General features: G+C 46.5%; 2 protein-coding genes across 3 annotated transcripts; one reads left to right on the top strand and one right to left on the bottom strand.

Moving 5' to 3' along the window:
- Positions 1-28,110: 28,110 nt before the first annotated feature.
- On the top strand, positions 28,111-47,294 carry OXTR (oxytocin receptor). Of its 2 annotated transcripts, XM_055382816.2 has the most exons (4): positions 28,111-28,521; positions 29,161-29,256; positions 29,423-30,486; positions 44,460-47,294. In XM_055382816.2, exons 3-4 carry the CDS (start codon positions 29,565-29,567, stop codon positions 44,705-44,707), a joined length of 1,170 nt encoding a protein of 389 aa, XP_055238791.1. In that variant the 5' UTR covers positions 28,111-28,521; positions 29,161-29,256; positions 29,423-29,564; the 3' UTR covers positions 44,708-47,294. The 2 variants fall into 2 exon arrangements, with proteins under 2 accessions (XP_055238791.1, XP_063559638.1); XM_063703568.1 differs by lacking the exon at positions 29,161-29,256.
- A 3,620-nt stretch (positions 47,295-50,914) lies between these two features.
- CAV3 (caveolin 3) lies at positions 50,915-63,873 on the bottom strand. Its single transcript, XM_055382815.2, has 2 exons — positions 63,685-63,873; positions 50,915-52,147 (listed from the first exon to the last, which is right to left on the bottom strand). Exons 1-2 carry the CDS (start codon positions 63,796-63,798, stop codon positions 51,806-51,808), a joined length of 456 nt encoding a protein of 151 aa, XP_055238790.1. The 5' UTR covers positions 63,799-63,873; the 3' UTR covers positions 50,915-51,805.
- Between the last annotated feature and the right edge of the window lie 7,408 nt (positions 63,874-71,281).

Raw genomic sequence — 71,281 nt, 5'->3', positions numbered from 1 at the left:
ACTACCGCTACACACACACACACACACACACACACACACACACACACACACAGCAGCCAGGGCAGAAATTGCTAATCCATCTGTAAGCATTCTTCTTGTTGAGACTGGATGAGTCCTCCCTATCCTCAACACAATGTACCAGGCAATAAATTTGATTTGGTCCATAGGAGTAAATGTATTTGTCACCCTGGTTTCAACTCAAAGATGGTTTTCCCTCAAGTTGAGTACTTGGGTCTGCTCCAAGAAAAGGTTTGTAATGTGGGGCATCCATAGGTTGTAGGTTACTTTCACAACTAGACATTTCAAAGAGGATCAGTGGATATGGAGTTCAAAACAAAATGAAAATGAATTTGTAGACACTAGGGTGAGATGATCTGAGAGGAGTTTGTGCTAGAATCATGAAATGCACGTTGAGAGCTGGAGAATATGAGCCTAATCTTGGCCTTTCAGGTTGTAGTATTCTCATCTGCACAGTTAGTGGGTGGGAATGGGAGCAGCAAGACCCCCTATGCTACATATCTCTAGGTCCTTCCTGGCACTTGCATCAAATAATGGAGAACACTGTAATAAGATGACATTGCTAAGCTTCATTTTATTCCACTCTGTTAACCCCTATTCTCCCCATCACCATTCAAGCAGCAGCAAAGGTTTTGCATATATACTTCTCTATGAGACAAAGAAAATAGAGTCAAATTCTTGTAAATCTTCACTTATTAGCTGGAATGCTTCTGTAAAGAGAAACTTTCTCTCACCTGCTATCTGGTTAGAGCTAGAGCTGTTACGGAAAAGACAGGATAAAAATGCTGAATTCTTTCCTTCTATTTAAAATGCTTGATTCTTTCTATTTGCCAGTTTTCAAAGTAACAAGTTGATTGCATCTCTAGCATCCTCCTGCAGTTGTTACTTTTTTTTAAAGCTTCATTGTGAACTTCTGGATTTTAACGCATTCAATTTTTATATGTGGATATAAAAATATGGATGTAGCCGGGTGCAGTGGCTTGTAGCCGGGTGCAGTGGCTCAGACCTGTAATCCCAGCACTTTGGGAGGCTGAGGTGGGCGGATTGCAAGGTCAGCAGTTCTAGACCAGCCTGGCCAATATGGTGAAACCCATCTCCAGTAGAAATACAAAAATTAGCCAGGCATGGTGGCGGGCGCCTGTAGTCCCAGCTACTCAGGAGGCTGAGACAGGAGAATTGCTTGAACCCGGGAGGCAGAAGTTGTAGTGAGCCAAGATCATGCCACCGCACTCCAGCCTGGGTGACAGAGCGAGACTCAGTCTCAAAAAAAAAAAAAAAAAAAAGGATGTACTTGATATTTCTATGGGTTCTTAGATCTCAAATACTAAGTGTCAAGTAAAAACTCTCAATGCAAATTGATTTTTCTCTACTATCTAACACTAATAATAGCTACTGTTTACTGAATATTTTCTGTGGGTCAAGACCTGTATGAAGATCTTTTTATGCATCATGTTATTTCATCTTTCTAAAAATCCTATGAGCTACAAATATTACTACTATTACTACAACTTGTTTTAAAGAGGAAGAAATGAAGGTTGAAGAGGATAAATCACCTGCCCAAGATCACAAGCAAATTGAAGTTGAACTGGAATTTTTAACTCTAAAACCAGATGTCTTAATCACGATTTAAGTTTCCAAGTCACTTGGTTGATGGCGAATTAGGGAATGATGGAGTTTCGATGAGAAATTTACCAATTGCCATATTAAGCTGACCATGGTGAGAAGGATACCTGGGAGCCAAGATGGAAAGGGGTGGGGGCTCAGCAGGGTTAGGCAGAAATGAGGATGAGGAGGACAGGCCTGGTGCCAGTTCCAGGAGGTGAAGAAGGCTTGAGGCTGGGAGTGAGCTCATGGCTCTGAGAAGAGAGCTCAATGGGGCTGTTCCAGTGAGACCTGGCAGTCCCGGCTCCAGTCCTCTCTGTCTGTCGTGTACCTGCTGCATGGACCCTGGCAAATCTCCTGCATCTTTGAGCTTGTATCTTAAAAAAATTTTTTTTTATTTCCGTAGGGTTTTGGGGAAGAGGTGGTATTTATTTACATGAATAAGTTCTTTAGCGGTGATTTGTGAGATTTTGGTGCACCCAGCCCTCAAGCAGTACACACTGAACCCAATTTGTAGTCTTTTATCCCTCATCCCTTTCCCACCCTTTCCCCCCAAGTCTCAGAGGAATTGTATCTTTCTTATGCCTTTACATCCTCATAGCTTAGCTTCCACTTATGAGTGAGAACTACGATGTTTGATTTTCCATTCCTGAGTCACTTCACTTAGAATAATGTCTCTGATCTCATCTGGATTGCTGCAAATGCCATTAATTCATTCCTTTTTATGGCTGAGTAGTATTCCTTTGTGTGTGTGTGTGTGTGTGTGTGTGTGTGTGTGTGTGTGTGTGTGTATATATATCACAGTTTCTTTATCCACTCATTGATTGATGGGCATTTGGGCTGGTTCCACATTTTTGCAGTTGTGAATTGTGCTGCTATAAATGTGTGTGAAAGTACCTTTTTCATATGCCTTGTTTTCCTCAGGTAGATACCCAGTGGTGGCATTGCTGGATCAATTGGTAGTTCTACTTTTTGTTCTTTAAGGAATCTCCACACCGAGCTTGTATCTTTATCCCTGCTTTACCTTCCCTGAAGTTGTTATGAGGGACAAATGAGGAATTGATGTGGCCAGGACCCACGACTCAATCATTTTACTTGTTGGAAATTATTACATGAAGATAAGAGAAGGGGAGAAGCTATGTGCTGATCAATTTGGTTTCTCACCCACAGAGAGCTTTTTCATATCACTTTATGTCTCCTACTCTCACCTCAAGCCTCCCTAACACATCCCCCTCCACACTGGCTACTGGCCAGCAGATGACCTCACCTTGTTCTTCACTGAGAAAATAGAGCTGATCCAGACAGAAACTGTCCCCTCCCTTATCCAATCCACCTGCATCTGTGTCTGTGCTCTGTGCCTGCCCGCCTGGTCTTGCTCCTATCAGAGGCCACCCCTCACCTGAGTTCTGGGTCCTGTTCCCTTCCTCCTCAAGGCCTTCTCTCCTGCAGTCACCCCACTCTGCTGGAGCATCCTAAGAATATTCAAACATGCTCTAGAACCTTCCATCTTGAGAAAGAGCCACAAAGCAGACTAAACTGACCACTCTCTCTGTCCCCATGGAAAGCATTCCCCTCCTATGCTCTCACACTATCTCATTCTGCTGGTTTTCTTCCCACCTGGCTGCGTGCGTCTATGCACTCTCCTCAGCTCCCTCTCTGCTACCTGCCCCCTAAATGATGAGGTGCCAGGGCCCTGGCCTGAACCTCCCTCTCTACCAACCTTCTCTTCATGGATGTAAGTGTTTTCTTTCTGCTCATAACATCTTGAGTCCACACCTTCCCTGGAGTTTCAGACCATTCACCTGGTGAACTCTATGAAATCTCCGCTCAGATGTTTAATAGGCCTCGAAAATACACATGTCAAAAATATGACCCTCTGTTTTTCTGCCTTCCTGCCGCCAGTCAAACCTGTGCTTCCTCATCTCAGTGAGTGGCATTGGGCAATCACTATCCATAGGGTTGCTCAGGCCAGAGCCTTGGAAATAATCTCTGATTCCTCCCATGTGTTCCTCCACCACATCCCATCGATTGGCAAGTTGTATTGGTTCAACTTCAAAGACATCTGCAGTCAGTCCATTCCTGCCATGCCCCCTCCACCCATCACCATCCAAGTCACCACCATCTCTCGCCGGCGTCCTGCTCCCAGCCTTGCCCTTTTTACCATCGTTTTCCCACCCAGCAGCCAGAGACATCTGTTAAAAATATAAGCCGGCTCCTGGAAGCTGGCTGCTGTGGAAGGCAGCTTGGGTGAGAGCACTGAATGATGAGAGGCCACAAGCAGGGGCACCGAAGTGCATTCCCCCAATGAAAAGCTGACACTGACACCCCAGACCTGTGAGTGAGTCCACTGTGGATCCTGCACTCCTGTCGACCCTCCCCAGCTGACAACTGGTGGAGCTGAGATGAACCGTTCCCTGAGATGACCCAGGGAGTCATGAACAACCAAATGGCTGCTGCTTCAGGCCACAGAGAAAAGTGTACAATAGATCCTGACCCTTTGCTAGTTATCCCTCCTGAGTGACTTCCTGATGCACTTGTGTTAAAATCCTAATTCCTTGCCATGCCTTGTAGGCCTTTGATAGTTCCTGCCTGCTGCTTTCCTCTTGTGCTCCATGCTGTGGTCATACAGCTGCTTTCTGTTCCTCGGTCTTGCCGCCTGCGTGCCTGTCTCAGGGCCTTTGAACCTCCCCTTCTCTCAGCCTTTCTTGCAGCTCTTGGCATGTCTGGATTCTTTTTATTTTTCAAGACCCCACTCAGAGGCCATTTCTTCAGAGAGGCTTTCTCTGATCACCCTAAACACTCAGAAACATCCCCCTGTCTATTTTCTTCATAACACTTCCTACAGTCTGGAGCAATCTTACTTGTAGAATGCATGTGTTATCTGTCTCTCCCCTGCTCTCTTTGAGAGCAGGATTTGGTCTGTCTTGCACCTGCATCTTTGGGGGTCAACAGCTTGACATAATATGGACCTCTAACAAACTGCAATCAACGTGTTATTGGGAAACAACTTAATAGGCAAATGATTATGTGTATTAGGGCAGCGCTTAAACTTCAGTAAGAATGTAGATTACCTGACAACCTCATTAAAATACAGATTCTGATTCTGTAATTCTGGGAGCTCTAGGGTGGGCCTGAGACTCTGCATTGCTCACAAGCACCCAAGTGATGCCAGTGCAGCTGGCTCATGGAGTACACTTTGAGCAAGCAAGGCAAGGCTGTTCGACCTTTGTATACCCACGGTGCTATTTAACAGTTGCACAAACGTATTTGTTTCAGCAGGAAGGGAAAATAACAACAGAATCTTTATCCTCTGTTCAAGTATCATTTCCAGGTATTTGCAATTGGTACCTTTATGACATCCAGGGATGTCTTTGGGGGCCACCTGTTTTTTTTATTTTTTATTTTTTATTTTTATTTATTTATTTGAGATGGAGTCTCGCTCTGTCGCCCAGGCTGGAGTGCAGTGGCGTGATCTCGGCTCACTGCAAGCTCCACCTCCCAGGTTCACGCCATTCTCCTGCCTCAGCCTCCGGAGTAGTTGGGACTACGGGCGTCTGCCACCACGCCCGGCTAATTTTTTTGTAGTAGAGACGGGATTTCACCCTGTTAGCCAGGATGGTCTTGATCTCCTGACTTCATTATTTGCCCGCCTCAGTCTCCCAAAGTGCTGGGATTACAGGCGTCAGCCACCGCGCCCGGCCGGGGCCACCTGTTTTTTAAGTGTGTTGCATCTGTCTTTAAAAGCTAAGGCTGCTTATCCGAATTCAATCTCTGACTGCTTTCCGTGCCTTCAGGGACGGCTGCAGCTGCCCACTGAGTGGCCTGGAGCTTGCCGTGACACAGGGAAGGGACCGTGCCTGCCTGAGGATCTGACTGATGTCCAGGATTGATGTTAGCCTGGTGTGGGGGATCCCAGTCACTGATGGCCTGTAGTCACGTTCGCGATTAGCTAATGTCTGTAAGACTTTGAGTCACCACTCACGGTGATTCAGAGTCCATTGTGTCCATTGGGTTTCCTCAAGCAGCGTTGCCATCTGGCCTCTGTCTGGGGATAATTTCTCTGTCCCTTGGTGCCAGAATTAGCCTGTCTCTTTCCTATAGGCAAGCAGAGTGATGCCCAGTGCATCCCAGGCATCGTGCCTTCCTTCGCCTCCTGGATTGGACACCGTGACTTCGGCCGTCTCTCTGCCTCTAGCCTTAGTGTTCATGCATGCTCACTAGAACTGGAGGGGATGGCTGGCTCCCCATATGAGGCCTCAGAAACAGGAGCTCAGGGTCATAGAGACACTGAGAAGGCTGTCTTTGCTAGGGGCATGTTCTAGGGCTTGTTATCCCCAAATGCAACTCTGACACTCCCTCAACCAGCTCAGGTCTTGAGCTGGAAAATTTCTCATCAGTTGTCTCCCCACATCCTTCCAACAGTGATGGCAAGATGGCCTTCCTGACACAGGAAGATGTAGCCAAGAGAGGTGGGTGGCTTGCTGAGGGCCCTGCAGCTGCTGAGTGGCTGAGCCAAGACTGCAGGGCATTGTCTGACCCACACTGCAGTCCAAAGCTGCCGTGGCTGCTTTATGGCAGATATCATCACAGAGGGTCCCTTAGGGAAGAAGGAACTGAGGCTCTTCTGCCGATCCTGGGCTTACTCAGGGGTTGGGGGAGATGGAGAGAGAAAGGCCAGCAGGATCAGGGAGGAGGCTTCTTTCTGGGGGAAGCACAGGACGCATTCTGTTGTGGGAGTTGAGTTGCTCCTGCCCAGGTCAGCATTTTTCTTGGAGTGCTCTGTGGCCAGCCTCCCTAGACATTCTCCCATGGCATGGCCTTATACAGAGGTTCTGATTCCCACACTAGGAAATCTCACCTTTTCCCCAGTCTCTCTCCAAATTTACCTCAATGCTCCTTTCTGTTGGGTAAGCAGTTTCTGCATCTGTAGGTCTTGCTCACTTGAAATTATATGTAGATGTTAAATTTATAGCATCTCTACACGAATGCCTTGATCAGACCATTTCTGAGAGAGGCTGCCTTGGTCACTGTGGAAGGTGGAAGGTGAAGAAGGAGGGATGTTGTTCCTGAGTTGTCATTCCCCTAAGGGCAAGGCTGATGAAGGCAGAAGAAAAGGGGCAATGTTCAGAGAAAATCAGGAAGTTGGCAGCTGGGCAAGGGCCCAACCCGTGCCTCAAACAGAATGAGGAGCAAAGTAAAGTGAACATTTATAGAGTTCTTACCACTTGCCCGGCACCATGCTGAGCACCTAGAATTTATTATTTCATCAATTTCTCAAAATGATACAGTGCAGAGGCTCAGAGAAGCTGGGAGACTTGGTCTCACAGCCAGTAAGTCTCAGAGCTGTGGTTCCATCTACTCAAAGCCTCACTGCCTCCATGGGAAGGAAGCCAAGGGGCAGAGTGAGGGAGGCCCAGTGATGAGAATAGGGCCTGAGGAGCCAGTTCTGGAGCTTTGGGTATAGATCTCAACCTTTGTTAGTGCCTGGCCCTCATGCTTTGCTGAATGGAAGACAGACTCTTTCTTTCTTCCTTCCTTCCTCCCTTCCATTCCTTCATTCATTCAACTAACATATTGCCTACATGTTTACCAGTCCAGACAGTGCTGAAATGTATAAAGCAAAATGCTGTAGTTCCCTCACCTAACACCAGTCTAGCTGTTGGAGGTAACTCACCACTGTTAACAATGTGATATCTTCTCTATGATCATATAAGTAAATACCATTCAAAAACATTTTTTGTTTTTTTTTAAATTAAATTAAATTTAATTTTTTAGAGATGGAGTCTTGCTCTGTCGCCCAGGCTGGAGTGCAATGGCACAATCTCGGCTCACTGCAACCTCTGCCTCCCAGGTTCAAGCGATTCTCCTGCCTCAGCCTCCCGAGAAGCCAGGACTAGAGGCGCACGCCACCACGCCTGGCTAACTTTTGTGTTTTTAGTAGAGATGGAGTTTCACCATGTTGGCCAGGCTGGTCTCGAACTCCTGACTCAGGTGATCCACCTGCTTTGGCCTTCCATAGTGTTGAGATTACCGGTGTGAGCCACCATGCCCAGCCCATTTTTTGTTTTTGAGAAAAAAAAAAAAAAAGCCATACCATACTCTCTATGCCATTTTTCAATGTGCTTTTCCCCATCACTATGGAGCATTTCCCATTCAGCCATAAGAATCCCTAAGGGGTAAACTCCTAAGGGGCAAGGCACAGCTGGATTGTCTGAGAGTCCTGGGAAAATGTGGAGAAAATATCAAGGAAGCAAGGTTGAGGGGCACCAGGACTAGTTTCTATCCACCCAGGAGGGTGCCAGGACATCCTTGCATTTGGCAGTATCCCTGCCAGGCAAGTGCTGGTGGAGAGTCACCCTGTGGTCTCACCTTGGGGTTCTTCTTCCCCAGTTGTCACACCCAATTCCCTTCCTCTTCACCATTAGTCCAAAGCGTCATTCTCTCTCTAGCTGTGGTAGCTCTTAGCTGGTTACTCTGCTTACACTCTTGACCTGTGTGTAGATTGCAAATAATCCTAATTTTTTTTTTCACTATTGCCTGTCTTCTCATCCTTTGCAAGCATTTTTCAGCTCTCACGAAAAGGATGGAATGTATATCCCTACCCCTCAATTTTGTGTTTGATCATGTGACTTGTGCAAGAATTTGTGGCTCACTTCGACCAATGTAACAAGGCATATCCTTAAAATATTTGTTTTTCCTTAACCTCTGAAGCTTCTGCTGTCACCAGAAGAAGGACATGTCTACATACTAGCCTGCTGGTCCAAGGAAAAGGATCCAGCCAGGCTCAGCTTAGAGCAGTCCACCCTCAGCTAATTCACACATGCATAAACTAAATAAATGCTTATTATTGCAGTGGTTCTCCAAGAATGGACTACAGACACCTTTCAAGGGGTCTGTGAGGTCAAAATTATTTTTAAACAATATAAATACATATAGGTCTTTTTCATAATGTTGACAAATACACTGATATTTAAAAAGCAATTGTGAACTGGATAAAAAAGATCCAACTACATGTTGTTTTCAAGAGACACACTTTAGATTCAAAGATAAAAGGTTGAAGGGAAAATGATGTAAAAAATATATCATGCAAATAGCAACCATGAGAAAGCCAGAGTGGCTATATTAATATCAGACAAATATATATTTTTTTCAGAGATAAGGTTTACCTCTGTCATCCAGGCTGGAGTACAGTGGCATGATCATAGCTTACTGCAGCCTCTAACTCCTGGGCTCAAGCATTCCTCCACTTCAGTCTCCCGTAGCTGGGACTATAGATATGTGACACCATGCCTGGTTAATTTTTTCATTTTTAAAGAAATGGGGCCTTGCTGTGTTGCCCTGGATGGTCTTGAATGCCTGGCCTCAAGAGATCTTTTTGCCTCAGCCTCCTGAGTTGCTAGGATTATAAGTATAAGCCACTGCTCCTGGCTCACACAAATAGATTTTAAAACAAAAAATTATTAGAGATAGTGAGAGACATTTATAATGATGAAAGCGTAAATTCATCAGGAAAATATAACGATTATAAACATATATGCATCTAATAACAAAGCCCCAAAATAAATGAAACAAATTGAAGAGACAAATAGACAATTCAACAATTATAGTTGATGACTTTAATATCCTAGTTTGAACAACTAGGCAGAAGATCAATAAAGAGACAGAAGACTTGAACAACATTATAAACAAACTAGACCTAATAGGTATCTATAGAACACTCTACCCACCAGCAGAAGAATACACATTCTTCTCAAATGCACATGGAGCATTCTCCAAGATAGATCGTATGTTAGGTCATAAAACAAGTCTCAATAACTTTAAAAGGATGGAAATGACACAAAGTGTGTTCTGTGGACATAAGAGAGTAAAATTAGAAATCAATAGAGAAGAACATTTGGAAAATTCACAAATATGTGGAAACTTAAGAATATACTCCTAAATAGCCAATGGACCAAATAAAGAAATCCTAAAGATGAATCAAAAATACTTTGAAATGAACGAAAATGAAGACAAAAACATATCATAATTTATGGGATGCAGACAAAGCAGTACTTAGAGGAAAATTTATAGTTGTAAATATGTATATTATAAAGAAAGACCTCAAATCAATAACATGTCCGTCCACCTTAAGATACTAGAAAAAGAAGAGTAAACTAAAACCAAGCAAGCTAAATAAAGGAAATAATAAAGATTAGAGTAGAAATTTATAAAATAGGGAATAAAATTCATAGAGAAAAATAAACAGAACCAAAAGTTAGGTTACTTGAAAAGATCAACAAAATTGACAAAACTTTAATTCGATTGACCAAGTTGATAAGAAAGAGAAGTCTCAAATTATTAAAATCAGGAATAAAAGACTTCACAGACCTACTGACAGAAATTAAAAGGATCATAAGGGAATATGATGAACAGCCGTATGACAATTAAGTTCAAAAAGTTAGATGAAATGAAATAATTTCTAGAAGGACAAAAACTACCAAAACTGACTTAGAAGAAATAGAACATCTGAATAGACCTATAACAAATAAAGATATTAAATTAGTAAAAAAAATTATAGTCAAAACTATTCACAAGGAGCTCAGACCCAGAAGGCTTAACTGGTGAACTGTACCAAACATTTAAAGAATAATTAATATTGATTCTCCACAAACTTTTCCAAAAATAGAAGAGGAAAGAATACTTCCCAACAAATTCTATGAGGCCAACATCACTCTGATACTCAAACCAGACAAAGGTATCTTATGAGAAGAAAATTACAGACCAATACCTCTCATAGGCAAAAATTCCTCCAGAAAATACTAACAAACTGAGTGCACAAACATATAAAAAGCATTACATACCATGTTAAGTGGGATTTATTCCAGGAATGCAAGGTTTGTTTAACATCAGAAAATTAAACATTATAACATACCAACCCTATCAAGACATTTGACAAATTCAAAATCCTTTTATGATAAATATTCAACAAACTAGGAATATAGGGAACTTTCTTAATCTGATTAAGGGCATCTATAAAACACACACACACACACACACACACACACACACACACACCACACAAGCCACAGCTAACCTCATATTAATGGTGAATGATTGAATGCTTTCTTTCCTAAGATTGGGAACAAGATAAGGATATCTGCTCTCGCCACTTATATTCAATATTGTACTGGAAATTCTAGTCAGGGCAATTAGGCAGTAAAAAAAATAAAGGGCATAAGACTGGAAAAAAAATAAAACTATCTCTATTTGAATGTGACATTATCTTGATATAGAAAATCCTAAGAAATTTACTAAAAATCTATTAGAACAAAAAAGTTAGTCAAGGTTACAGAATATAAGATCAATACATTAAATCAATTATATTTCTATATGTTTGCAATGAATAATCAGAAAATAAAAATAAGAAAACAATTCCTTTTCCATTAGCATCAAAAGAATGAAATACATAGGATTAATTTTTCCAAAAGAAGTGAAAAACTTGTATTCTGAAACATGTATAACACTGTTGAAATAAACTGAAGACCTAAATAATGAAAATACATCCATTTCGATAGATCAGAAGACTAACTATTGCTACGATGGGAATACTTCCCAAATTGATCTACACATTTAATGCAATCTCTATCAAAATTCCAGCTGGCTTATTTTTCTGAAATTGACAAGCTGATTCTAAACTTCACATAAAAATGTAAAGCACCCAGGATAGCCAAAACAGTCTTAAACAAAGTTGGAGGGCTCACACTTTCCAACTTCAAAACTAACTACAAAGCTACAGTAATCAAGACAATGTGATACTGGCATAAGAACAGACACATAGATCAATGAAGTAGAATTGAGAGCCCAGAAATAAACCATCATAATTATGGTCAGTTGATTTTCTGCAAGGGTTTCAAGACCATTCAATGGAAAAAGAAGAATCTTTTCAACAAATGATGCTGGGAAAACTGGATATCCACATGCCAAAGAATGAATTTAAATCCCTACCTCATACCATATACAAAAAATTAACTGAAAATGCACCAAAAATCTAACTGTAAAAACAAAAACTATAAAACTCTTAAAAGAAATATGGTCATAAATCCTTGTTACTTTGGATCTGGCAATAGTTTTTTAGGTATGACACCAAAGGCACAAGCAACCAAAGGAAAAATAAATAAATTGAACTTTATTAAAATTAAAAACTTTTGTGCTTTAAAGAATACCATCAATAAAGTGAAAGATAACCCACAAAATGGAAGAAAATATTAACAAGTCATATATCTGAAAGGGGCTTGTATTCAGAATATATAAAGAACTTTTACAATCCAATAATAAAAAGACAGACAACCCAATTAAAAAATGGGCAAAGGATGAATAGACATTTATTCAGAGAAGATATACAAATGGCCAATAAACACATAAAAGATGCTCAACATCATGAGCCATCAGGAAAATAAAAATCAAAACCACAATGAGGTATCACTTCACATCCACTAAGATGGCTATAATCAAAAAAGACAAGCGTCCACAAGGAGGTCGAGAAACTGAAACCCTTATACACTGTTAGGAGAAATGTAAAATGGTGCAGCCACTTTGCCAGTTCCTCAAAAGGTAAGACATAGAATTATCATATGACCCAATAGTACCGTTCTTAGGTATACACTCAATAAAAATAAAAGTATATGTCCATCTACATAATGCATAAAATATATGTCCATATACATATTTTATGAAAGCTTGTTCATGAATGTTCATAGTAGCAGTATTCATTATAACCAAAAAGTGGAAATAGCCCAAATATCCACCAATTGATGAATGGATAAATAAAATATTATATATCCATGCAGTTGGATAGTGTTTGGCAATAAAAAGAAATGGAATCCTGACACATGGTACAACATGGATGAACTTTGAAAGCCTTATGCTTATGAAAAAGGCAGACACAAAAGGCCACATATTGTCTGATCCCATTTCTATGAAATGCCCAGAATAGGCAAATCCATAAGAGACAGAAAGTAGATTAGTAGTTGCCTAGAGCTGAGAGGTTTGGAGAGAAATGGGGAGTGGTTGCTAATGGATATGAGGTTTCACCGTGAAGTGATAAAAATGTTCTAAAGTTGATCAACACAATGTTGATTGTGTTGATGGTTAGTGTATTAGTTTCACACATGTGATGGCTTGAAATAACATAAATTTATTGTCTTATAGTTCTGAAATTGGAAATGGGTCTCACTGGGCTAAAATCAAGGTTTTGACAGAACTGCTTCCTTTTAGAGGCTCTGGGGGAAAATTTGTTTCCTTTCAGCTTCTAGGACTGTGCATTTCTTGCCTTGTGACTTGGCTTCCTCCATCTTCAAAGCCTGCAGTGTAGTACCTTCAGATCTCTCTGACTCTGACACTGACTCCACTCCCACCCCACTTTCAATTATAAGGATCCTTGTGATTACATGGGTCCCACCCATATAATCCAGGAAAATCTCTACCTGAGGTCAGGAGTTCGAGATCAGCCTGGCCAACATGGTGAAACCGCATCTCTACCAAAAAAAAAATACAAAAAATTAGCCACCACGCCTGGCTAATTTTTTGTATTTTTTTTTTTTTAGTAGAGATGGGGTTTCACCTTGTTGGCCAGGCTGATCTCGAACTCCTGACCTCAGGTAATCCACCCACCTCAGCCTCCCAAAGTGCTGGGATTATAGGTGTAAGTCACCATGCCCAGCTGACTCTGGTATTTTCTAGCTGTGTAAACTGAAACAAATTATTTAACTTTCCCCAGCCTCTGACTTCTTATCTATAGAATGAGAATAATAATAAAATTTATTTCCCAGAATTTAACTGAGATAGTTCGTGCAAAGGTCTCTGCACACAGTGAGCACTCAGTAATAATTGCCATGCTGCTACTGTTGGTAATTATTCCCTGAGTCTCAGTTTCCTTTCCTCAAGAATGGGGATAATGATTCCTGCCTATGGACTTCATGGGGTTGTTTTTGAAGCTCTAACAAGCTAATAGACTGGAATGTGCTCTGAGGAGGAACAACAGCAGGACAAATGCAGGAGGTTGTTATGATTTGGCCTTCTTTTTAAAGGATGTTTGGCTTCCTGCAGACTCTGAATTATGCAGGCTCAGAGGAGCTTGGCACTGACTCTCAGTTCCCTGCTGCCTGGGGCCTCATTTGGATGTTAGTGGTGTCCATCCCTTCTCTAGACACACTGGGCAGCTGTTTGTGGGGACTACACAATGCCCAGCTGCCTTTAGGCCAGAGAGGCCCCTGGCACTGCAAACCCAGCCTGAGAGGGCAAGTCAAAGGTAAGGCTGGACAGGAAGGTCAGCAGCAGTCTTTGTGCTGCTTTCTGTCCCTGTGGGAGCCCTGGCAGGGAGAGGCTGTGCTGCTTCTGTTTCAGTTGGTCAGGCCACTTAATCGTCTTTTAATTGAGTCTGAACTTGCTTTTCAGGAGCAAGGGCAATGTCTGTGGCAGCTCTGTGCATATGGGCAAGGTGGGTGTCTACCCGCTTCTCTTGATGCTAACAGTTAGTTAATTTAGATTAAAATCAAGATTCAGGATAAACCTAATTTAGGCTAAAATTAGTTCATTTATGTTAAGCATTCTCCCCGAAAGGCAATCTGGCATAGAAGAATGTCCTGGGTTTGGAACTAGCTGCACCTGGTTTTGAACCACCCCCTCTCCCACCTGCCTGGCCTAGGAATATTTTGCAGCCCAAGGTAGTCCCAGAGGTCCCTCTATCATTTCCCTCAGGAAAGAGAAATGCATTAAATCTTTAATAAGACAGTAGAAATAAATTAAGAATTTCTTTCCAGAATCCCAGATTCCAGGACAAGGGATGGGAAGAGAGAAGGGCTCCCTTGATTTCCCCCATCACATACTTCCCAGTGTCCCTTCAAAAACATCTCATAGGCATTTACTGAACATCTCTCTAGTGCGAAGTGCTTTTTATACACAATCTCAGTTAATCTTCACAACATCTGTTCAAGGAACATAGTCTCATCATCTTGTTGCAGTTGATGGGATGGTTGGACATGTTGTCAGTCCTCGGATTTTTGAGTACGTGGCAGGCATTGGTTCATTAGCGAACTCATTCACCATATGAATGGTGCACACACAATGTGCTCACCGTGGAGAATATGGTGAATACAATTAGACACAGCTTCCGCCCTTGGTGGCAGGCATTAATCAAAACTCCACACAAACATATGTAAAATCACACATTTGGAAGGTGCTAAGGAGAGGTCTATAGTATTACAAGAGACCCTGAAGGAGCTTGGAGGTAGATTTGCTGGGATATGAGATATGATCAAGCCGTAACTTGCCCACGGTTGTGTGGGCAGTGGCTGAAGCTTGGAGAACTTGAAGTGTGGTGTAAATAAAGGTGACCTGATCATCTGGGACTGGCCCATGGACCATGTTAAAGCATTTGACCTTTACCCCTGGGGCAGGGAGAGGACATTAAACTACTTCCAACAGAAGGTGATGTTATCACATGTGCCATTTTCAAAGGTAACTGGCTGCTGTGTGGAGAGAAGGAGGGAGGAGACCAGAAGGGTTGCAGCTGTCCAGGGAGTGTATGTGGGTGGCAGCTTAGACTGCAGCAGTGACATGGAGATGGAGGGAGCAGATGACTTCAAGCAACATCTAGGATGTGAAATGGATAGTTCTTGAGGTGGGATAGATGGTGAGAAGAAAGCTCCTGGCCAGGCTGGCTTCATGTAACCTGTGCATAGCATGGAGGCCACACTCAGAGGTCCCATGCTTGGTTTAATGCTCTTCTTCCCCTCTAGCTTTATTGAGATAAAATTTATAATTTATTGAGATATAATTGACAAAAAATTGTATATATTTAAGTTGTACAATGTGATGATTTGATGTGCATATATAATGAAATGATTGTCACAATCAAGTTAATAACAAATCAATGACCTCACAGTTAACATTTTTTTGCATGTGGTAAGAATACTTAAGATCTATTCGTAGCAAATATCAAGTATGCAATACAGTATTATTAACTATAGTCACTATGCTCTACATTAGATCTCCAGAACTCATTTGTCTTACAACTGAAAATGTACACTTTGACCAACCTCTCTCTATTGTCTCCCACTCTCACTCCCATGCCCTGGTAATCACCATTCTACTGTCTGCTTCTATGAGTTTGCCTTTCTTCAATTTCACATATAAGAGAGTTCATACAGTATTTCTCTCTCTGTGCCTGGCTTATTTCACTTAGCATAATGTCTCCAGGTTCATCCATATTGTTGCAGGTGGCAGGATTTCCTTATTTTTTTATGGCTGAATAATATTTATTGTATATATACACACCACATTTTCTTTATCCATTTACCCATTGATGGACACTTAGGTTGCTTCCATATCTTGGTTATTGCAAATAATATAGTAATAAACATGGGAGTGCAGATACCAAGATGCTGATTACTCAAGATTGTTTTGGCCATTTGGAGTCTTTTCTGACCCCATATGAATTTCAGAATTGTTTTTTCTGTTTCTGTTAAAATGCCTTTAGAATTTTGATAAGGATTGCTTTAAATCTGTAGATCACTTTAGGTAATAAAGGCATTTTAACAATATTAATTCAGATCTTTAATCTCCTTGGTTAAATTTATTCCTAAGTATTTTATTATTTTCAATGCTATTGTAAATGTTATTGTTTTCTTAATTTCTTTTTCTGATGGCTTGTTTTTAGTATATAGAAATGCAACTGATTTTTTGTGTGTTGATTTTGTATCTGGCAACTTGACTGAATTCATTTATTAGTTCTAAAGGTTTTTTTTGGTGGTGCATTTGGGGTTTTCTATATGTAAGATCATGTCATATATAAAGAGATGATTTCACCCCTTCCTTTCTTACTTGGATGCCTTTTATTATTTTGTCTTGCCTAATTGCTCCGGCAAGATCTTTTTTCTTCATGTAGGCATATATATATATACAAACAAACTATATATATATTATTATATATGTGTCTGTGTATTTATATATATACACACAAAGTATATATATCATTATATATGTATATCTCATTATATATGTGTAAGTATATATGTATACAAACTATATATGTATATCTCATTATGTATAAGTACATATGTATACAAACTATATGTATATATAGTTTGCTTGTTTTTTGCTATTAACTTCCCTCTGAGAGCTGCTTTTCTTGCACTTCATAAGTTTTGGTATATTGTGTTTCTATGTTCATTTGTTCATTTGTCTCAAGATTTTTAAATATCTTTTTTGATTTATTATTTGACTCATCAGTTGTTTAGAAGTATGGTATTGGTTTCAATATATTTGCAAATTTTCCAATTTTTCTCCTGTTATCGATTTCTAGTTTTGTAGCTTTATGGTCATAAAAGATACTTGATATAATTTCAACCTTCTTAAATTTGTTAAGACTTGTTTTGTGGACTAGTACATGGAGAATGTTTTTTTGTGTGCTTGAGAAAAATGTGTATTCTGCTGCTGTTGGATGGAATGCTCTGATGGTCCCAATATGTCTATTAGGTCCGTTTGATCTATAGTTTTATTCAACTATGCTATTTCCTTATTAATTGTCTGTCTACGTGATATATCCATAAATAAAACCGGGATATTGAAGTTGTCTCCTATTATTATATTGCTATTTTTCCCTTCACAGTTCTGTTAATATTTTCTCTATATATTTAGGTGCTCCAAGATTGAGTGCATATATATTTACAATTGCTATATTCTCTTGATGAACTGATCCCTTTGTAATTATATAGTTACTTTCCTTGTCTCTTGTAACTACATGACTGTTTTTGGTGAGATACAAGACATCTGACCCTCTCCTTCTGGAAGCTGCATTGTGTTTCCACTGGCCCTGCAGTTTGCAGAAGTTTCTGTTCTCATTTCTAGGCTATTTGCTCAGTACTTTCTGTCTTGCTTAGGACCAACACCCTTGGCTCCTAATCTGGAACATTGGGTAATACTGCTGGGGTGTGATGGATGTGTGGGCTTAGGGGCACATGGGGAAAACTCTCACTACCATGGATTTCTAGTGCTTTTGTCATTGGCACCCTGGTTCACTCAAACTGGGGTGGCTATGAGTGGACCTCAAGCTTTTTTGATTGGGGTATAGAGAACAGACTCCAGCTTGGTCTACTGGGCCTGGTCATTTGATTCTAACCTATGGCCCCTGTACTCTTAGGCATTCTTATAGGCAGCTACATAATAGCTAGTATTTGTATAGGTACCCACTATGTGCAAGGCATCATGCATTGAATCAACTTGAACAACCGAGTGACATGGTATAATCATGTATTTTCCAAAATGGCACAACAATACTTTTGGTCTCAGATGCCTCCAATATCTTGCTTTTTTTTTCTCCAAGGGGCAGGGTCTATTTCTCCTCTTCCTGAAAACTGGTGGGTCTTTGTAACTGCTTTATTGAATAGAATATGGCAGACGTAATGCAATATGACTTCTGAGGTTGTTACAAAAGGTGATATGGCTTTTTCTTGCCTCTTTCTTTCTCCCCATTTCTGTTTCTCTCCGTGTCTCCCTGTCTCTTTCTCTGTCTTGGACTCCATCTCTTTCTCTCTCTCTCTCAATGCTTGCTTTTGAAAACCAGCCACTGTTTCCTGAGGGAGCCTAGGAACCCATGCATAGGCATCTGACCCACAGCCCCAGCTAAGCTTCCAGTGACAGCCAGAATTGGCAGCTGACCCATTGCCCCAGCTAAGTTCCCAGTGACAGCCAGAGTTGACTGTGATCTATATGGGATATCAGGCCTCACAATCTATAAGATGATTCGAGCCCTTGCCTTTCCATTGTTCCAGCTAATGTCTACTGGAGCACAGATGAGCTGTCCCTGCCAAGCCCTGCCCCAACTCACAGTTTCATGAGCAAAATAAGTTTGAAAACACTACACTTTAGGGCAACTTGCTATGTAGCCACAGTAACTGAAAACATGGGTATTACACAAATGGGAAACTCATTCCCATTTGTGAGTCAGGTTAATTGAGGCACAGTGAGATTGGCGCTGTCACTCAAGATAATACTGTTAGTATGTGGTGGCATCCAGATTTAAATCCAAGTCTGCATGACTGCCCCATACAACGTTGATTCCAGGGCCTGTACATTTACCTGTGGTGAGCCTGCATGAGTCAATGCATCAACTCCTCCTCTGCTATCCTTGAACTTTAAGGGGTTCCACAAGGTAGGAATAAGGATTCCCTAAGAAAAGCCAAGGCTTCAGGAATCAACCACTTCGAAGGAAGCAGAGAGAATGTCCACTCTCTAGCACCCTATTCCAGAGTTCCAGAAAGCATGGTTCTCAGAAAAAAAGCAACAGGCTAGGAGGAAAGGCTAGGAGGGAGTCAGAGATCTGGCTGATCCCAGTTAGCCATGCAATCTTAGCAAATCTTGAGCCTCAGTTTCTCCATCTGTAAAGTGGACAAGGTATGAAATTTGATAGTTAGGGGGACAAGCTGGGGTGGGGATATCATTCCTAGTAGGGGGAATGGGCTGAGTGTGGGTGTGGAGATGGTGTGCACAGGAGTGTTGGGGTACCTGCTTGGGGAGCCAAGCCTGGTACAGGAAGATCAGCGTGGGTGGAAAGGAGGCAGATAGGGTGGGCCAGGGCCACAGAAGCAGCTGTGCAGTGGAATTGAGAAGAGTCTGCTAAGGACTGGGAGTACAGGTTTGTGCTGTGTTAGAGAGGCAGCTCAGTCACTGGGAGCTGAGTCAGCACCCTGAGGCTGCATTCATCTCAGAATCATCAAGTGTGAGATGAATCTTATGTCCGTGTTCCTCGTGGTCCTAGTGTTTTAGCATGCTAGGGTCCCTGTCCTTCAGGTAGGGTGGCAAGGTGTGCCTCGATCCCTTGGGAATCCTGGGCCAGCTCTTGGATGTCATGCACACAGGGAAGGTCTCCTCCACTTGTGACCATCCCAAGCACACCAGCTCTGGAGCCCTTGGCTGTTCTGACCTTCTTTGGTGCATCTTTCCTGCAAGGAAATGTTGCTGGAGCTGGGCACCTTTAAGAAACTTTATGAAATGTCACAAACACCTTAAATGTGGAGAGAAAGTGCTGTGTACGAGGCAACCACAGGAAGAGCTGGGCATATGAAAGCAACAGTTCTCTTGGTGGCCTTCGGACGTGGCTGCTCTGCTCACACCAGGACCCCAAAGAGCTGGTCCATCCTTCACGGGTGGGAAGCCTCCTCCTGGCTGGCTGTACATCTCGATTATCAAAGCTGTTATTTGTAAACACTCCAGCCAGCTGGTTGAAAACTCTGACAACACTTGAAGGGAATGCTCCCACTTCCCCAGCACCCTGGAGTGGCGTTGGGAGGCACATGCTCCACAGCTAAGAAAGAGCAAGAGGTGGAGGCTGGAGATACCCAGGCTGGTCTGTGGAGGCTTTCTGGAAACATAATCCTACTGTCTAGAGATAATTGCTGTTAATTTGTTTGTAACATCCTTTTGAGACCATTCTCTGTGGGTGGATTTAAAAATGGCATCATTCTATATACCCTGTTCTGTAGCTGCTTCCTCCTTCTCTCTCTCTCTCTCTCACACACACAGACACACATACTTTCCTAGGTCAATTAGCAAAGATCCACCCTCTCATTTTTAATCTCTACCCAGTTTTTCGCGGGATGCACATAATAAACACTCCTGTTCTGCTTGTTCTACAATGTTTAACAGCCATCTGTATACATACCTCTTTGCATTTTTGCCCAATCATTTCCTCAAGTTACATCATTAGAAGGGTTAATTACTGTGTCAAAAGGCATGCACATTTTAAAGGCATTTTATATATATTGTTAAATTTCTTCCTTTGAAGGAGGCTACTCCAAAATGCATTCTTACCAGAAGTGTTTGAGAGCTCCAGATTCCTCCAGGGTATTCTCTTTTTCCATTTTCTCCAGTCTGTTAGGTGAAAAATGACATTTCAGTTGTTTAAAACTCACTCTTGGCAGAGTGCTTCTGCCTTTCCTGTACAGTGCATACTCATTCTTTCTCCTTGTATTTATTGAGTACCTACGACGTGCTGTACTGTGGTCAGCACTGGGGATGCTTCATCAGATGGTCCTTTCTGCTCTTATTGCTTTGCAGTGTGTGTTTTGCCTTCCAGACTTAGAGCATTATAGAAAGTTAGAGCTGTAAATGATCTTAGAGATTGTCTAATAACCTCATTTTAAGGAGGGGAAACTGAGGCCCAGGGAGATGTGGGGATTTGCCCATGGTCACACAGGGCAGCACATTCATGGTGGAATTCTAACTCTGAAGGCAGGGATTTAGGGCTTTCTACTTGTTTTGATTTTCTCCCCCAGCATGGGAGCACTTGTTGGTCAAATTCAACTCTGAGCTAATAGCACAGCCTCCCTGTGCTACAATTCAGGGGACATTCCAATGGGCACAGAGTAGGTGCTTTAGAACTTATTTATTGAAAGAATGTTGGTGCATAACAGAACAGAAGAAATGGTACATTCTGTTAAATTGTGCTGAATATTCCAGGAAGAAAGGCAGGCTTCTGTGGGGTGCCCTTCTGGGAAGAAATGCCTTTTTTTTTTTTAAATGAAAAAGAAAAATGAGTGGGCTTTTGGAATTGGTGGAGGAGGAGAGATGGGCTGCCTAAGGCTTGAGACAATGTGTTTGGAGCCGTCAGGTCACTGGAATTTCCCTTAGGTGCCTTTCTCCTACCAGAGATGGCCTGATAGAAACGGGGCAGGAGCTAATGGGAGAAGAGAGCTTTGTTTTCTCTGAGCGTTCCTATCTGAACCTAGCCTGAACTCTTGAGTAATTCCCAGGGACTGTCTCATGCCATTGTTATTGTCTCTGCTCAGCTAGCTCCCTCTTTCCTTCTACTTCATCAAAAAGTCTTTCTAGCTTGTCTCTCGAGAACATTTTCAATGCTGCCCCGGCCTTTTATGACGCAGGAGGTAGCTGAGTCAATGGAAAGACCAGAGTTTGGTTCTGGCTTCACTTCTGATCACAGTGGGACCTTGGGCAAACCTCCTGTCCATCCTATTCACACTTGTGACCCTCTCCCCGGGTGCCCACAACAGCCTTTTTTTTTTTTTTTTGAGATGGGATCTTGCTCTGTTGCCCAGGCTGGAAGGCAGTGGCACAGTCTCGCCTCACTGCAACCTCCACCTATTGGGTTGGAGAGATTCTCCTGCCTCACCCTCCCAAGTAGCTGGGACTACAGGTACGCACCACCACGCCCAGCTAAGTTTTGTATTTTTAGTAGAGATGGGGTTTCACCATGTTGGCCAGGATGGTCTCGATCTCCTGACCTTGTGATCCACCCACCTCAGCCTCCCAAAGTGCTGGGATTACAGGCATGAGCCACCATGCTGGCCCAACAGCCTTTTAATCCATCTCTTTGCAACTGCTTGCCTCCCTCCAATCTGTGCCCCTGCTAGTGCGAATGCATTATCACTCCTTCACGTAAAACCCCTCATGCCTCCCAGCCCTCTTAGAAGAGAGAGCAAAGTCCCTTACACTTCCACCAGATCTGTGTGGCCTGTCCCTGCTCCTCTTGTGCTTTGCTCCAGCCACGCTGACCTCCTTTACCAGCTGTGTGGCCTTGGGCAAATGCCTTCCCCTCTCTGAATCTCAGTTTCCTCATCTGTAAAACAGGCATTGTAATAATCCCAATCATTCTGTTTGTTATGAAGCTAACAACCACTTTTAAATGACTCTCAACTCTTTCAGGCTCTACTTCTCCAAAAGACATTACATATTCCAAGGATCCTGCGTCTCAACAAACCCTTTCTTCTGCAAAAGAACAGCCTGCTTTTATTCCAAGCTCTGAGATTCCTTATAGGAAGCTGTTTCTCTCCAGTTATGCCATGTTATGCCTTAACCTGGGCCAACAGTGTCTACACACGGAGAATGCAATGGTTGAGGCCAATTCATTAACAGGGATTGTTTTGCCACATCCTTTGTTAATTGACAACATGTCTGTGGAATTAGAAGCCTCGTGTTTATCTCTGTCATCACTTTCTCTCGGGGAGAATGGCACACAGGGATCAACAACATCCTTTCTCACAAAGAGCCCTCCTTCAACTTGATTTTCATAAAAATACTATTCTAGGAAGCAGGGGTCTGACTCTGGTGACTCATTTGCTAAGGGCTGTTCTTGGGTAATCCATCAGCCATTTTCTCAACACATTTTCATTTATAGGCATGCATGATAGGAAAATGATGGGCAAATATAGAAAGGACTGTGATATATGGGACTAATTCTAGGCACTTAGAACTGGGTTGGGAAGACTGAGCACATTCATACTGTAAATATAGTTTTTGGTCATGCTAGAGACGTTCAGAAAATAATGACTTCTCAGTGGGCCAAGGTGGTCAGGAAAGGCCTCCCTGAAAGGTAAAGAGTCAGTATCCCCATCTCACCAGTTAGGGTTCAAAGGAGTTACTTTCCTTGCCTGGCACAGTGACATTCCCCCCACCTGCCAAGATGCAGTTTGTCTGATTAAATTGAAAATATTATGAACTCCATCCAGAAAGACTAATAAGATGGAGGTTGATTGGATCAGACACTATTTTCATGGAGTGGTCCTGGGGTCAGGATTGTCAGCATGGGAATAAAGATTTGATTGTATAGTTCTCTGCTGTTTGTGAAGCACTCTTCATGTGCATTAAGTTTGGTTTATACACACAGCCTCATGTGATCAGCACCTGGGGAAACTGAGTCTCAGAGAAGTTCGGTACCTTAGCCACGCTGACAAAACGTGGTAAAATCCAGATGCTAGCAAGCACTTACTGCTGCAGATTCAGAGCTCTCTCCAATAGGAAAACACATTTTTCTCTCTTTCTCTACCCTGCATGGAACACAGGAATGAAAACAAAGGCTGGGAAGTCCAAAATCACACAGGCTAGAAGGAATCCGTGCAAGTTCTACCTATAAGCAGTGGCCTCCTGACACAGCATCCTGGCACGGCCTCAGGAACTTCCCAGGTCAGCCCATGTGCCCTGATGTTCCTGCATCTGCACAGAGCTATAAATGTAAGAAGATCAAGTATGCCAGCAGCAGGCTGATTGCTACAATGTGTTCTCAGCCTTTGTGCCTGAGAGCATGTCACTGACCCCCCTTCTGGAGCTAGGAGCCCAAGCAGAGGCTGAGAAGTTATTTGGGGGCAGGCTGGGGAGGGGGGTGATGTTAGGGAGGGAGTAGGTTGGATGTGTTTATAGCTCATTTCCACTCTGACAATAGAGCAAAGGCCACTTGCGCTTGGATCCATGTTGAAATAAATGTGCCAGGGCTGGAAAATTCCCAAGATGCTAAAACTCAGACCCAGTTCCCAGAGGTAGAAGTGGGTACAGGACAGGTCATTCTCTGGGCAGGATACCTTCCCCAGAGGGCCTGGTTCTGCCCATGGAGATCTTTATTTCTTCCCTCCTTTCCCCCTTCCTTTTATCCTTCTGTATTTAACAAATACCTGAAAGTTGCCTATTCTATAGTGACCTAGGCCTTTCGAAGTACAGGTATGGACAATATTGGCCCCACCTTTAAGATGCTTGGATACAAGAAAAAAACAACCCCATTAAAAAGTGGGCAAAGGACGTGAACAGACACTTCTCAAAAGAAGACATTTATGTGGCCAACAAACATATGAAAGAAAGGTCAACATCACTGATCATTAGAGAAATGCAAATAAAAACCACAATAAGATACCATCTCATGCCAGTCAGAATGGTGATTATTAAGAAGTCAAGAAACAACTGATGCTGTAAAGGATCTGGAGAAATAGGAATGTTTTTACACTATTGGTGGTAATGCAAATTAGTTCAACCATTGTGGAAGATGGAGTGGCAATTCCTCAAAGACCTAGAACCAGAAAGACCATTTTACCCAGCAATCTCATTACTGGGTATATACCCAAAGGAATATAAATCATTCTATTGTAAAGATACCTGCACATGTATGTTCACTGCAGCACTATTCACTATAGCAAAGACATGAAATCAACCCAAATGCCCATCAATGATAGACTGGATAAAGAAAAAAATGTGACATATATATATATATATATGCGCACCATGGAATACTATGCAGCCATAAAAGGAACAAGATCATGTCCTTTGCAGGATGGATGGAGCTGGAAGCCATTATCCTCAGCAAACTAACACAGGAACAGAAAACCAAACACCACATGTTCTGACTTATAAGTGGGAGCTGAATGATGAGAACACAGACACAGGGAGGGGAACAACACACTCTGGGGCCTGTCACGGGGGCGGAGGGAGGGAGAGCATCAGGAAAAATAGCTAATGTGTGCTAAGCTTAATACCTAGGTGATGGGTTGATAGGTGCAGCAAACCACCATGGCACACATTTACCTGGGTAACAAACCTGCATACAGTGCACATGAACTCCAGAACTTAAAATAAAAGAAAAAAAAAGACGGCCGGATACTCAGACAGATGAGGACATTTGTGAATCAGGGATTGCTGAATCTCTGTCTGTGATGGTTCATTTTATGTGTCAGCTTGGCTGGGCCATGGTGCCCAGATATTTGGTCAAATATTATTCTGGATGTTTCTGTGAGGGTATTTTTGGATGAGATTAACATCTGGAATAAAGTAGATCACCCACCATAAAGTTGGTGGGCTTATCCAATCAGTTGAAGGTCTATATGGAACAAAGGACTGACCTCCCTGAGCAAGAAGGAATTCCGCAGCAGAGGACCTTTGGACTTGACCTGCAAAATCAGCTCCTCCCTGGGTCTCCAGCCTGTCAGCTCACTCTGAAGATTTTGGACTTGCCAGCCTCCATAACACATGAACCAATTCCTTAAATGAATCTCTTTCTCTACATATATACATCCCAATGGTTCTGTTTCTTTGGAAGACCGTAAGACACCCTGTAATGTCACATCTCTTGTCCATGCCTACAGCATCTCTTGCCTGGATCTCCAAGGCCGTCATAATGCCAGTATCTCCTTTCCCATCTTCCCTGTGGCTACCAGCATTCTCTCACCAAGCACAGATTTGAGTACATTGTTTTGCTTGCAGTCCTTCCAGGCACCCCACCTTCCCCACCAATGCCTTCTAACCTCAGTCATCTTTACACTAGCACCTTCATGATTTTTGTTATATCAGACTTTCTCTTTGCTGACGTCAAAAGTAAAGAAGCAGAACTGAGAACTGAATTTCCTCCCCGTTATTCAGTATCACTCAATATTAAATTCACATTTAACACTATCAGAAAGTATTCCATCCCACATTTTGGGGAATGTTGGGTTACAGAATAAAACCCATTCTCCTTTACATGGCCTTGAAGTTCCTTTAGCATCAATAAGTACAGTTATCTCTTGGTATCCATGGGGGATTGGTTCTGGGAGCCTTCAAGATACACAAATCCCTGATATAAAATGAAGCAGTATTTGCATATAACACGTGCATATCCTCTCACATACTTTAAGTCATCTCAAGATTACTTGTAACACCTAATGCAATGTCACTCATCACTGCACTTGTGTGCTTTCAGTGTTGTAGGTGGCACATGGCAAATTCAATTTTTGCGTTTTGGAACTTTGAGGATGTTTTTTCCTGAATATTTTCAATCCACGATTGTTTGAATTCACTGAACTCACAGATACAGGGATATAGAGGGCCAACTGTATATATTAAGTGCTGGCAATGTGCTAGGCACCAAGCAATTCATCTTTAGTCCTTCCTCCAAAACGCCAAAGTGATTCCCCTGCACCACTCTCTGAGAAGTATGCCTTTTTTCTTTGCTTCCTGGAGAACTCATTCTGGAGCTCTGAAATCCAGCTACCTCTTTGTAAAACGATCTCCCAAGTATTACCTCAGCCCCCAGCAGTCCTCACTTCTGTAACATCATTTATTGTTGTCACACTGCAAATATTAGGTTGATGCAAAAGTAATTGCAGTTTTTGCCATTATTTTTAATAGCAAAAACCACAATTACTTTTGCACCAACCTAATATGTGTTTTTCTCCCTGGCCGAAGCTCAAAGGTGAAGGAGCATGTCTTATTCATTGTTAGGAGTTTTCAAGGGGACATCTCTATTTCCTGCCTGGTTTCTGCACACAATGAGAAATAAAACAAAAGACAGGAAATGGGGATCACACTATTACTTTTGTTGTTGTTGTTTAGATTAAGACTAAATTAGAGAATTTACCTTTTGCATGAGACTAAATAGCCCTGTTAGGTGAATCCAGAATTAGGCTGTCTCAGGGCTATGCGAGGACCACACAGGTAGGCAGGCTTCCCTACAAAGGGTAGAAGAGTCTGTCCTTGGTGAAGTGGCTCAGTAAACTTGCTCCCTAGAAAGCAGCTGTCTTCCAGGAGAAAGAAGGGCAGGCTTGGTTCTACAGGCCAGTTTTCCTTCTCACATTTACCAGTCAGGGGCTCATAGGGAAAAATCTGCCTTCATCCAGCCGTGGAGTGAGGCAGGGGTGTTTTACCTGCTAGGATTGAACTCTTAGATTGCACAGATTATACAATTTCAGAAAACCAGAGGGACAGGACCTCAGACATTAGCTATCTTGACCAGTGCTCTCATTTTACATATGAGGAGACTGAGTCCCAAAGAGAAGGGGCTTGCCAAGGTCACTTCATTCTCACCTGAGTCGTCTGTAACTTTAATCTGTAATTTTCGAGGCCGACAGGTACTATTGACTAATATTGATTAATGCTGCCTGCCACCCCTTGGCAATGCTGTCAAGATTCCCAGCCCCATTCTGGAATGATTACTCAGCTAGAACCCTGGGATCCAGGTGCTGTAAGGTTGGCCCCTGGGATATCTCGGCATAGGGCTGTAATTGTGGATTAAGGAAACCCAGTCCTTGGCTAACTCAATTCTCTCCACATAATAAAAAGACGGAGAAGTGAAATGTCAGGAGGAAATACACATTTAATGCATTTTAAAGAGCCCTGTTTATTTTTGAATCCTGGCCTTTTTTTCTGCCTTAATTCTTGGCCACTGTAAATTACTTCAAAAAATGATTTTAGAATAGAGAAGGGGCAGGGAGGCTGAGAAGCTGTCTTTAACATTTTATCTTCCTTTGGCATCATTTAGAATTTTAATTCCGAAGCGCGACAAGGAGGCAGAAACCGCTCTTGGGCGCAGACAAGCAGAATCACTTTAAATGAAGGCAGAGTGTTGTGCTTCAGAATCTCCTCTAAAACTACCGAAAAAATAAAGCCTCTCCCAGCACTGCTTAGAATAGAGGCCATTTCTAATTCATAACGGGAATAGGAACAAAAGTATTCCAAAGCAAAGACTTATTTGAGTTCACTGCTAAAGCCATTACATCAAGCTGGAGGTGTGGGGGGAGAGAAAAGCCTGAAAATTAACATCATTTTTGGGAAATAATCAGTTTAAATGCTTTTGTAACTTCATCACTATCTACCCGGGGGAAAACATTATTATTCAAGCCTCCTATGTGTCTCAGAGTCAAGAGCTTCTAAACCAAGAAAGGAAGAAACGGGCGGGTTATTTACGAGTTCCCTCCCTCTCGCAGTTTTAAACCACTGCAAAATAAACCCATTTGATAAGGCTCTGGGACCAACGCTGGGCGAACCAGCTCCGCTCCGGAGGGGTCTGCGCGGCTGGCCTCGCCCGCCCCCTAGCGGACCCGTGCGATAGTGCAGCCTCAGCCCCAGCGCACAGCGCCGCATCCAGACGCTGTCCGCGCGCGCAGCCTGGGAGGCGCTCCTCGCTCGCCTCCTGTACCCATCCAGCGACCAGCCAGGCTGCGGCGAGGGGATTCCAACCGAGGCTCCAGTGAGAGACCTTAGCTTAGCATCACATTAGGTGCAGCCGGCAGGCCATCCCAACTCGGGCCGGGAGCGCACGCGTCACTGGGGCCGTCAGTCGCCGTGCAACTTCCCCGGGGGGAGTCAACTTTAGGTTCACCTGCGGACTCGGTGCAGGTAGCTGGGTGCTAAGCAGGGGTGGACGGGATGGCTAGGGCCGGTGGAGCCATCGGGACCCGAGTGGAGGTGGTGGGGTGCCTCGCACTCCTTTTTCCTGGAGGAGCGCGGGGTGTTCCGAGAGATTGTAAAGTGACTTCTCGGGATTGAGACTCAGAGTCCTTGATTATCTGGGTCCAAAGCGCAAGTCAGGGGTTCCAGAACTTTCGCGGCTGCCGGGCCGGGGAGGAGCCCCGCGGGAGGTGTCTATGCCAGGGTCTGGGAACAGCGCTTGGGCAACTTGGGCTTTGAGGCAGGGGTTCCTCCAGGAGGGACTGCAGAACCGGGTTTCCACCGAAGCAGGTGCTGTGGAAGTTCAGGGAGTGACGGCCGACCGTCTTAGAAAAGGGGGTTAGACGGGGAAGGACCAGAGCTGGGGTTTCCCAGGCAAGTGGCTATTTGGGGATTTCCGGAGGAAGTACTTGAATTAATGTTTACTAGGAGAGGGGCTGGTTTGGGGGTCCCGCGGGAGGTGGATATGCTGAGGGTCGGAGCGTGGGGCGAGTAGGTAGTTTGGAGATTCCCTCGGGGAGGTCATTTGGTTTTAGATTCCCACTCCCGGAGGAACGTTGCTGATTTTGACCCTCCCTTCTCCCCCAGTGGAAGCCGCTGAACATCCCAAGGAACTGGCACGCTGGGGGCTCTGGGCTTGTGGCTGGTAGAGGATTCCCGCTCATTTGCAGTGGCTCAGAGGAGGTACCTCCAACGGGGATTTCTGGGGTGGCGGCTGAGCAACCCGAGGCCGGCGGTTGTGCCTCGTTGTTTCAGATGACTTGGGTTCCTGGGAGTGGGACAAGCACGCCCTACCCGCGTCGGAAGAGAAACGCGGCGGTCTCCTCACGGCCCTCCCGGTTTGTTTCAGGGTGGACTCAGCAGATCCGTCCGTGGAGTCTCCAGGAGTGGAGCCCCAGGCGCCCCTACACCCTCCGACACGCCGGATCCGGCCCAGCCGCGCCAAGCCGTAAAGGGCTCGAAGGCCGGGGCGCACCGCTGCCGCCAGGGTCATGGAGGGTGCGCTCGCAGCCAACTGGAGCGCCGAGGCAGTCAACGCCAGCGCCGCGCCGCCGGGGGCCGAGGGCAACCGCACCGCCGGACCCCCGCGGCGCAACGAGGCCCTGGCGCGCGTGGAGGTGGCGGTGCTGTGTCTCATCCTGTTCCTGGCGCTGAGCGGGAATGCGTGTGTGCTGCTGGCGCTGCGCACCACACGCCAGAAGCACTCGCGCCTCTTCTTCTTCATGAAGCACCTAAGCATCGCCGACCTGGTGGTGGCAGTGTTCCAGGTGCTGCCGCAGTTGCTGTGGGACATCACCTTCCGCTTCTACGGGCCCGACCTGCTGTGCCGCCTGGTCAAGTACTTGCAGGTGGTGGGCATGTTCGCCTCCACCTACCTGCTGCTGCTCATGTCCCTGGACCGCTGCCTGGCGATCTGCCAGCCGCTGCGCTCGCTGCGCCGCCGCACCGACCGCCTGGCAGTGCTCGCCACGTGGCTCGGCTGCCTGGTGGCCAGCGCGCCGCAGGTGCACATCTTCTCTCTGCGCGAGGTAGCTGACGGCGTCTTCGACTGCTGGGCCGTCTTCATCCAGCCCTGGGGACCCAAGGCCTACATCACGTGGATCACGCTAGCTGTCTACATCGTGCCGGTCATCGTGCTCGCTGCCTGCTACGGCCTTATCAGCTTCAAGATCTGGCAGAACTTGAGGCTCAAGACCGCTGCAGCGGCGGCGGCCGAGGCGCCAGAGGGCGCGGCGGCTGGCGATGGGGGGCGCGTGGCCCTGGCGCGTGTCAGCAGCGTCAAGCTCATCTCTAAGGCCAAGATCCGCACGGTCAAGATGACTTTCATCATCGTGCTGGCCTTCATCGTGTGCTGGACGCCTTTCTTCTTCGTGCAGATGTGGAGCGTCTGGGATGCCAACGCGCCCAAGGAAGGTAGCCAGGGCTGGGAGACCCAGGAGGAGGGAGCCTGGTGGCTGGGGGAGGCCCTTATCTTGCTGCCTCAGAATGTCCAGGGGTCTGTGGACTTCCTGGGGGATAAGCGGGTTTGAAATCCCACAGAGTCACTGCTCTATCATCCCTTGACCAAGTGACTTAGGGCAATTAACCTCCCTAAGCCTCCACTTTCTCTTCTGTAAGGTGGCAATAAGGATAAAAGTACCAACCGTCACCAGGCATAGGGAAATGCCACGAGAAAATGCAGTTAAAGTCCTTAGCACAGTCCTTGGGCTGCATCTGGGCTGTATGGTTTACTGTGGTGGTGGAAACAGGTTCAAGGGACTCCATCTGCTTTCCCACGTGGTTAGGAGGAGGTGGTGGAGGTAAGTTTGGAACCCCTGGCCAAGCTCAAGCTCCTTCAACTTTAAGTTCACATTAAGATGAACTTCCACTTTAAGTTCAAGAAATCCAGCTGAAGCCAAGAAGTCTGGTTTGGACAAGGACAGCCTTGCAGGGGTGGACGATTTGTCCAACCAAGCACCTAGTAGTTGAAGGGGGTGTTGGGGGGCAGAGGAGTCCAAGGGAGAGGTGAAGACAAATCCCTGAGCTCCTCATCGAGTGGAGGTGATGAGTCTCCATGCAGAGAGGTGAGTACTGCAAGGAGCGGTGGGCAGGCTTAGGGAGGACAGCGCCCAGGACTGAGACTTCACTTCCACTTGGAGGAAAGAGAAGAAAGCCTTGAGGGGGACATTCAAGTTTGAGGGGGAGGCTGAGTGATTTCTGTAGGCGGGGAATGTGCCTTCCAGGTTGGAGGACTGCTGAGGACAAGGCTGAGGGTGGGGCAATTGTCCATTCTTGGCCTATGCCAGAAAGCTAAGAGGAGGGCATAGAAGAGGGCGACCTGGGGAGGAAGCTTGGAGGAACAGAGGCACCCTAGGGCTCTGGGGTTTGTGGCTGGTGCTGGGTGGCTGTCCCCAAGGCACAGAGCACCAGGCAGCTTCCTGTCACTCCCTGCCCCCCAACCCCTTTCCAGTAGCTCATTTGGAAAGACCAGGAGGGGGTGATTGCTGGTGGTGAATGATTTATAAGTTTTTGTTTGAAGGCAATCCCATAACGCTTGCTGGATGCTGGGGACTTCAAATGTTTGTAAAGAAAGACCAAAGGATTTGCTTTCACCCTTTCTGCACTCCAGACACTGCAAATGTCCCATTTCTGTGTGCAGTTACTACTGCTCCCAATAGTCTCAAATACATGCATCCTGGGAAGCTGAAGTCTCAGTGCCAGCTGCTTTCATTCAGTTTGGTAACTTTGCTTTGGTCCTTTCTGAAAATCACAGACTCCAGGCTTTATGGAACCCTCCCAGTTAGCTCAGTGTTTGCTTTCGTGGCCAAGACACTGGTTATTCAATATTTACTGAACACCTGTGGCCCCTGGTAACAACTTACAGAGAGGGTTCTAGGGCCCAGAGAGGGGAAGGCACTTGCACCAGGTCACACAGCAAGTCAGAGGCAGAGCTGACATTCCCTGTGCCAGGGTTCGTATGAAGGACACATGATGAGGGAGTGGGGTTGGGAAAAAGCCAGCAGTGGAAGTCTCTAAGTAAGGCCTTAGGCCTCACCTGTTTCCTGGGCAGATCTGAAGAAACCAGATCCAGGTCTTGAGGAGCTCGAACACCAACTATCAAGAAAGTGAAACCAGCACCCTTTGGAGTAGATACTGGAGAGATGTGGGGTCTAGTCCTCCTCCAGCCCTTACTAGCTTTGGGATGTTAGATGAGAGATCTCTTTATTCCCCTTGAGCCTTAGAGTCTTGCTTTTAGAATGAGGACATTTCAGCATTCAGTTAATTCATTCAACAGACATTCCACTCCTCTCTCCTTGGGGTCCCCTCGCCTCTCCCATTCATGTCTTGAGTCTCTGGTGATTTTTCTCCTTCCCTTTCCTCCCAGCTCCCTCCTCTGTGGCTTCCTGCTTTTCAGCCCCGACACTTGCACTCCTCTTCTCACTGTGTGTCCTCCCTAAAGAAGGAGAGTGTGTGGTCAACACGTCACACGTACCGTGAAGCGAAGTTTAGATCTTTTCTACACTTTAAAAGCACGTCAACAATTGATTTCTTTGTCTTAGAAGCAAAAGAGAGAGAAAAAAACAGACACACACAGATCCTGGCCAGAGTGGAGGTCATAGGCCTCTTGAGTGTTTGTGGTCCTCTGAGGGTTTTCCTGGGGACCAGACCTTCAGTAGAGACGGGCTCCTGCTGAAGCCCAAGGGGCAGGGAAAGAAGAGGACTTTAAGAGTTTCAGGTCCTACTTCCCTTTGCTTCTTTAGGAATTCACAGGGAAGGGTGGGTGTTGCATGAAAAACCCAGGGCTTCTCTTGGTCCTCCTCAGCATTCTGTCTCAGGTGCTGAGAAGAATCCAAACACAGACCGGCAGGGATTCATGATGCTGCTGCAGCCGGGACCTCCCCGCTGCCCCAAGCACACAGCCAGGAGCAGGAGCCCAGTCCAGATGTGAGCACCTCATCAAACACAGAGGTGATGACGTGGACTCTGGCCACCACCAGCCTGGCCACATCATGCCCAGGCCTCGGGGATGCAGGGATCAGAGTGGCTGCGAGCTCAGTTAGAACACACCAGCCGTGTGTCCACTTGGCCTTAATTTGGATGATTGCAGCCGGCAGGTGGACATGGTGTCTGCATCACTTTGGAGATACCTCTCAATCCAGAGGCCACCAGCAAGTGTTAAGGAAGGAATAAAAGAGAACCACACTCAAGCTACTCAAGAGGTTATTATTGGAAAAGTGGAATTAATGCACAGCCCCACTTTCCTCTCCAAGAGGACAGAATTTAGATGCGGAAATATCTAGACCAGGGCCCCTTACTCCACTCATCACCTGAGGAGCCAGTACTGAAGCCTGTGGCTAACAGTGTGATGCCATCCAGGGATGCTTGCAGGTGGAGCAGGCTCACAGGGAGGCAGGAGAGGTGGGGCACCCGTGGGTATGTTCCTGCTTTATCATGAAAACCCCAGGGAGGTACGGAAGCTTAGCCAATGGCCACCCATCAAGGCTGCCAGAGTGGGTGGAATGTCACGCTTCTGGTGGCTGCAGATGTGGTGGCCCAGGGACCCGAAGTCCCTCTCTGCTTCAGCATTTGCTCTCTCTTTTCCATCTCTCCCTTGAGCAACTTCATTCCCTCATATGCCTTCACAAATACCAAGGGCTGCCTTTATGGGTTTAAAGCTCACCTTGTTCCAAAAGTAATGTGCAGTGGTGGACAAAAATTTAGGTACCTTAACAAGATAAAATAGATATAAGGAAACTGGGATAAAGCAGGCAGTAGGGAGAAGAAAAGGAAAATAAAACTATTACAATAATAGTAATAATACTATTAATAATAATAGTCTCTCTGTGTATAGACAAGCTCTACACGTGGTTACTTGTTATAAGAACCAAAGAGGAAATCTTTGAGTTTAAATATTTCCATGATTCAGAAGAAAGAGCCAATGGGAGCATCTGGGTAATTTAATGAGATCCATTCTTCAAAGCAGCCGGATGCTGTCGGGTGCTGACTTGGTGAGGCTGGTGAGACTGGATGCCCCATGCAGGGTTTGACAAGCCCTTTATATATCTTTCAGAATTAAATTCCAAAGCCAAAGATTTGGCACCAGCCTTTTCCCTTGAACCCAGTGGCATTTTCTATGCTGATTGCAGGGGCTCTGACCCTGGGGCAGTTCTGAGGGAGGAGATGAGGATAAGGAGGGAGTTTGGTAGAGTGGGGCTGTTTGCATTTCTAGGGTTGGTTGATGTTGGTTGGGTGCGGTGGACAGGATTTGGGGTCTCTGTCTCTAGTCTTCTCCTTCCAGCATCTCCCTGGTAAAACGCCCAGTCCAGTGTCCTTAAGCCAGTTGTTTTACCTGCTCTGATCCTCCGCCTCCTCCTCCATGTAATAAGGATAGCACAGCTCACTGCCTGGGGTTGTTGTGAGGATTAAATGGTGTGACCTATGGCCCCTTCCTGATGGACAAGATGGGGATTCTTGTCTTGAGCCTGGGTGGAGGGAATGGGAGTGGACAGCAGGTGGTGTGTCCAGGGAGGCTGGGAGGTGGGAGAGAAGCTTGTTAAGGCTGGAGAGGTGGACTGTGAGCCCTATCACAGCAGGGACGCTGCTTGTCCTGTTCCCTACTTGTTAAGCCCAAGTCCGATGTGTGGGCTGTTTTGTGGCACAACTCCAGGGGATGCCTTTTACTCCAGGGGATGCCTGGCACAAGGCTGCACAGTCATTGATAGCTCAACCAGTGCTTGCCAAATACGTGGAAAATGGGAGCAGAGAGGTGAGTGAGACGGGGCAGGGATGCGCATGAAGAGCTGGACTCAGGAGGAATAGGGACTTTCTAAGTAGCTCTCCAAAACAGAACTGGCAACCTGGAAAAGAAAGGAGCGCCCCATCACTGGGGCAACCAAACATCTGTCAGGAGCGTTGGACTGGGAGGAAGGCTGACAGGCACAGGAGGCCTGGTTTGAACTATTTCCCCATCTGTAGAATGAGCTTCCCAGCCCCTCCCTGTTTCTGTGGGACTGAGGACCCTCGGGCATGTCCCGTACACATTTCCTTTCCATGAATGCTGTGCCCGAGGTGTGGGGGGCCAGGCCCTTTGGAGGGGCTTGTTCTTGAGATGACCCAGTGATGTGGAGAGCATCGTGGGCTGGCAGGAGAAGCTTGGACAGGATGTTCACTCTGGGCCGTGAAGAGTGCACAAGCTCGGCCCTTCTGGGTACAAATCACAATTAGATGGACAGTTAACTTCAGACTCTTATATGATTAAGTAATTGTGTGTTCTTTTATGTTCTTAGCTAATGTTAATGTTTTCCCTTAGGATTTCTGCCCTGCGGTGATTTCACTTCTTTTCCCCTCAAAGGTTTGATAAATAACAGCTAAAAAGACAAAAATCCAAAATCAAAAAACTCAAAGAAAAGCTAACCCCAAACCAGCCTCTTGGGTGAGGCCCTGCTACATCATTTTTCCATTTGATGGCTGTCTGTGTGGGTTTCGGGAGGGGTGAGGAGGGGAGGAGGGGTTGTGGAGGGCCTTGGATCAGGAGGAGATTAGCAGGTGCCCTGGCTGCATCACACTGTCTGTGGAGGCTGGATCAGGTCTGTGGCCCGGGGCTGGCGTGTCTGGGTGTGACCTGAGGCACTGGCCCACCTGCTGACCTTACCACCTTGCCCTGGCAACTTTTGGAAGCAAAGGCAACCCCACAGGGCTCCCTCCCAGGGGCTGAAGCCAGACCCTGTACACCTGACCCCACCTGCCAGAGCCCCCAGCCCCAGGAGACAGTACTGGGAAGTAGCCAGTCTCCTTCTGGGACCTGGTCTTGTTGCCATCTGTGTCATTTGGGGCAATGTCTCTTGATGGCCTCTGGACCTCTGCCATTCCCATCTGAGCAATGGGGACAACAGCTCATAATGGAACTTGACACCCTCTCTGGGCCTCAGCTTTGGTGAAGGGAGGAGTGGGATCAGTTGGTAACAGCAGCCACCACTGGCTGAGTGCCCACTGTGAGCAAGGCCTGTGCCCAGGCCATTTCTGCTCCTCACCCTAATGCAGCAAGGAAGGGGCCCATCATGGCTTTTCTACAGATGAAGAAACTGAGGCTTAGAGAGGTGTGACCTGCCCACGATCACTGCTGAGTAAGTGATGGAGCTGGGATTGGAACCTAGCCATCTTACACTAGAGACTGACACACTGCATGACTGCCCCAACCCCTGCCGCCCCAGGCCAGCAGTTTTCCCGATGATCTACACCTTTGGCTTGGGGATCTCCTGGGCGCTTGTTAGATCGCTGGACCTGCCTCAGATCCATGGAAGCTGAGCCCTCCCCCACTATCTGGCCCCAAGGTCCTGACATCTTGGGCTCTTCCTGCAACACCTACACACACACACCTAGGTACACATCTGCTGATGGCACTGCCCTCCCAGCCCTCTGGGTTCAGTGCCATGCCCCTGTCATCCTCCCTGTGTCCACCAGTTCTGTAATCTCAGCTGCACCACATGCCTCAGGTTGGCACTTTGTTTCTCTTTCCATTTTCACCTTCTTGGTTTGCAGCACGATTTTTTCAACTTTGGCACTATTGACATTTTAGGCTGAATAGTCTTTGGCGTGTGTGTATGTGTGTCAGGGAGGAGTCGTTCTGTGCATGGTAGGATATTTAGCAGCATTCCCATCCTCTACGTGCTACGTGCCATTAGCAACCTCCCTGCCAACTGTGGCCACCAAAACTGTCTCCAGACATTGCCAAAAGTTCACTAAGGGGCAAAGTCATCCCTGGTTAAGAACTGCTGGCTTAGACCCCTTGTTCTGCTTTTTAAACTAATACCTGGCAGTGAGTACTCTCTTGTTGCCCTGGTATCTGGCCAGCCTGCCTTGTGTACCCCCAGCCAGGCCTGATGATTTGCCGCTTTCCACAAGTTCCTGTGGCCTTGCTGTCTTTGCACCTTTGCTAATACTGTTCCTGCCATGGGAACACCCACCCCAGTTTCTTCCACGGATTCCCATCCTTTGAAGCCCGAGTCCATTGTGTGGGCTGCTGTGTGGCACAACTCCAGGGGATGCCTTTTACCTCATGGTCTACGAACAGGGCGTTCCTAGGAGCTTTGCAGTGCACAGCCTGAACAGCTGAACATGGCAGCCTCATCCAGTGCCCCTTTCAGGAAACCATCCCTGTTTTCCCAGTTTGTGGGGCTTCTTCCTCTGAATGCTAAGTCATTCACTCCAAAAAACAGTTACTGATGCCTCTGCAGGCTCCTGTCCACACAATCTCTGCTTTCATCTGTCAACCCCCAAGTGAAGAGAGTTGGCAAGGGGCCCTCCCAAGCCCTCGCCCTCCTGCGGCCAGCTGCTGACATGCATAAATGTGGGACAGTGTGGTCAAGGTTGATCACAGAGTTCTGGGTACACCCACAGACCTCTGGGAGGGACACCCACAGTTTCTGCTGGGTTAGTGTCAGATGGAGCGGCAGTGCTGACTTCGGGTGTGGGGCTGAGCCTGCCCACAACTCAGGTTTCTGGGGTTCAGAATCTCAGGTTTCTGAAGTTCAGAATAGGACTTAGGTTGTATAGAGGGTGGAATATCCTGCTGGTGCAAGTCAGCATAGCTGATGGAGGGGGAGTCATTTTGGGTACAGGCCTAGCATTTTAGCAAAGGGGCTGCAGGTTCAGTTGGCGCATGGTGGCAAGTCCAAGGATGCTGGGAACAAGAGTATTGAAAGAGAAACAATTGTCTCACCTGGAGGAGGCGGGAGACCAGTTGGAAGGTTCTAGCTCTGGTTTAGAGGTACCCTAGGCTGGGTCTTGTCTAAGGTATGGGTGGGAGAGAGGTGTAACCAGGTGGTGTCCAGTGTCCCAGCCCCAAAGCCCAAATCCTTACTCCTGATTCCTGCACTGAGGGGCAGCCTCTGCCAGTATCTCCTTTTGTGCTCAGCCAGGAGCTAAGGCTTCCTGCTCTTTAGTCAGATGCTTTGAGACTGTGGGCTTCTGCCCTCCCGGCCCATATCTCCCACCCCAACAGCACTCTTGCACATTCTGTTTCTCTCCCTTTCTCTCCACCTGACCATATCTGAGGGTGAACTTAATTTTCCCAGAGGGAATTGCATTTGAGTCCAGTCACCTTACTGGGAGGCCATATCCTGTGGTTGAGCAGGGAAATTATTTGTAGCCCTTCCAACATACTGACAGTGGTGGCTGATTTATCAGGACCTCTTGCCTGCTAATTTCATGCTTCAGTTCAATTCAGCTCCTTATTGAACTCTTCCTATTTTCCAGTAGCTGTTAGCAGCCTAAGGACGGAGCCACCAATAAGACACAGTCCCCAGCCAAAGAGTATCAAAAAATAATGACAATATGATGGGGTGATGCTGTTATAGAGCTATTTATTTACCAAGTACTGCAAATACCCTGAGAAGGCATTAGTTGATCTGTCTCCCTGGGAAGAAATCAGGAGGGTTTCAGAGGGGAAGTGTCATTTGAAAAGGTTTTTGAGGGGTGAGTAGGAGCTTACTATGCAAAGAAGCAGATGCACATTCCACATTGAGATCAAGAATGGTGGACAGTTACTTTATTCATTTCTTCTTTCCTATCTATACGATTTGAGCTAGTTGGAAGGAAGCTGCTTAAACTTTAATGTGTATTTTGTTAAAATGCAGATTCTGATTCAGTAGGTCTGGAGTGGGGCCCCAAGAGTTTGCAGTTTTGACAAGGAAACAGGTGACGCCTATCAGATGCCCTGTAGCCAGCCATTGGCTACACTTTGAGCAGCAAAGCTTTAACATATTACCTTTTACCAACACTCACTGTTTGCCTTTACACGTGTGGCCCAGATTGGATGGAGGGCCTTGTCATTCCTTGAAGGGTAGCGAAGGGCTGGTCGTTTGCAGGAAGGCCCTGGCTTGTCTTCTTCCAGAATGTGGTTATTCTCAGGCCCAGCCCAGTGAGTCCAGCACACCTACCAGATTGGAGCAGTGCTGTCAGAGAAACCCATTTTCAACTCTGTAGCCCACCCGTTTGGCTCTTCACCCAGACCTTGCACTACACGGGGTGATCACACATCTGTGATTTTTAGGAAAATCACAGTTGTAAAACAATGGTCTTTTCTAAGAAGGCACCCTGTAGTATATATTGAGACTCAATCTTTCTATAAGCATACATTCAAAAATCATTTTCTTAAGAAAGGGCCTTCCATAGTTTTGTTCCCAGATGCCCGCACAGTCCTATAGGAATAAGGGACTTACATCTGAATTCCTGGTACTCTGGGGAGGCCTTGTGGCAAATGATTGGTTTCTCAAGTGCGGGCCTTTTGTAAAGTTGATGGGCTTGCTTTGACTCAGCCGATCTTGGCCACATGTCTTTGAGTCATATGAAACGTGCCAGTAGCCTCAGGAACAGCACAGCCCAGAGAGGCCGTGGCCAGCTGCCCGTCAGCTGTTCTGGGCTAATTTGGGGTTTCAGTGCTGGGGTGGAGAGAGTGCCGGGAAATCCTAACAGGGGAGTTCTTGGGGCTTGAGGAAAGCCAGGCTGGGAAGGATGGAACGTGGACCTCTGCCTCCCACCCCTCCATGAATCATGGTGCCAAGTAGAAATGCAGAGTTGATTCTCCCAGGCACAGATTTGCCCAGCAGGGGATGTTGGCGTTTGGTGTGTGGCTGTTTCTGCTCATGTCCCCCGCTTGGCACACAAGAGACTGCACTTGTGTGCAACCACCCCTAGTCCCCAGCCCTTGTGCCCAGCAGCCCCTTCCCCAAATGCTTTACCCCCTGTTCAATATTCTGCTGGTCTTTTAAGTCTCTCTTTCTCATCCTGAGTCTGGAAATCACTTGAGGGCAGGGACTCCACTTAGATCCTCGCACCTACTCAGTGCATGGCAGGGAGTGGAGGCAGAATGAAAGGATGGATGTCTGACCTCTTCCTCCTCCAAGAAATGCCGTAAGTGTGAGGCCAGCAGCCCCTGCGGAGTCCGCGTGGACGGCACCTCCTCTTCATCCTCCCTTCCTGGCAAGGATGGGAGAGAGTAAGTTTGCAGTCTGGCACACGCTCAGGACTCGATCGTGGGGCAAGATGTGATTTTTATGGCAGGAAAGTGGGAGACGCATGATTAGAACTGGCTCTTCCAGCGAAGACCCTAAGATCCTGCTCCTGCCCACAGTGGCAGCAACCTTCCCTTTTGGATTTCTAGGTCGCTGGTAGAATAAGTTTTTCCAGAATGGACTGTCTAGAGTTCCTTTCTTGCCAAGTAATTCAATCCGAGGGCTCTGGGGTTTGATTTTTTTTGCTTCTTGTTTTTTAACTTTTGAGAAGTGTTGGGAAAATGGGCTAAGGATAATTTCTTTAATTGTTCTGGGATTGGGAGTCTTCAAACTTGGATTTTAAAGAATTGCTATAGTTGGTCATACCTCACATACATTAATATTAATATTAATACTAATATTAATACTAATGTTAATGATAATTACTTGAATAAACACTTTGCCAGTCACAAAGCCCTTTTACACGATCTTTAATTTTTTTTTTCATTTTCTCAATAGCCTTATGAGTGCCGCCTCCATGCTACAGATAAGGAAACTGAGGCTCAGGCAGTAGTTCACTCAGATGTAGTTCAGAGAGTGATTAGGTGGGAGGGGGATCCAGGCCCCAGGACTTTGCATCTGGATCCTGAGTTCCTGGGTTCTCCTCCCTGCCTCTCAGCCAGTGTTTCTGTGGGCCAGGGGGCCAGGGGGCGCCCACTGTGAACAGCTTCCTTTCCTGAGGGACCCCGGAGAAGGTGCTCGCTGCATAGCAGACCTTTCTGAGTCAGGCCCATGAGGACTTATAGGTCCTCCTCTCTGCGCTGACATCATTGTGGCTGCACTGTGTGGAAATGCGGAGGGAGGCCAGTCTCACCGGGAGCCTGGGAGTGGCCATGGCCCTTCAGAGAAGCCCGGATGAAGGTATGGGGCCTGGCCTTTGCACATTTGCACTAAGCAGTCATTGGGTGTGGTGGCAGCTCCTTTTGGCCAAAGGCAATGCCCAGAGAGGAGCTCAGCTGTGAGCATTTGGCAGGCAGCTCTTGGGCAGCTAGAGGAATGGGTACTCAGGGGGCACCACAGCATCCACAGCATCAAAAATGGGGAATGGGCACTGCTTACTCTCAGTGGTGGACCACATTTGTTTTGGGAACAGGGAAGTTGCTCTCTGTCCCTCAAATCATAACATTAGGCAAACTGCCTAACCAGCTTCTGTCTTGGCTTTGGGACTGACAGGATTCACTAATTGGAACCAACCTGACCTGTGAGGATGCTAACCTGTTTTTAAAAGGAATCAGTCTTCATTACTTTTATGTATGAACACAGGGTGACTTGCTGTGTGCCCTTGGGGAAGTGACTCTCCTTCTCTGAGTTTTACTTTCCTCATCTATAAAATGAGGGTAAGGCTACTTTGAAAACTGTACTCTTCTGGGCAGGCTCGAGCAGTGATTATGATGGTCAACATTGTCACATCCTCACATGGAAGTAACATTGTGAAATGTAAGGACAATATCTTCCGTGCTTTGTTCTGTTCTAAGTCCTCTGTAATCCTGTGCAGCCTTTCTAGCCATCAGAAAGGGGAATGCTATGGCCTATACAAGACACAATAAGTGCAGAAAGCAGGTTGAAGTGGAATCTGTAGTCGCTCACCTGCTCAGTAACCATCAATGGCTCCCTATTGCCCATACAGTAAAGTGGGCAGACTCTGTCTGGATTTAAGATCCTCCTGTCTGGTTCCAAACCATCTTTCCAAACTCTTCTCTTGTGAAACTCCCCTTTTCCCTTCTTGCCTCCCGGGAAGTCCCTGAATGATCTTGGCTGTTCTCAACCGTGGGCCTTTATTCCTGCTGCCTCAGCCCTTTGAAATATGCTCCATAGTCCCTGCTTTGTGTTCCAAATAGATCTCCCCCTGATGGTAGAGCTTTGAAGTGCTGTTCCTGGAAACTTAACGACTTTGGGTGACTAGGATTAGTCACCCAATTGTTCTTAATTGACAAATTAAGAACAGCCAAATGTGCCCTTAGTGTTAGTAACTTGACATGAGCAGGTTCAGCTTAGAGAGGGCCCTTCATCCCCTGAGGACCCACTTGAGGTCACTCGTGTCTGTGGCCACCAGGTGGGATCAGAGGCGCTGGCCAGACTTCTCCCACCCAGACCAGCCTCTTGGAGGCAGAAGGATTGGTGGCTACTTAGGAATTCATTAACTATTTTCTTCTTCGTTGTTGATGTTTCTGTAGTTTTTTAAAAAATAGGATAAAAAAGTTGAAAGATCCAAAGAGGAAAGAGTGAGACCAGTAGCTTAAATGAACAGATAAGATTGTGCCAAATAACTGTGTCCAACTAGGCAAAACACAGTGTCTTTCTGTGAACTTCATCCCTGATGTTTCCTTCTACCTCATTGCAAAGCTTTATACACCTATGTCCTTCCCTTTGTGGCTGGTAGATTGTAAATATTGACTTTTGCACGTTGATTTTTGCCTCTTTCATTATTTCTAAGACATTCTGTTTTTAGTCTTGTGGGTGAATTTCAATTTTGTTGGTGAAATATTCCATCAGAGTTTCTAAACTTAAATTCATCTTCTTATCCATCCAAATCAAAGCAAATTTCTTAACAAAATATTTTTTGTTAAAACCAGTGAATTTAGTAATATTGATCGTTTTTCTTTCACTTTTCCTCCTTTCTATTCTTTATTATTTTAGTACTAAGAGTTAAATTTCCATTCTTTGCTTTCTAAAAACTCTCTTTTGCAAGAATTTTGTTTTCTGTCTATCGTAGCTTGCTCTTGTTCCAACAGGTGCACCAATTAATTAGACTAGTGGTTCTTAACCTTGAGGGTGCGTTAGAATTACAACATTCCTGAGCCCTACCTCCAGAGGGTAATTCTGGGGTGGGGCCTGAGAACGTGCATTTCCAGCAAGTTCCCATGTGATGTGTCGCTCTGGGAGGGGGGCCCACTTTGAGAGCCACTCATGTAGACTTACCAACAACCAACTGCCTTTCTTCCCTTGGTGCTTGAAGACTTCGCTGACAAACGTCTCTGTTCTCTTCATCAGTGGCCACATCTAGATTTTGCACCTCTCAAGCATCCCCAGTGAAGAGTCCTTCCCTGGATTTAGCTCTGAACTCTAGAGTTGTCAAAAAATTTTGCAGAGCAGACAGAAAGAAGACTAGTGGATTTTCCCAGCCTTCTTGCAGTTGCCTTCACACACAAGGAGGTGGCTGAACAGAATTCTTAGTTGTTTTCCTTGTGGGTTTCTGGAGATGTTGCCTGGCCTTGTCTGTCATCAGGAGATGTCTGGTTGTTCAGATTTAAGGCCATTGAAAGAAGGCAGATTTTCATCCCCGTGCTTGGAAGTACCTAGAATTAGGATTTTTTTTCTTCCCTCTTGAAGTTTCAGTTTGTGACAAGCAATGTCTTGAAGCTGATTTCTGATCATTAACTTTGCCTGCACCTCCATGAGTCCTCAGTATAATAGCCTTTACAGAGTACTTCAGATAACTTCCATGTCACTTTCTTTTTCCTGCATGAGTCTTATTGTCATGCTGAAGCAGTGCTCTTAGGCACAGCTTCATGGAGATGCTTTCAGTTGATCAGCCATGAAGATGTCATACACTTTCTTGCTGCCACGCCTTTGCCGGTGCCATTCCTTCTGCCTGGAGCACATTTCTTCCCTGCTCTGCCTGGAAAAACCATAGGCATCTTTGGGAATCAGCTCACATGCCCCGTTTGTGGGGCCGGCCATGACTCTCAGAGTGGCACCCCCTTCCGGTGCCTACCTAACCCACAAGATGTCTGCATTGTGGTGTTTCTCATTTTATTTGATTGATTTGCCCGGCACATGGTCGTGATAGCAGCCATCATTTATTGGGCACCCACTGTGTACCAGGCACTCTTTAATCTTTGCAGCAGTCCCCAGAGGTTTGGGCACTCTCCTTATGCCCATTTAAAGATTAGGAAACCGAAGCTTCTTAGGGACTTCAAGTAACTAGGCGTTGGTGAGGCTAGCGTGCAAACTAGGTGTGGCAGCTTTTGGGTACTGTGCTTGCAGACACTCGAAGTTGTAGGCACTCAACACTCGTTGGGTGAGTGATGCATGAAAAGGTGGCTGTGATGGATTCAGCTTCTGCTGAGGGAGGTAGGCAGTGGGAAAGCTGCTGGTGAGAGAAAGGCAGAGACAGTTCCAAGCCTGGGCTAAGCCTGGTGGGGAGGGTTTGGAGGACAGCCTGAGGGCATGTCCAGGACAAGGAGGGAGAAGGAAGACAAACTTTGCCTCTTTAGTACCTCATCTTGTGATTCGGGATGTAGTACTTGGACAAGGCTGTCGCTCAGGAAATGGTGTTTAAGTCAGATAGGTCTGGAAGTGGCCCTAGTGTTAATTAATGCCCTTTTCTCCTTTCTCCTGCCCCCACCCCCTCAGCCTCGGCCTTCATCATCGTCATGCTCCTGGCCAGCCTCAACAGCTGCTGCAACCCCTGGATCTACATGCTGTTCACGGGTCACCTCTTCCACGAACTCGTGCAGCGCTTCCTGTGCTGCTCCGCCAGCTACCTGAAGGGCAAACGCCTGGGAGAGACGAGTGCCAGCAAAAAGAGCAACTCGTCCTCCTTTGTCCTGAGCCATCGCAGCTCCAGCCAGAGGAGCTGCTCCCAGCCATCCACGGCGTGACCCACCAGCCAGGGCCAGGGCTGCAGCCTGAGGCTCAGGCTGTGCTGGCATAAGTGCTCTGCTCCTAGGTGATGGCGTATGTTTGTGTATAAGGTACCTATCAGTTTATATCCCTCCACAACTTGGGGTGGCTTCAGTGGGGTGGAGAGTGGCCTCCATGATGGAAGATGATAGGGGACTCAGCCACCAGACAACGCCCTGGCCTCCTACACGTACTTCTACCACCCTGAACCCACTGCTACCCTGGGCAGTGAGTGGCTTGTTTTTTCTCCTGGACTTGTAATTTCACTCCAGTATATTTTTACTTCTTTATTCTGGGATATTGTGAAAAGCGGTAAATATAGGATTGGTGACCAATTGGGTCAGGAAGTCCAGTGTTCTGGACTTGGGGTAAGCAGTGGGGTTGGGACCTCAGATGGGGAGGGTGGTGCTAAGATCCTCCTGACCTCAAAGTGTATTTGCCTTTAAGCGAACAAATGCTGGGGTCCTTGGGGACCAGCTTGTCAGAGGGTAGCCCTAGGAGAAGGAGATTCCCTTGTAAGACCATCTGGCACAGCGGACCTATTAGAGCTTGGGTTAAAAATGTTTAAGAAGCATTTGGGAAAGAAAAAGAAATAAATGTATCCAGATAGGAAAAGAAGAAGTAAAACTATTTGCAGATGACACCGTTTTGTATATAGAAAATCCTAAGGAACACACACACACACACACACACACACACACACACACACACACACACACAGCTATTAGAACTAATAAGCAAGTTCCGCAAGGTTTCAAGATACAAGATCAATATACAAAAACGAATTGTATTTCTTTATACTAGCAACAAACAATATGAAAACGAAGTTAAATAATTCCATTTATAATACATCAGAAAGAATAAAATAGGAATCAACTTAACAAAACAAGCGCAAGACTGAAAACTACAAAATTTGAAAGAAATTAAAGAAGGCTTAAATGAATGGAAAGACATGCTGTGTTCATGGATCAGATTCGGTATTGTTAAGATGGCAATACTATCCTAACTGACATACAGATTCAGTGCAATCCTTATGAAAATCATAGCTGGCTTCTTTACAGAAATTGATAAGCTAGTCCCAAAATTCATAAAGAAATGCAAGGGACCCAGAATATCCAAATAAGCCTTGAAAAAGAACAAAGTAGGTGGATTCACACTTCCTGATTTCATAATTTACGATAAAGGTAATCAGCTCAGTGTGTTACTGGTTTAAGGATAGACATACGGAGTAGAATAAAGAGTACAGATATGAACACTTATACTTACGGTCAATTGATTTTTGACAAGGTTCCCAAGACAATTCAATAGAGAAAGGAGAGTCTTCAACAAATGGCGCTGAGACAATGATATGCAAGTGCAAAAGAATGAGGTTGGACCTTTACTCACACTATGTGCAAAAATCAACTCGAAACGCATCCAAGATCTAAATATAAGAGCTGAAACTATAAAATCTTAGAAAGAAACATAGGCATAGATCTTTGTAACCTTGAATTAGGCAGTGGTTTCTTAGATATGACACCAAAGACACAAGCGACCAATGGAAAAATAGGTAAATTGGACTTAATCAAGATTTGAAGCTTTTGTGATTCAAAAGACCCTATCAAGAAAGTGAAAAGATAACCTGCAGAATGGGAGAAAATATTTGCGAGTCATATATATGATAAGGGACTTGTATCTGGAATATATAAATAACTCTTATAACACAACAATAAGGAGAAAAATAAATCAATTTAAAAAATGGGCTAACGGTTTGAATAGACATTTCTCCAAAGAAGATATGCAGATGGCTAATAAGCACATGAAAAAATACTCAACATTATTATTCATTAGGGAAATGCAAGTCAAAATCACAATGAGATTCCAGTTTACAATCACTAGGATGGCTACAATAAAAAGATGGACAACAACAAGTGTCGGTGAGGATGTAGAGAAACTGGTAGAAATTTAAATTGTTGGTGGGAATGTAAATGGTGCACCTGCTTTGGAAAACAGTTTGGCAGTACCTCAAAAAGTTAAATGTAGAGTGACCATATGACCCAGGAATGCCACTCCTAGGTATTTACCCAAGAGAAATGAAAACGTACATACACACAAAAACTTGTACACCAATGTTCATAGCAACATTATTTGTAATAGCCAAAAAGTGGAAACAACCCAAATGTCTACCAACTGATGAATGGGAAATAAAATGTGGTCTATCCACACAATGGAACATTATTAGACTCTAAAAAGAGATGAAGTACTGACACATGCCACAACATGGATGAGCCTTGAAAACTTGCTAAGTGAAAGAAGCCAGGTGCAAAAGACCACATATTGTCTGATTGCATTGAAATGCAATGTCTAAAATGGACGAATCTATATACAGCGAATATAGATTAGCGTTTGCCAGGGCCTGGAGGCTATGAGAGATGAGGCATGACTACTAAGGGTTTGGGGTTTCTTTTTCGGGTGATGAAAATGTTCTGAAATTAGTGGTGATTGTGCACGATTTTGAGAATGTACTAAAAACCAATGAACTTTAAAAAATAAAAATAAAAAAATTCAACAGATGAATTCAGAGAAGGCCAGCTTGATGGATGAATTCCTTGGAATCTCTTGCCTCTCAGAGCTTTTGTTTCTCTATGTGGCTCACTGCTTGAGAGGGATATCATGATTTTCTTACTCAGTTTTACTGCAAGAGATGATGTCTCTATTTGGCAAAAAGTAACAGCAGTGAAAATATATCCCTACTTTGTAAAGGCACAAATGATGCCTTGTAGCTGCAGGTTGTTATGTTTTATTTAAAACAGAAATTCACTAGAGGTGTCGGAGGTTTTTCTTACCTAGTGAACATGTTCTCAAATGTCCTCTCAGCCTTGAGGTTAGGACATGACCACGTCTAAGAAATACCTTTAGTCACTAAATACAGGACACTATTGATCAGAGGTTTACTGACAGGGACTGGCCAGCTGAGTGCATGATGGGGCACCTTTTAAGTTTCCAGGCACATTTTTGTACTTACTGAGATACAGCAGGAGCCCTCTCAAAGGCCACAGATCCACTCTGTCTCTTTATAACACACTTTCTTCTTCCTCCATGCTGCAGTAGCCACATAGCCACACACACGCGCATACACACACAATAGAATGAGCTAGCATTGTCTAGAGGTTCTGGGAGAAGAGAGGCTTGCACTGAAATGTCCATGTTCAAAGTCTAAGGATTTAGCACAAGGTCTTCAGCACTACCCGGAGACTGAAGATAGTATCATCTTTGGACTGCAAAGCATTGCTCAGTGTTGCTGGGACATGCACGAAGAGGGTCAACACCAGCCAGTCCTTGCTCTTTGGGAAGCTAACAGGATGCAGTTCTGGGGCCTCTGTGCACATGTACTGGAGCACTGGTGAGCTCTGGGTGCAAATGCAGCAGTAGTGGGGTCTGTTAGCATTCATGCCTCGCTGCCCACCAGCCAGAGATGCCCCAGGTCTCTGCTGTTCCCAGGGAAGTTGCCATCCTAGGAGCCAACAGAGGCCACTAGGGATCAAAGGGACAGCAACTCACAGTAGATTTTCTGACCAGGAGCACAGCCTTCCTGGAAACCCTGGAGTTATAAGACTCTTGGGCATCAGAACCAAGTGGGATGCTTTGTCACTCTCTTCATGTGAAAGCTCTGGCAGGTACATTGGGTCTTATTAAGGCACAGGAGTCTGTTTTATGGCAAATAAGTGACACTCAATTTCAATAGCCCCACTGGATATACACCCCAACCCCCACCTATCTCCTTGAGACCATTTTCACCATTTCTTAGTCTTTCCCCAACTAAAGCCTAGAAGAATGAGCGCAGGGGTTCAGAATGCTACCTTGGGCTCAGTTGTTTCTGGCCTCCTCCCCAGGCCCCATGCCTGAGGTCTGCCAACCACCTTTCCCTACAGTTTCAGACTTGTTTACAACCATATGCATGGCCGGGGTTGCCAGGAAGTGGGAGCTGCAGATTGTCTTCTGCAATGTATTATGGCTCTGATCATCAAAAGTGAACGTGGAAACTCTGAGGCTTATTTCTTTAAGTGCTGAAAAAAAAATCTGACACATACTTTGGTCTTCTTTTGGCTTGAGTCTATGTGTTGCCACTTCAGGAAATGTAAGGGGACAATGCAGGCTGTCTTTTAAGAAAATCCTGGTTTCAAAGTGTTTAACACTTTTTGTATTCAATAGCAATGAAACGCCACTTAAGGCAAAATGTGAACACCTTGATTTTGTTCTACTGTGGTGACCTGCTCTGGCACCCCTCTGTAACTGTGCCAGTTGGTGAATGACATGGCTGATCCTAAGTTGTCTGCTTCATTAGCTGCTTGATAGAGAGTGCACTAGATAAACATTTGTTTCCATACATTGCTTTGCCCCCGTTCTTCCTCCCAAGAGTGGTGACCGGAACTGGTGGCTTGTAGACCCCAGATCCCTGCAGGGCTTCAGAATTATTGGCCTGATTACGGCACAGATGCATGGGCTGTGGCAGGGTGTGGAAGGGGGCCCTGGTCCCATTCTCTGGAATCACAGGTGCACTCACTTATCAGAGTTCTGTGGGAAGATGCTCTAAGATTCAGGAACAAACATCATGTATGATGTCCCTGAATCTGCTCTGAACCACAGTGGAACTCTGGGGATGATAGGATTCTAGACTGTCACCTTGAAGGAACCGTAACAAATATTTCTTAAAAGTGGATTTGGGAGCCATCTGTAGCATCACAAATGAGTTTGTGTTAACATGCGGATTTCTGGGCCCCACTACTGAATCAAACACTGTAGCTAGAGCCTTGGAACCTGCATTTCAAACAGGAGTCCCTGGTGGTCCCTATGTATCTTATGAGAGGGAATGGAACTCCATCCTCCTGCCTCAGGCCCATTCTCATCATAACCCCAATGTGATTTTCTGCCTGCTACTTCTCAAGGAGATTCCTGGAGGGAGAACTCCTTGGACACCCATGCATCTCAGATGTGTGTCCTGTCTCTAGTTCTGTGAACTTTGTGGCTAATTAAGCACCGACCATAGTCTGCCCTTAGAGAAAGAGAGTGAGCTTGAAAAATTGGAGTCATTGTCAAATCCAGTTATAGCAAATACCAAGATGGCAAATTCTCTACATAACCCAAGATTCCAAGTCTGAAATGGATGGCCTCGTGATTTCAAGAGACGTTTGAAAGGGCAGGCCCTTTGAGGAGGACATAAGTAACATCAGCCTTAATCCTTTTCAGCAGGGAGGAGCCTGGGCCTGCTGAGCCCCCCGCCAATGTGGAAGAGCCCCAAGGGAGAGCACAGGCAGCAGGCTGGAGCCACAGTGATAGTGCTGGCTAGGTGGGTGCCTTTTGACAAGGTTCCTGACTTCTCTGGACTGTAACTTTCTCATCTGCAGAAACAAGGGCTAAATGATGAAGTGTTTAGGGGTAAAATGTGCTGATCTCTACAACGTATTTAAACATGCATAAAGATGAGATTGGTGGGATGGATAGAGGGGTGGATAGATGAACAGGGATGTAAGAAAGCTGGGGTAGAAAAACGTTAATGATAGAGCCAAGATGGGTATGTAGCTGTTCAACTTTTCTGTGTTTGAAATTTACATAAAATGTTAGGAGAAAACCAAAATTGGGTAAAATTTTGGAGCCAAAATGCACATTAGAGATCAATTTGTGGGTGATACAATTGAGGCAGAGAAGGCAACTAGGAGCAGAAGCAGGACTAGAACCAAGGCTGCCTGCGTCCTAGTTCCCAAGCTGTGTGTGGTCCACTTCACCACACTGCCTCCCAAGACCACTGGGCTCGTGGCCAGGCATGAATAATGTCTCCGAAAACCTGACAAGTGCTGTGGAACTTTAATTATATGAGACTTAAATGGGCGTTGCATGAAAAGAAAAAAAGAAAAAAAAAAAGGTCAGATAGGATTGGGGGATACTGGTTTAAATAGGTTTATCTAATGCAGGACGTGTCAGAGCCTTTAATGTGCCAAAGTCTATTGAAAATCTCTGAGAGAAATATACAGCATTTCTGAAAGAACCGGACCGCAGATGCTAACACCCATCCCCATCCTTTCTTTTTTAATGGCTAAGTTCTGGATAGCACACTTGGAAAAGACAGCCCTAAAGAAGATAAGGGCACTGTGTGTGTGTGTGTGAGAGAGAGAGAGAGTGTGTGTGAGGAGGGAGGAAGTGATACATGCTCTTTCTACTGCATTTTATTTCCATAGTGAGTCCACACACGCACAAATTAGACCTTGTTCCTTCGTCACATCTCCTGAGGCCGAAGGTACCCTCATGTCAAATGGCAGTACTGGTCATTTCAGGGGCTCGGTTAGCCAAAGGGGAGGTTCAGGGAGGCTTGAACCCAGGCCCTTCCCTCAGTGGTACCCTGGAAGGGTCACTGCCCCTGCCAGCCCAAGGGTCATTTTCCTCCATTGGTGCCCATTATTGTGCTCAGGCAACAGGAGTCACTTAAACATGATCTTCCAAGGAACATGTACGGTTCCAGCAAACAATAGAATCCGAAGAAGAAAAAGACTCTGTTCTTCACTTACATTTGGCCAAGTGAAGAGACAACCAACTCTCCCTGTGTCTGTTTTTCAGGGCAGTGAAGTATATTTTTGGAGCTGGTCAGGACACAAACCAATCTTACAGGCACGAACAAAATGCAGCATTCCCCAAATGCAGCCAAAACCCTTTATTGGAGCCACCTTCCTAACGCCAATGGTCACTGTTCACTTTCCTGAGTGCGCGTGGACAGGTTGGCCCCGGGTGGGAACCGCATGCTGGTTTATGTTGTTACAGTACAAGTGAACGCAAAGACTTGCAGTAGCTGCCTCTTGGCAAATGATCTTCCCCCACGCCCAGGCATGGGGGCATCATGGTGGGGCTGGGGGAGAGCGAAGGGCCATTGTGCTTCTGTGGCTGGGCTGTCTTTTCTTTCTGGCTTCCCTACACCGTGTGCTCCATCATGGGGTATGGAGCAGTCCCTGAAGAGAAAGAGCTCGCCAGCAGCCCCTGTGAAGAAGTCCCCCGGGGACCAGCCTGGCCCAGCGCCCCCTGCCCTGCCACCGCTGCTGCCCCACCTGGCTTTACACCTCCTTCCGCAGCACCACCTTGATGCTGCTGCAGACCTGGCCCAGGGCCGCGAAGAGTGGGTTGCAGAAGGTGCGGATGCAGAGTGAGTAGATGTGGCTGATGCACTGGATCTCGATCAGGTAGCTCTTAATGCATGGCACCACCGCCCAGATGTGGCAGAAGGAGATGCAGGCGAACAGGAAGCCCCAGAGCAGGGCCAGTGGGACGCCCAGCAGCGTGGACAACAGACGGTAGCACCAGTACTTGGAGACAGTGAAGGTGGTGTAGCTCACCTTCCACACGCCGTCAAAGCTGTAGGTGCCCACAGGCTCTGCGATCACGTCTTCGAAATCCACCTGCAGGGGCGGCAAGGGGAAGCCTCAACTCACAGAAGCCACCCGCTTCTCAAGCTTTTGGGTGTGCGCATGCATGTGTCAGAATCCCCTAGAGGTCAGGTTAACCTTGGTGGCTGGACCCTACCTGTATTAGGCTATTCTTGCATTGCTCTAAAGACATACCTGAGGCTGGGTAATTGATAAACAAAGGAGGTTTAATTGGCCCATGGGTCTGTGATCTGCGCAGGAATCATGGTGCTGGCATCTGCTTGGCTTCAGGTGAGGCCTCCGGGAGCTTTCAATCATGGCAAGAGAAGGGAGAGCAGGCGTCTGCCATGGTGAGAGTGGGAGCAAGAGAGAGAGCTGGGCAGGGGGTGGAGTGCCACACTTTACAACCACCAGATCTTACGAGAACTCTCTCACTATTGTGAGGACAGCACTGAGCCACGAGGGATCTGCCTCTGTGATCCGATCACCTCCCACCCGGCCCCACCTCCAATATTGGAGATTATGTTTCACCATGAGGTTTAGAGGGGACACAGATGCAGACCATATCATCGCCCCAGGGATTCCGACTCCCCAAGTCTGGAGTGGGGCCTAAGGCTCTGTATTTCTAACAAGCTCCCTGTTGAGCCCAAGCTGCTGTTGTTCCTAGGCACCGCTGACCAACCCAACATGCTCGTTCAACCCCCTCAAGGTGAGCGACTTGCTTAAAGCCAACAGTGACTATAGCCGCAGCTCTCAAATTCTATTGTTTTATGATCTGAAGGGTGTTGGACGGTCGTATGCATCCTACAGCAATTTACTGAGCACCTGTGGATTGGATGGATGGTGAACAGGCAGAGGTTCCTCACATCACTTACCTAAGCTCTCTCGAGCCCTGCTATGCATGAAGCACCTTCCTAGCTGCCTACACATGGGTGATGTCACTTAGCATCACTAAGCCTCAGCTGTCTTGTCTGTAAGATGGAGTGAATGAATGTCTTCCGGTGGTATCATGAGGATGAAAGGATGGGAGGCTGTAAAATCCACTGGTCCACAGTGAAACCCCGTCTCTACTAAAAATACAAAAAAAAAAAAAAAATAGCCGGGTATGGCAGCGGGTGCCTGTAGTCCCAGCTACTCGGGAGGCTGAGGAAGGAGAATGGCATAAACCCGGGAGGCGGAGCTTGCAGTGAGCCGAGATTGTGCCACTGCACTCCAGCCTGGGTGACAGAGAGAGACTCCGTCTCAAAAAAAAAAAAAAAAAAAATAATAATAATAATAATTCCACTGGTCAATTAAACAGCAGTGAACCAAATTAGCTGCTTCATGACTGGTCTCCCCATGGTTGTTACCAGTACAGCCTGCCAAGTGGGAGGTTGCAGAGCTGTTTGCTAATGCCTGAAACTGTTCTGAGACGTTTTCTTTCTAGCAGTGCTCCTGGGCCATTCAAATTAAAAGGGGGTGGATGCAGGTACAGACTAATCAGATCAATAGGCCTTTGTGGTGGCCTGCAGGGCTGAGGCTCCAACTTCAATCTTCCTGGTTAGTTAGTCCCTTTCCCGCTTTGGTTATGGGGAGGGATCCTCTCCTCTATTGCATCACCAATATTACAATTACTTTCATTATAAAAAACATGGCCATATCACAGAGAATTAACAGAATAGAAAAAAGAAAAGAGTCTTGGGTTTGTATTTCTCTATTACTAAAGATATGATTGTTTTGGTGCATTTCTTTCCAGTACAATATTTTCTGGGGAAAGAAGTGACTAGAACCATGTTGCTCAGACAGTGTTGGGCCCTCTCTTCTCATGTGACTTTAGCTTCTGAGCTCCTGCACCCCACCTCAGGTCCCTGATCCCCCTGTGCTCTGAGGCTGGGGATCCCTGAGGATAAGGCCTCACTTGGGGTGGTGTGTTAGCAGGCAGCACAGTTTACAGGGTGAGACTCTGGGCTGCAGGAGATATGGAAAAGCTGACCTCTCAGGACCTTCCTTGTATAATCTCGGCCCCCAGCTTTCTCTGCTGCAGGTTTCATCAGAGATGACTTAATCTCTTATGCAACCCTGAGGATGGGAGGAGAGGAAGAAAGTGGGCCTCATCTTCTCAGGAAGGATGTCACTTCTTCTTGGAGGGCTTCCAGGAGGTGGTGGCTGGCTGGGAATTTAGGGGACTTTGGGATTGGAACAGGGATGGAAAAGTCATATTCACTCCCCAAGTTTATGGAGGTTCTAGTCAAACCCCCAGGGCCTGGATCCTGCTGACTGAGATCATTTTTCTTTCATGTATTCATCCATACATCCACAACCCACTGAGATGGTTAGGATGTTTGTCCGCTCCAAATCTCATGTTGAAATGTGATCCCTAGTGTTGAAGATGGGGCCTGGTGGGAGGTGTTTGGGTCATGGGGGCGGACCCTTCACCATGGCTTGGTGCCCTCCCTGTGGTCATGAGTGAGTTCTTGCTCTGTTAGTTCACATGAGACCTGGTTGTTTAAAAGAACCCGGCAGCTCTCTTGCTCCCTCTCTCGCCATGTGATATGCCAGCTCCCCCTTTGCCTTCTGCTATGATTGGAAGCTTCCTTAGGCCTCACCAGCTGCAGATGCCTGCACTATGCTTCTTATACAGCCTGCAGAACCATGAACCAAAATAAATCTCTTTTCTTTATAAATTACCCAGTCTCAGGTATTCCTTTATAGCAATGAAAAACAGACTGACACTCACCATCTATCCACTCATTCATCTATTCATCTATCCATCTATCCACCTATCTGCCTGCTCATCTATCATCCATCTATACATCCATCCATTCATCCATCCATCCATCCACCCACCCACACATCCAAATAAATACTGATTGATTACCCACTTTGCCAAGGCACACTACCTCTTGAGCAGTGCTTAGCACAATGCCTGGCTATTGCGATGGTAATATTGCTCAGTGATGGTAATTATTCCTTCAGGTGCTCTGAAGAGTCCTCGAAAATACATCTCAGAAATTCTTTTGACATCCCGGATTATTCTCCAGCCTACTTAGTTATAAACGAGTCTGCATGTGTCTCAGTCTGTGCTGATAAGATGGATGGAGTCCTCCTTTCCTTACAGTAGTAAGTACAGTACTTACAGTAATAATCCTACCGCCAATGGCTTCTGTATGTGTCTTTTAATTATCTTTCTTCTTTTTTTTTTTTGGTGTTTGCAGAAGCCATTGGTGCTAACATTTGAATTATTTCCAGGGATTGCCTTTGGGTGCTGTGTGTGGGGCAAGTGCTCTATTTTCTGTGAATCTCAGAAAACATGCTCTCAGAGGGCTGGGCTGGGCTTGGGGGAGGCCGCTGTTCCCCTAGCTCAGATTGGAGCATTGAGAGAGCTTTGGCCACAGCGTGCTAGTTTGGGGAGATATTTATAAGGCCCGGCTCAGGCAGCTCCAGGCAGCCGTACCAGTGTAGCACAAGCATACGGTGACTTCATTTCTTAATTCCTTTCCAGAAGAGAGGAGATGGCTTTTTCTTGGAGGGTGGTGGGCTGAAAGCCTGCATCTGCGTGCTGAGGCTCAGGACACTGTGTGCAGTTGGAGAGAGGGGCTGGAGGGTGAGGAAGGGGGAACTATGGTGCACATTCTGTCGGTGTCCCCTTCTGTGGCATATTTATTTTTGGAACAGCAAGAGACCCAGTTGATTAACTGAAACCAGCCAGCGCAGTCCCCGCAGTCTCTGAGAGGGCGGGGAAGGTGCAAGATAGCAGGGCGGGGGATTGCTTGAGGATGCAGGGGAGGACAGCAGTCACCCAGGGTCAAAAATACCTCCCCCAGAGTCCTGCATGACTCAGTCCGTAGGCATCCAGGACCTTGGACAATTCAAATAGGATATCTGTGGGTGGGGAAATAGCTCTTAGCAGGGTGGGGAGGTATATGGTCCCGGTATCCACTGGCCATCGAGTTACTGTATGATTTAGGGCATGGTACTTTCCCTCTGTGAGATCCTAGGTTTTTTGTTTGTTTGTTTTCTTTTTTCAACTCTACGCAGAGACAGAGACGATTGGGCCAAGATCTGTAATGACACGGAGTTAGCTTCAGAGTCAGAAAACCCAAGTGAGAGGCTTAGCTTTTGCCGGAGCCCAGCTTCCTCCCCTATTACCTTGCTACTTAAAAGGCAGTTCACAATCAGTGTGTCCTGTCTCCCAACAAGGTAATTATAGAAGTTGAGAGTGCTTAGAAATATTCATAGAAATTTGATGCAGTAATTTTGTGTTTATTGAATCTAACAACAAACATTGGTGCTTGTAACTGTACGGCTGTTTTCATTTCATTTTTCCAGTGATTAATTTTTGTTGTATTTTGCAAAAGTATAGCTGTACAATGGGTTAGAATAATAATATTAAAACTGGTCTTTCACTCAGTTTTAGAGGCACTGGCCTATAAAGTAGGAAGTAAAATGAGGTGATAGCTGCAAAAACTGTAAAAATGACAAAGCTCTGCATCTTTTGTTATAAATGGTAGCAACAAAAGAATAGAATTCTGTACAATCTGGGATAACCATGGTAACACCCACAATGTATTTGGCCCTTTATGCATGTCAGTTTGGGGCCATGTATCTTACATGTGTTATTTCACATGGCACGTAAGGGACTGGCAGAGTGATGCTCAGGTCAGTCTGACAGCAGGGTGATTGAAGGGGCCAGATACCCCAGCAGGGCCTGAGGCCAGAACACAGCATAGGCTGGCTCTGATGGGTGGAGGAGGTGGCCAGGCATCATCTGGAGCTTGGAGTTGAGAACATCTGTGACTCCTCCTTCAAGAGGATGCTCTTGGAGTTGAGAGCATCCTAGGTAGGACCATACATCTACCCCCAGCCTAGTTCCCTCCAGCCTCTCTTTTCAGCTCCAGGTCTACCTTAAGGGACCTGGGGCACCTGGGCTGGGGCATAACAGGACTTGGTTTTATGTAAAGGAGCTGGGAAGAGACTGAGATAACAGAGGGCTGCAAGGAGAGAGACAGAGAGAGAAGAACCTGCCAGAAGAAGCTCCTCAGCAATCCACTAAGCCCTGATCTTTGCCTCACTGCCTGTCCCTTCCCATCCGCTCTTCTGCTCTCTCAATCTCTACCTTCAAGAAATTTGGTGCATATTGGAATAGGGAGCAATAGAAGTACCCTGGGTGGAGCTCTAGGCTTGGCTATGCACGAGCTTTCAGTGGGTGGTCTGCTGGTCTCCAAAGGTGACCCTCCATTAGTCATGCTTCTCGGTGTTCGTCCTCAGGTAGTCTCATCCCATCTTGAGTCTGGGCTTGCCCTGTGACTTACTTTAACCACAAGAATGTGGCAGAAAGGATGTTGTGCCAGTTCTAGAACTAAGCCTTCAGAAAGCCTAGCAGCTTCTGCTTTTAGGAGCATTGAGCCCCCATGTTAGAAGTCCACTTTTATACTCTGCTCTGGAGACTAGCAGAATTAGAAATGCACTGCTGAATGCTGCTCGAGAGACTAGTGGAGAGGCCATGTGAATAAGGAGGCCTGAAACTACACGGAGATAGACGGCCAGCCACCCCAGCACCACAGCTCAGCTGTGCCTCCCAGCCATCTCTGCCAGTCCTCCAGGGCTATGAGTGAACCATCTTGGATGTTCTAGCTCGGTGGAGCCCCCAGGTGATTGCAGCCTCAGCCACCATCTGACTGTAGCTGCATGAGAGGCCCCCAGTGGGACCAGCAGGACTGCCAAGCTGAGCCCTGCCTACCCACAGAACTGTGAGAAATAAAAAAATGGTTGTTTCCTTAAGCCATTACGTTTTGGAATGATTTGTTACTCAGCAATTGATAACTGATACAGTCTGTCTTTAGGGAAAACAAGGGATAACTCTGGGCTCCAGATGTCTTCTACAGGATGAATGGGACTTGGTTGCTGACAAGCTGACAAGTTTGAGCATGAAACTCCTTTTTTTTTTTTTTTTGGAGAAGGAATTTTGCTCTTGTTATCCAGGCTGGAATACAGTGGTGCGATCTCGGCTCATGGCAACCTCTGCCTCCTGAGTTCAAGCAATTCTCCTGCCTCAGCCTCCTGAGTAGCTGGGATTACAGGCACCCACCACTACATCTGGCTTTTTTGTGTGTGTATTTTTAGTAGAGACAGGTTTTCATCATGTTGGCCTGGTCAGGTTTTGAACTCCTGACCTCAGGTGATCCACCTGCCTTGGCCTCCTAAAGTGCTGGGATTACAGGCGTGAGCCACCGTGCCTGGCCTGAGCATGAAACTTTTATGCTCAAACATTAAAGTGTAAACATTCACCAGCTCAGCTGAATAAGAACTTCTGGGGGCAAGGCCAAGGAATCTGCAGTTTAGTAAGTGCCCCCACCACTGGACCCTGGGAAAGTGGACTGCATTTTGAAAAACTCTAGATCAGTTGATACCCAGGAGTCCTCATAACACTAAGTTGTAATACCTCAGTGTGAATTAGTCTGATGCAGCTCTTCTTACTTAGAGGTCATTGACAGAGGGCAAGACATTTCCAAAAGGAAGGAATTGCCAATATGGAATGACAGGTGGATTGGATGACCCTCCATTATTTAGTTTCAACCTGCCCTTCCTGCCTTCTCTCCCACAAATTCCCTTTCAGATCCTCTGTCCTAATCCTCTTCGATAGTTCATTATTCTCCTGCAGACAGAGCAGCGGAGAAGTGTTATCTGTTGTACCCACTATGACTAGCTGATGGTGCATGGCTTCCATGGAGCAGTGCTGTGAGCCATTAGTCATGGAGCAGTGCTGTGATCCATTGTCATGTCTGCCATGAACACTGGAAGGGGCAGTGGTAATGACAGCCTCTTACATTTGCCAACTCTGCCCAACATTCTTCCCAGTGTTGGGAAAGCCTTCGCTTATTCCATTTCTTCTTGGAAAGCTTTGTTCCTCCATTTCACATTTTTAATTTTTCTCATTTTTATGATGCACCATGGATACCACCTGTCCATAAAGCTGGCTTCTGATTTTTCCAGATGAAAGTAATTCTTCCTCTCCTAACCTCCCATTACACCTAACCTGGCACTCATTTACGGTGTTCAGCTCCTTCTCCTGTATGTTCTCATTGTTCTCCTCTCATCTTCTCCCCAGGAATGGATTCCCCTCCAGGGGAGGTACCAGGTCAGTTTCTTCTTTGTGCAACAGGGTGTCCCTGATGAGCACAAACCTGGAACAAGTGTTTGTAGGGCTGGTGGGCATCTGGTTCCTCTGGGTGTTGTGTAGCCTGAGCCGGGGGGCAAATGGGTGTTTGTTTTTCTGAAGAAGGCAGGCGTTCTGTGGCAGACGTGGGTGGAGGGGGTTGGGGAGTAGTATCATGGAGAGGCTGGGATCCTATCTATCTCCTTCCCCTGCTTGAAGGGCAACTTGGGAGAAGCTCAAGAGGGAGGAGTTGACTGCAGAAGCTGGGAGACCTGCATAGCTCTCAGGTTCAAGCATCACTGCTTTAGGGCCCTGGGGGCCTATGTGTGAGTCAAGAAAGGGAGATAGAGGGAGAGAGAAGAGAGAGAGAGGAGAGAGAGAGAGAGAAGACAGAGGAGAGAGAGAGAGAGAAGAGAGAGGAGAGAGAGAGAGCACGCTGTCAGTGAGGTGGTCCTGAGCCCTCTCGGAAGTAACTTGGAGGCACTTTGGGGTGGCTCTGAGGTGCTGAGGTATACCTGTAGTGGGGCTAGGACCCTTCCAACCTGGGTCTGAAGGTTGAGGCATCCTTGGTTGTACCTGCTGGTGAGCTGAGAGCCCGGGGGACCTTTGGCAGACATTCCCACCCCTGCAGCCTGGAGGGTTTGCATGCAGTGAGCCTGTCCTGCTCATCACTGCATCCTCTGGGACAGCACAGTGCCTGTGCTGAACAGGCATTCAGTTGCGATTTGTGGAATCAGTGTTGGTGAGGAGGGCAAGTGGCAACAGAAATGGGGGTGTGCTCCCCCCAGTTCCTCAGCTACAATCTCCATGACCTTCTACACTGCCCTGGGCCCAGTCCCGAGCCTTGGAGACCACAGCTGAAGTCTGTTGGAGTATACAGGCTCTTCCTCTGTTCTTGGCTGCCTGGGTTTAAAGGCAGGGCCAAAAAAGGGTGCCTCCCCTCTACTGGGGGTCAAATCCATGGATGTAGTATGTCTATCTCCTACTCTTCATCCTTGGCTTTTTTAAATGTGAAACGGCCGTGGCTGGTGGCACCAGGGACTTGGGACCAGAGAGGGCAAAGGATTTCCTCAGAGTCACACAGCAAGTTACTGTCAGGTCTTGGACCAGAACTTGAGTCTGTTGCCAGGTCCTATTCCAGCATTCTTTCCGTGTCACTCATCCTAGCCCATGAGAAACCTGTTACCACCTGTGAGGCCACCCTGCCACCTGCCACCTGGGGCACTGCCAGGGCCTCCTGCACCTTCCTCTCAGTCTCTGTCCAGTTTCTCCATCTCTCTCTGTCTCCCTCATTCCCTTTTCCTTCCCATCTCTCTTTTCCTCCATCGATGGCAAAACCCGGGCAGTTGAGGGGCTGAACAGTCTGGCTTCATCCCTCCTAGCCACAGTCCCCTCTCTCCTCCTTTCTTTTCTTTATTCTTTAACAGACTGTAACAGAGACCTGAAATCTACCTAAACCTGTATGTGATCTATATCTGAGTCTGCTTTATGATCCTTGTTCTGCAGTAAACTTTTTTCATTTCTCACTCACTAAAAATAAAAGAAAGAAAAAGTCAAACAAATCCCTAAAGCAGAGAATGTCCAAAACATACCAAATAACCACCTCCTCTGGACAAAATTATTTGCGGCACCCTTTCTTAGCCTTTGCTATTTTTTCTAGGGCTCAGGGCCTCCAGGAGAGGACAGCTCTCAGCCCCAGGAGGGCTGCGTAAAGCCGCTGCACCTGTGCCGCCGCCCCCGCCGCTCCCTCTGCGTCATAATCCAGGCCTGCGGCTTGGAGCTGGCCGCCTCCTGGCTCGGAGGGATCCCTCTGTACTTACCACCCATTGTGGGTGTCCTTTAGAAACCATATTCTCCCGTGGGATCCTCTTTCCCATCTTCTTGCATCCCACCTGGGTGTACCAGATGGCTACCTGGGCATGACACAGGCTCCTGGCTTAGCTCTCTTGCCTTCTAGACTGCAAGCTCTTTGAGACCCTTCTTTGACTCACACTGTCTCATCCTTGCTGGGTGCCAGGGACCGTGATAGACACTTTCAAACCCTTCATCTCATTCAATCCTCATGCTATATTTCTAACGCACAGTGCTGCTTTGAGATTTGTTTACCTGGTGGAGGTAAATTGGGAAATGATATTATTCCCACTTTACAGGGGAAACTGAGTCTCAGGAAACCTAGTTGGTTTGTCCAGTGTTATCATTTTTAGGTAAAATGGACTGGATTTGAAATCAAGTCTATTAAAGTCAAGTCCAGGACTATTCCTGCTAGATGACACTGATGGAAACCATAACTAATAATATTTTACATGTACAATTTTATTTACATGTATATAGTGCTTTACAGTTTGTGAAATTTGTTTCCTAATTTTCCTCATTTCAGCTTTCACACTGTGCTATACTGTATACTCTATCTCCGTCACTAATGATGTATAGAAATATAATATCCAGTATAAGAAGAGCTGTTGTGGAGGAATGCCCTGAATGAAGCAGGGGGACAGAAGTGGGAGCAACTAATTGCCTGGAGGAGTCAGGGAAGGCTTTCTGGAGGAGGTTGCATTTGAGTTGGGCCTTGAAGGCGGAGTGAGGCATTCACCACCTGGAGAAGAGGGGACATGCACTTCTGGCAATGGCACAGGAATGTACTCTGGTGGGTGGGCTGGCAGGTGGGAGCCAACCAGGCAGAAGAAGCAGGCTGGGGCCAGATTGTGTTGGGTTTGGACAGCCACGTGGAGAGGCTAGGCTTCTCCAGCATGGGAGGTGCCCCACTGAAAGACCGCAATACAGGCCTGTGCTTTAGAACAAGTCCTCAGCCACACAGTCTGATCCAGTGGCCAGGAGCTTTGAGCGCTTGAAATGTGGCTAGTGAAACTGAAGAATTCTAGATTTTGTTTAACTTTAATTAAAATGTAAACCCCGATTTCATTATTGAAAAATTTTTACAGAATGTTTGAAACAGTACAGGCATGTGAATCGATTTTCACATGTACATTTTATGAAATCTAAATGCAGAGCAAGCATTTCGGATGAAAATGTGGGGTCTGAACTGAAATATACTGCGGGTATAGAAAGCACACTGGATTTCAAACTTGAAGACTGTACAATAGCTCATTGATAATTGTTTTATATTGCTTACATGTTGAAATAATACTATTTTAGATATATAGGGTTAAGTAAGAAATATCAGGAACATTAATTTCACCTGTTTGCTTTCGCATTTTAAAATGTGGCTGCTAGAAAATTTTAAATTCCTTGTGGTAACAGTATCCCTATTGGACAGCACTGGCCTGAGATTCCAATGCTTTCAGTAGGATCTGAGAGGCCCCAGACACTGGCCTCTTAACAGCCCTTCCAGTGACTCTGATGCTGGTGGCTGGGGACCCTTCTTGGAGGAATTCTGCTTTAGAAAGGTCCCTCTGAGCCAGCTGTGGAGGCTTGCACCTGTAATCCCAGCACTTTGGGAGGCAGGAGGATCACTTGAGCCGAAGAGTTTGATACCAGCTTGGTCAACATAATGAAACCCAGTCTCTACTAAAAATACAAAAATTAGCTGGGCATGGTGGCACTCGTCTGTGGTCCCAGCTAATCAGGAGGTGGAGGAGGGAGAATCACTTGAGCCTGGGAGGTTGAGGCTGCAGTGAGGCGTGAGTGTGCGACTGCACTCCAGCCTGGGGGACAGAGAGAGACTGTCTCAAAAAGAAAAAAGAAAGATCCCTCTGGGTACTGGCTGGAAGTTGGATTGAAGGTGTGGGCCTGGAGGCAGCAGGGCCGCTAGTGTCACCAGGAGGCGAGGGAAGAGGCCCAACTTCAGACGCTGAGAGACTCCCTGAGGGCTAGACAACCCCGAGCGTTCTCTTCGAGGGTCCCGGGTGCCCTCTGCCCTGTCCTGGCCACTAGACCTGGGGTGAGGGGGTAGCTAGGGGAGGGCTGGGCATGGCCCTCGGCCTTGGGGACAGATATTGGGCAGTGCTCTGGGGGAGTGAGTGTACCTCGAGGGGCTGCCGGCCCTGCTGGAAGCTGCCTTCTGGGGATTAACCCTGCACCCACTGGAGAGACCGCAGAAATGCCCCTTGGCACAGAAAGGAGCCCAACTTGGCTGCCCGTTCCTGTTCCTCCCAGGATGAGAGCCAGGAGTGAGTGGCAGGAGCGTCACAGTAGTAAGGAGGGATTTTCTTTGTGACTCGCTTCTCCTGCCCTGATTAGCACTTAGGTCATGGAGATGAGGCTAATTTTTTGCTCTTGATTTTGCTAAAGATCCTTCGGTGATTTACAAGCCTTTTTTGGGGGGTGGGATGGGGTTGGGGGGGTGACACAGAGACAACAGAGTAACAAGTCTCTTTTCAGGCAAACTGTGTCTGCAGCAGATACCCTCCCCTGCCAAGCGCCCATGTCTCGCAAACCTGACACTCTCCGCCCGCCGAGGCAGGCCTGCAGAGCCTACCTTGACTATGTCCTCGTTAATGTTCTTGGGGTCTCGGTTCACCAGGTCAATCTCCTTGCAGTGGATATCCTTGACGATCTGGGCCTCGAGATCTGTGTGCTCTTCTGCCATCATCGCAGAGCTGGGGCGATCCACAGGAGGAGATCCGAGCTGTGTGGCCGGCTGGGGCTGAAAATACTTGGGGCAGAGAGACCAATTCAGTGTCCCCAGACTTATGTCCCTGCCAGCTAAATAGGCCCCACCCAGCATGCCGGCTGACAGCTGTCCCACATAACTTCAGCCTGCCTCTCTCTAAAGCCTCCTGTGGCAGGCCTCCAAGCTAAAATTAAGACTGGAGCTCTTCTGGAAGGCTGATCACTCCTTAAAGGGGGCTGCCTCAGGGCACTGGGCCTCAGGAGAGGGTGCAGAGGGCCTAGCATTTCCTATGCATCGTGTGGCTGTGGCCAACTTGGCTGTGCTCCGGGGCCCCTGGAATTTGCCCCACTGCTGTCAGCATTTTGGCTCCTTTGGGGGTGCACTGCCCATGGAGGGAAGTGGGGTTAGTCCCTCCTCTGCCTCTGGCTGGCTGTGTGACCTTTGGCACACTTTACCTCTCTAGGCCACTCTGTCCCCATCTGTAAAATGGAGAGACGATAATAACAATCAGGGCTCTCCTACCCAGGGAATGGCTTCAGGAGCTGGAATGCGATGTACTGGGGCTTCTCGTTGGATTGCCAGTGCCTGGCCCTGCTGCTTGGTGACCTGGAGCAGGTCTGAGCTTTGTGGGTTTCTGAGGTTTCCACCTGGAGCAGGAGTTGATGGACTGCGGTGTGGGGCCAGGCTGGGGATGAAACAGGGAGAGGAAGCTGCTGTGGGGCTGCCCCTCATCTGCCGTCTGGAGCCTGCACTGGGATATGCCCGGTGGGGGGAACATGAAGTCCATGTTCGTGCTACCCTTCACCCTGCCCTAGTGACAGCTTCCAGGATTTTCTTGGGCCCCAGACACTCCACATGCATCAGTGGGGTGCACTTCTCTTAGAGACCTGCTCGGTTTTTCTGTGCCCTCTTCTAACTCAGCCTTCCCCTGGGCCGGAGCAGCATGAAGGATGGCAACTCTGAATCCTCAGGGGTCAGGGTCTGCGCTTCCATTTACCTGTCTATTCACTCCTTCATTCAGGATTTGCTAATAGCTGGGGATAAACAGACTAACAAGGCTCTGTCCACCTTAAAGTGCTCCCAGTCAAGGTGGGGAGACTAATTAAAACAATAAGTGATTATAATACTGTGCGGTAAGTGCCACAAATCAGAGATATTTTACAAAGAGCTGGTCTTAGAAGTCCATAGGAGTCAGTAACTTACTCTGAGGACATCCGGGAAGACTTCCTGTGGGAGGTGGCTTTGCAGATAGGTATTGAATGACAAGCAGGAGCTCAGCACCTAGAACACTTCAAGCTACAGGATTATGGATATTGAGGAGTGGTATAGACAGGAATGTTGAAAAGTGTGGAGTGGCTGGAGCACAGGGTGTCTGGGGTTGAGGCAGGAGATACAGCTCAGCTCAGGCCTGGGTGTGCAGCATCCCAAATGTCATACTGAAGAATGTGGATTTTGTCTAGGGGTGCTGGAAAGCCACTGAAGGCTTCAAAGCAGGACAGGGTCGGTATCAGATTTGTGTGTGAGGAAGCTCCCTGGTGGCCAGGTGGAGGGTGGATTGGAGCTGGGTGAAGTTTGAGGTAGGAGGGGGAAAACCAGAGGTGATTAAGGCTGTATCAATAATTACACCTGGCTACTAACACAAAGGATGCAAAAGTAATAGTGACTTGAATAAGGTAGGAACTTTTTTTTCTCACTTAACACAAGTAGTTCAGAAATATTATAGTGGCTCCATGATGTCATCAGACAGCTGGACTCCCGTCCTTCTGTTCTGCTAGCCCTAAAGCCACCTCATAGGCACAAGATGGCTACTGCTCCCCCAATCATCATCTCTGAGTCTGGATAAGAAGAAGGAGGAAGGGGCAGGGACAAGAAACGACATCTGTGAACTGAGTCGGCTCTGTTATGAAGCTTTGTTAGAAGTCCAACCCAACTACTTCTGTTTATATCTCATTGGTCACTCCTGTCTTGGCAAACGATGATGGAACTGTGGATTTTTTAGCTGAGCACATTTTCAGCTCCCCGCAGTGTTACTAGGGATAAATGGTGGGCAACCCGAAAACTGTCCCTAAGTCTCTTAGGATTAAGAGGTAACTTTTTTGTTGCTTTTCCATTCCCTTGCCTGGGTCCCCAGGTCCCCCTGGTCCCAGGTACATGAATGTTCTGCAAAGAGATTGTAACAGAAAAAGAACATTGCTGCTTGTATTCACGAGGGATGTGGCAGGGATCTAAGCCTGAGCTTAAGCTTTGTGCACTGCAGAACCAGATATGTCTGGTGAAAGGTGGGCCAGCTAATGGCAGTCTTGTCGCAAGGGATGGAAGAGCCACCTAGAAGAACTCATCATCCTAAAGGGGAAGTAATAATAACGACATAGTAATAATGATCATGGAGGGCCATCTTTTTCAAAGATGATGAGATTGACACTCCTTCCACCAAGAGGGAGGGTCTGTGTTCCCTCCCTGGCTGGCTTCCTGGCTCTCTCCTCTCAGGATTCTTGCCCTTGGACCTCAGTCACCATGCTGGGAGGAAGTCCACACCAGCCTATGTGGGAAAACCACATAGAGAGGAGCTGAGGCTCCAGCTGTCAACCAACATCAGCATCAGGCATGAGGGTGAACAAAGTTTTGGATGTTCCCAGTCCCCAGTATTCAAGTCATCCCCAACCTTCCTGTCTTCCAGCTGAAGCCTCAGACACCATGAAACAGAGAAACTGTCTTCTCTGTGTCCTGTTTGAATGTGTAAACCACAGAGTTCATGATCATAATCATTTTTTTATGTCACTGGAGTTTGGGGGAGCTTCTTTCACAACCATAGTCACTGGATCAATGAGCGCTAATGGCAATAGCAGCTACTGTTTGTTGAGATTCATTATGTGCTTGGCTTCCTTCTAAGGCATCCTTGGTGTGTGTAAGGAGGCTCATTTGTTATCTGAAAGGGTCAGTGCCCCTAGCTGGTGATCAGTGCTGAGGGCCAAGGGAGTGGAGCAACTAACACACACTGTGGATTTCACAGGAAGGAAGTGTACTTCAGCTGGGCCAGAAGGATGAGTGGACTCAGAGAGGCAGAGAGGAAAGGGCCAGATGCCAGAGGCAGAGAGAGGGTCATCTCTCACTTTCTTATGACAGTTGTATTTCTAAAAACCTCACTGGTGAAAAGAGCACTGAAGCCGGGAACCATTAGTTGTTTCTTGGCCCTATCGTGAAGCAACTCTGAGCCCCCTCTCTGAGGCCTGGGGTCCTTACTTGTCAAGTTTGGATGCTAAAACCTGCCTGTATTCCCCACGCGTGAGTCTGTGCCCCCGCACTCAGTGGGAAAACCTAATGGGGCACCAGAGGGGCTGTGTACTCACAGAAAAAATGTTACGAAGAGAACGTACTGACAGATGAAACTTTCAAGTCAACCCTGGGGTGATGCAGCTAACAAGAGAAAGCAATTAAGGAGAGAGAGTGGCTTTCTGGAGCCCATTTTGTATCTGGGGTTTTATAGAGGACACAGCATTCTTATTTCAAAGGATTTTTGTCGTTGTTGTTATTTGGCTTGCCAGGGAAAAGAGAGAGAAAAGAATTTTGAAAATGGGATGTGCAGGAAGACACATTTGTGGAGGGTGCAAAGGGGAAGTAATGGGAAAGGGAAAGATTTACATGAGCTGAGTCACTAAGAAAGTAATGGTACCATGGACTGAAAACTCAGTGAGCTAACAAGTCTAGGGCTACTGTTAACAAGCAAGATTGATCACTCATGCAAATGTTTCCAAGGCTAGTAACTCTAGAATGATCAGCAGGAAAGGAAGCTTTTTTTGTTTTTCCTACAAGTTTTAGATCTGGATTGAGAGCTTCTATTTTCTTCATGACTTGGCTTTTGGGGTCTGCATTTAGAAAACAAATCACAGTATGCTCGAGCTCGAAGAGACCCAGCTTTTCCATTTTACAGATGTAGAAACCGAGGGCCCAAAAATCTCAGTTGGTGGACTGGAGAGCTTGGGATTTGGAGACAGAACTGCTATATGCCCATGAGCAGGCCACTCCCTTCCAAACTTCGGTTTACTCACCTATATAATGAGCATAACGGACCATCTTTTCCTACCATGAGGGATCTGGGAGATTTTTGGAATGGGTTCCAAAATAGACAGAGTGATCTCAGGATGCATCAATAGAGATAAACACTCTAGAATAATGGAGGTGACTGTCCTACTCAACTGTGCACTGGTCAGACTACGCTTGGAGGCCTAGTGGGGCTCCATGCTTGAAGAGGGGTGTTGGGAAACTAGATCATCTCTATAGAGGAAGGAAGCTCCTTTAAGAAAGAGCTTGAAACATGTCTTGTGAGAAACAGACAATTTGGGGTTCTAAAGAGAAGACACGGAGAGAGGGACGGAAGAACTTTCCTCAAATCTCTGAAGGCATAAGGGATGAGATTTATTCTGGGAGGTCCCAAGGACTGGTGAGTAAGTGGCAGACTTTGGCTTGACTCAACCCAGGGCCTGGGTCATCGTTGGCCCCACTGATAATGATAGCTGATACAGTTCTCGGTAAGGGTACCAGGAAGGACAGCCTCAAAGTTTCCCAGAGATGTAATAGACTGCTTCAGAAAGGGGCTGGCTTCCTGGGTCCAGAAACATTAAGGTAGAAGACTGAAAGGGAACCAAGGACTAAAAAAGGAGAACAGGGCAAACTGTAGGACCATATAGTAAATCTTTCAGGCAGGACTGGCTACATAAGTTGAGGGGTCCAGAGAAAAACAAAAATTCAGCTCTTGTTAAAAAATGATTAAAAATTTCAACATGGTGAAATCAAGCTGTGGCATCTCCCAAGCATGGGGCCCTGTGGGTCGCACTGCCCTGGTTTCAGATCCCGTGGACCATATGGTCTCTGTCACGGCTACTCACCTCTGCCCTTGTAGCTCAAAAGCTGCTGTAGAAAATGCGTAAACGAGGGGGCTATGGTTGTGTCTCAGTAAAACTTTATTTACAAAAATAAGTGGCAGCCAGATTGTAAAAACACGATTTTGGCTCACGGGCTGTATGCAGTTTGCAGACCCTGTTTAGAGTCCTGGGTCATCAGAGCCGTCTTGGGCTGGTGCTGTCCCGAGCCGTGTCTGGACGGCCTCGGTTTCACGTTCGAGCCAGTACAGACTCGCTCTCCTTACCTACTTCCCCCACCTGGGGGAAAATAGCTCTGACTTGAGTCCCATATCTAACCGGGATTCCTTCCACCCTGACTTGATTTTCCATCAGACAATGAGAATGAGTAAGTGAACCCCAAGTTGCCATACTCCACTCCAAGAGCAGATGCCAGGACAGGGGAGACTGGCCCTTGCCATACTCAAGTAGAACCTGCTTTGCTTCCCAGGTGAAAGACAAGAGGTGGAAAATTTTCCAGCCTTCAGGACCAACAGTGAAAACTCCCTGTTCAGAGACCATGCTGGAGCAGGCTCCGGGGAAGGGGCATGTATTCTTGTGGGTGGGAACAGCGTTTGCTGTTTTCTTTCAGCAAGGCCCAGGGTGGGCCTCAGTCTCTGAGAATATCAGGTGCTTTGGCATTCAGAACGTCTTTATGAATTCACAGAGTCCTGACACTTGGGCGGGGCTCTCTGGGCTGGGGTTTCTGCATGTCTCTTTGAGCTCTGTGATGTATACCCCAGACCAAATGGATGTTCCAGAGACTGGGTGCCCTGAAGATGAGCCCTTGGTTCTGTCTGCAACCTCATTCTGCAGAATTCTTGAGGGGTGAGGACGAGAGATAAGTCATCACTTCTCCTTGTCTCTGTCTACTTAGCCTCCCAGAGGATCTTGGTTTGAGTCAAAAAGAGCTGGCTTCAATTTCATCTGGCCTAAGCCTCAGATGTGAGCCACACACGCTGCCCTAGAGATTCAGAGCACGCCCCACCTCATACACCACACTGCCTTTTTTGAAAACAGGTTGAACTCAACTCTTCTGCATTGAGGGAAGCTTTCCAGGGGCTATATTTTCATTCAACACATAGTGACTTCATGCTGGTGTTTTTCCTAGGCTCGGTAGATGGGAAACAAAGATGAATAATGCATGATTTCAACAAACGCTTACTGGGTGTGCAGCACATAGCAGATGCTGAGGATAAAACAGTGAAGAAGACTTGAACCCTGACCTGGTAGATTGCACAGTTCTGCTGGGGAGGCAGACAAGAAAAAACAATGATGAACAGAGGGCCTGGCACGCTGCCTGCTGGGGTAGGCAGGTGGCAAACACTGGGAGGAAGCCCTAGGATCACGGACGGGCATGGCTCCTGCCTGGGAGGATTTCCCAGTCTCGTAGGGAATGAGGGAGGCCCTTGAGCACCCCCAGATCCCTGCAGCGTGTGCTGAAGTTCCATCGAGTCAGTGGGGGAGGTGAACACTGCCCCAGAGCACTGGGTGTTGGCCTCTGGGGAACAGAGAGAGGGAGCTTGGGGAACAGACAGAGGAAGTTGGAGGGTCATTTTCTTGCAGGGAAATAATTATTGCCCTCCTTCCCTGCGATTTGTAGAGGAGGGCAACTTTTAGGAATAATGATGTGTTTAGGGGTTGAACTGTATTCCCTCAAAAGCTGTAGAAGTCCTGACCTCCAGTACCTGTGAATAGGACCTTATTTGGAAATAGGATCTCTGCAGATGATCAGAGTTAAGATGAAGCTATTAAGTCATTGAGGTTGGCTGGAATCCAATATGACTGGTAATATTAGATTCCAGCCAATATAATATTCTTGTAAAATGGGGAAATTTGAATATATAGACACATACACACACAAACACACACACACACACACACACACACACACACACACACACCTCCCCCACAATGTGAAGATTGGAGTTCTGCTGCCACAAGCCAGGGAACTACCAGCAGCTCAGAGAGAGGCCTAGAATCGAGCCTACCCTGGCGCCTTCAGAGGCAGCATGACTGCCTACCTTGATCTCGGATGTCCAGCCTCCAGAACTGTGGGACAATGCATTTCTGCTATGTAAGCCCCGAGTCAGTGGTCATGGCAACCCTAGCAAACTAATACATGCTAGAAGGACCCAAACTTCTAACTGTATTAGTTTCCTATTGCTCCTGTAATAACCATAAATGTATCTTAAAATAACACAGATCTATTATCTTACAGTTCTACAGGTCATGAGTCCTCAAATCAAGGCATCAGCAGGGCTGCATTCCTTCTGGAGGTTCTAGGGGAGAATCTATGGCCTTACCTTTTCTAGCTTTCAGGGGTCACCTGTGTTCCTTCTTCCATCTCCAAAGGGCATCCTTTTAACCTCTGCTCCAAATCAGGAGCTGTGATCCAGGTTCTCACCTCCTCTCTGCCTTTCCTGTTCCCTCTCAATCCCACACTTTTGGTCAACCAGGGGTTCCTGTGCTTCTTGCCTGTTGGCTGTGAGTTCCTTGATTCCTTTCCAGACCACAGCCACTGGCTCCGTGGAAATCCTGGGGCCCCATCTCTAGGGCTGTCCATC

The sequence above is a fragment of the Gorilla gorilla genome, chromosome 2 (genome assembly GCF_029281585.2).
Source record: "Gorilla gorilla gorilla isolate KB3781 chromosome 2, NHGRI_mGorGor1-v2.1_pri, whole genome shotgun sequence".
NCBI classification, from domain to species: domain Eukaryota; kingdom Metazoa; phylum Chordata; class Mammalia; order Primates; family Hominidae; genus Gorilla; species Gorilla gorilla.
Note: the sequence above shows the minus strand (reverse complement) of the source record. Positions and strands in the feature narration are given on the sequence as shown.

Excerpts from the sequence above, each read along its gene's own strand:
- OXTR (XM_063703568.1), top strand. The coding sequence starts at position 29,565 with ATGGAGGGTGCGCTCGCAGCCAACTGGAGCGCCGAGGCAGTCAACGCC. Across the intron at positions 30,487-44,459 it reads TGCCAACGCGCCCAAGGAAG|CCTCGGCCTTCATCATCGTC; the intron begins GTAGCCAGGGCT and ends CCACCCCCTCAG.
- CAV3 (XM_055382815.2), bottom strand. The coding sequence starts at position 63,798 with ATGATGGCAGAAGAGCACACAGATCTCGAGGCCCAGATCGTCAAGGAT. Across the intron at positions 52,148-63,684 it reads TTAACGAGGACATAGTCAAG|GTGGATTTCGAAGACGTGAT; the intron begins GTAGGCTCTGCA and ends CCGCCCCTGCAG.